The sequence below is a fragment of the Odocoileus virginianus genome, chromosome 17 (assembly GCF_023699985.2).
Source record: "Odocoileus virginianus isolate 20LAN1187 ecotype Illinois chromosome 17, Ovbor_1.2, whole genome shotgun sequence".
NCBI classification, from domain to species: domain Eukaryota; kingdom Metazoa; phylum Chordata; class Mammalia; order Artiodactyla; family Cervidae; genus Odocoileus; species Odocoileus virginianus.
The window spans coordinates 45960804-46031586 of NC_069690.1; the positions used below are offsets into that span (position 1 = coordinate 45960804).

The following is a 70783-nucleotide window of genomic DNA, read 5'->3' on the forward strand; positions in this document are numbered from 1 at the left end:
ATCAAATCTGTAATACAGACTCACGCCCACAAGACCCCCATTGGACTAATGGGACTGGCCACACTTTGTGTCTTACAGAGCTAGAATAAACTGTCTCTGGTGGAAAACAACCATTTTGTGGAGACTTTACAGTGCTTAGATACATAATTTCTAACACACAATAAAAAATTACTACCTATGTGAAAAGACAGAAATATATGACTGATAATCAAATGAAAAAAATACACAATAGTAGATTCGCAGTAGCATCTACTGTGAATTCACAGTAGAAGACAAAGATTTTTAAATAATTATTTTAACAGGTTTGGAAAATAGAAAGTATACAAAATAAACGAAAAATGGAGAATTTTAACAGGGAATAGAAAATTTTAAATTAAGTGGTTATTTGATAACAAAAAAATCAAATGGACACTGAAAATAAGAAATTGATGGATGGGTTTACTAGCTATAACAGAGACAGGGTAAATGCACTGAAATACAAGTCGATATCTCTTTTGAGAGGAACAAAGGAATTGGAAAAGAATATTCCTAATACCTGCCTACTTCTCCCAACACCCACAAACTCATTCCATTTCCTGCCTTATATATATGTTAGTCACTCAGTCGTGTCCAACACTTTGCAACCACGTGGACTGCAGCCCGCCAGGCTCCTCTGTCCATGGAATTCTCTAGGCAAGAATCCTGGAGTGGGTTGCCATTTCCTTCTCCAGGGGATCTTCCCAACCCAGGGATCAAACCTGAGTCTCCCACATTGCAAGCAGATTCTTTACCATCTGAGTCACCAGGGAAGCTTCAGCTTTATGATTTAAGGTGATATTTTTTAGGAGTAACTGCAACAGATATTGTTGTTGCTGTTATTATTATTTTTATTTTGAAATAATTTTAGATTTACCAAAGAATTGTAAAGATAATAGAAAGAGCCCCTGCAAATCTTCACCCAGTTTCCTCTAGGATATATATATATATTTTAGCAAGTACTAAACCTTTGGGCAAGTAAAATGATCCTCGGTTTTTATTTCCTCTTATGTAAAATTAAAAGGTTGGATCATATTCTTTAAGATCTCTTCCAACTCTAATAACCTATGATCTAAAATGAAGATATATTTTAAATTCTGCCTAGTGGCCACTAAAAGATAATGAAGATGATGATTAATATTTTATATGCATGGGCTATTATTACTATGTGCCTACACTTTCCATACATTATCCATCATTTAATCCTCACAAAACTGAACCTATGGACTAGGTTCTATTATGATGTCCATTTAAGAGATGGAGAAACTATTCACACAGATGTTATGAATTGGTGGAAGTCCTACAGCTCTCTATGCTGTGAAAAAGGAACTAGATTAACTCAACCAACCCAATCGTAATGAGCATTTACCTGGAGAGGGTGAGGGGAGAAATGAAAGAGTGGAAATAGAAGAAGGAATTAGGATAGTCGAAGTATAAGAGAAATGGTCCTTGGGACTTTCCTGGTGGTCCAGCGCTTAAGAATTTGCCTGCCAATGCAGGGAACAGGGGTTCAGTCCCTGGTCTGGGAAGATACCACACGACACGGAGAAACTAAGAGCACGTGCCACACCTACCGAGCTCGTGCGCCCTGGAGACCATGCTCTGCAACAAGAGAAGCCACCACAACGAGAAGCCCACGCACCGCAACTAGAGAAACCAACAAAGACTCAGCACAGCCAAAAAACAAATGCAATTAATTAATTTAAATAAAAAATAAAATGAAGGGCTGCATAGTTATGCAAGATATGGACCCTGAGGGAAGCTAAGTGACCTCCCTGATATTTTTTAAAAAAGACAGAGAGAAATGGCCTTTGATTTAGAGTAAGCAGTCCCATTTTAAGCTCCAGCTCTACCATGTTTTGGCTTTGTGATTTGAAGCAATTCATGTCAAGTGCTCTAAACTTCAGTTTCTACATCCCCCAAATAAAGGAAATTCTATAATAGTAGCTGCTGTAGACTGGATGTTTCTATCTGCCCCCCACCAACACACACTCAAAATTTATGTTGAAACCCTAATCCCCAGTGTGATGGTATTTGGAGGTGGGGCCTTTGGGAGGTAATTAGGGCTATTTAGGTCATGAGGGTGGGGCCCCATGATGGGATTAATGCCCTTATTAAAAGGAAGAGACACAAAAATCTCTGTCTTGGCCTCCTGGGGATGCACAAGAAGGCATCTCTTTGCAACTCAGAAAGAACCATATCAGCCAGCACCTTGATCTTGGACTTGCCAGCCTTCAGATCTGTGAAGAATAATGTTGTGTGTCTAAGCCATCCAGTCTACAGCATCTTTGTTATAGTACCTTAAGGTGGCTCAGTGGTGGAGAATCCGCCTGTCAGTGCAGGAGACCCAGGTTCGATCGCTGGGTCGGGAATATCTCCCGGAGGAGGGCATGGCAACCCACTCCAGTATTCTTGCCTGAAGAATCCCATGAACAGAGGAGCCTGGCGAGCTACAGTCCATGGAATCGAAAAAGAGTCGGTTAAGCAACTGAGCATACACACAGCCCAAACTGACTATGGGAGCTAACACCTACAGGACATACTGTGCGCCTGGCTTGCTCCAGGTTTCTTCATTCATTGCACAAGTATTTTTTGCGAACTTCTCTGTATCAGGCACTGTTCTAAATGCTCCAGACACTCAGCAAACAAAACAAGAACCCTCCTTTCTATAGTTTATGGTTTAGTTTGGAGAGATGAGCAATAAACAAGTAAACCATTAGTCCTTACAAAAACTATACGGAGTAGGTACTATTATTAGCCTCCTTATTCAAAGGAGGAATCTGGGGCATAGTGAGGTGAGGGGATTTGCTCACTCCCACAGCTGGGAAGTAATAAAAACAATGCAGACTGTTTGGCTCCAGAGGCCACACACTCCACGTCTACACTGTTCTGCCTGTCTGGTAGTGGCTTCACAAGGTTCTTGTGAGAATCTAGTGAGAGAAATGTACTAAAACTCTTTGCGGGACTTCCCTGGTGGTCCAGTGGCTAAGACTCCACATCCCCAATGCATGGGGCCCTAGCTTGATCCCTAGTCACGGAACTAGATCCTGCATGCTGCAACTAAGACCCAAGCACAGCCAAATAAATAAAAATAATTTTTTTAAAGTCTCCTTGTAAACTGTAAAGCACTGTACACACACTGGAGCCGAGGGTGCGGCTGGCCAGGACCTGCAGGGGCAATGACTGTGGTGGGAAAGCACCTCCAGTGTACTGCTCACTATGAGGCCCCTTCAATTCCAGAATTCTCTGGGATGCTCCTGATGTGAGTGGTGAGGGGCTGGCAGGCATGCAAAATAATGAATTTGGCTGCCTTCCTGGTGGCTCAGATGCCCCACAGAGACACAGCCTGAAACACCACCTTGATCTTCACTCATCTTATTTTGGGTCACCATGCTGTCAGAAGAGAAGTCCCGTAGGCAGAGTGACTAAGGCTGGTGAGTCATGCACCCTGCCAACCCCCTCCGTGTACCAGCATCCCTCAGGCGAGGGAAAGAGAGGAGAGCTTGTGCCCACCTGCCCCCAGTGTCGAGGGCTGGGGGCTAGGGAAGCGAGGACTTCCCTTCAGATGAGACAGAAGGCTCTCTATAGTCACTCACAGACCCTCACCCATACACAACACACATACACACACACACGCATGAAACAGTCTCCTGCCACAAAGAGGTACTTGTCCATCCTTCCTTAGAAGAGGGCCCTTGGACTTCCTTGGTGGTCCCGTGGTTAAGACTCTGTACTTCCACTGTAGAGGGCACAGGTTCGATCCCTTGCTGGGAACGTTCCACAGGCCACATGATGCGGCCAAAAAAATAAGAGGTCCCAGTAGTTACTGGCTGGCTGAGTGAGTGCATAAGTGGAAGGACAAATAACAGATCACATTTGCAAAGCGATTAACAGCTTACAAACAGTTTTCCCATATACTAGTTCATGTAATCTTAAAAAAAGAATGAGGTGGGTATCACCCGAATCCCAAATATATAAGTAAAAATACTGATGCTCAGAGAATTACTGTCAGCTCTTCAAAGTCTCACAGCTGATTAAGGGCATTTACGGAATGAATGAATGAATTGGTGAATCAGGATCTGAAACCATGTTGTCTTCTCTGAATTCAGTTACTCTCTTTACCATATACGATGCCACGCTCCTCATGAAGAAATAAACAGTCTCTGGTGGCTCAGATGGTATAGAATATGCCTGAAATCTGGGAGACACGGGTTCAATCCCTGGATCGGGAAGATCCCCTAGAGAAAGGAATGGCAACCCATTCCAGTATTCTCACCTGGAATTCCATGGACAGAAGAACCTGGCGGGATACAGTCCACCAGGGGTCTGTAAGAGTCAGGGTCGCAAAGAGTCGGACATGACTGAGAGGCAAACACTTTTCCTTTTTCCTCTGAGGAAGGGAAGCTGGAGGCAGTTATGATAATCAGGCAGTGCAGGAAGGTGTCCTGCAAACCAGTGTCACCTTAGCTGATGCCTTTCCACAGAGAGAATGACCCACCTTCTGAGTCCACCAAGTTCATGCTCTAGCAGCCACCCCAGACCATGCTGTTATAACATTTTCACTTACAGACTCACCCCATTTAGACTGTGAGCCCTGAGCCTTGTTCATCTCTGGGTCCCCAGCATCTCTGGCATCAGCCAGGTAATGAATAAATGAATGAAGTATGTGGCAGAACTCCTTATATTCTCCAAAACAAGGGCTCAGCAGTAATCTGACCCCCAAGATTCCATACAACGGTTTGGTAGCAAGAAGATGCACAGGGCCAGTTCTGAAAATCCAAAATCTCTCTACTCCCTGCCCCCGCCCACCGCCCTCTGTCTCCCTTAGAAAGCCCACTAATGTTTAGGAGGCTAATGTCAACAGGGCAATCTCCACTTTCAGAGAACAAAAGAGGACAAGGACATCCCAGCTGCTCCACCCCAGACATCCCAGAGAGCTAAATTCCCTTTCTCCCTCAAAAGGGCCCACATAGCATGCTTCCACCCCCAACTTGGCTCTCCCACACACACACATACCCTTTTCTACCTCCCTGCAGACAGCCTGCTGCTGCCACCTTCCCACCCAGTTCTCAGCTATCAGAACTCTGAACACCCAAAAAGGGAAAAGCAATTTGTGCTGAGAGAAGATAGAGCCAGGGAGGAAGGGAAGGGCTGTTTGCTGCCAGCTGACGTCCTGCAGACTGAGCTGCCTGCGTCTGTGCCAAGGGTGTGGCCACCAGCAAAATCTGATCAAGACGGAGACGGAGAGAGAGCAATGTATACTGACTCCTACAGCACTTTCTGAGTTCTAGCTTAAACCGTCCTGAATTGGCCTCACCGAGAGAGAGGATGATATCAAAGGCTGGGGACTTTCCTGGTGGTCCAGCAGTTGAGAGTGTGTTTCCATTGCAGGGGACGTGGGTTCGATCCCTAGTCGGGGAACTAAGATACTGCATGCCACCTGGTGAGGTCAAAAACAAACCAACAAGCCAAAGCCTCACTCATGATGAAGGATGGGAGGTCATACATTCATTCAAGAAACATTTACTGGGCATACTACATGCCAAGCAGCACAATCAGCACAGGGATGCTGTTGTGAAAGACAGCACACCTGTCCTGGGAAAACTCTCACTGGAGCGGGAGAGATAGACAAGTAAACAGGCAACTGTTCTGCAGAGAGATCAGAGGAAAGGAAGAGACACTGGGCACAGTAAGAGGTCAGAGGAGGGGCACCTCACCCAGACTCAGGAGTGAAGGGGTAGTCAGGGAGTCTGCCTGGAGGAGGCCACACCCAACACACTGAGTCAAGAGGAATGAGGAGGAATTAGATCAGTGATCACGGGAGGAGAGGCATTTCTGGGCTGCAGGAAAAGCCTGTGCAAAGGCCTGGGGCTGACACAGGGAACCCTGCTGGCATGGGCCATGATCTGGAGCAGCCCCGTGAGGGGCTAAGCAGAGGAAAGGTCAAAAGAGGAGTGCCTTTGTCGCAGATGTTAAGGAGTTTGGATGTTGTTTTCCAAGACAGCTGGGCTTTCATCAAAAGGCTTAACAGGAAGAGGTGACTGACCCAATTTGCATTTTGGAAAAATGAGTCTGGCAACCAAGTGGGGAAGAGAGTCCCAGGGTTCAAGAGGGGGAAGTAAGGGATTTTTCTGGGGGTTCAGTGGTTAAGACTTCACCTTCCAATGCAGGGGGTGTAGGTTTGATCCCTGGTCGGGGAGCTAAGATCCCACATGTTTCAGGGCCAAAAAACAAAAAATAAAACAGAAGCAGTATTGTAACAAATTCAATTTTAAATGCTCCACATTAAAAAAAAAAAAAACCTTTAAAAAAATAAAGAAAAAAAAAAAGATGGGCAAATAAGAGAACGCCAAGGAAGCTAGGGTTGTAGCCCAGTGAGAAATGATGAGGACCTGAATTTAGGATGACTCTGAGGGCAGGAAGAGGAAGACACAGATCTGAACAGGATCTAAGAATTAGACTTACTGGACATGGTGACCAGTAAGGGAATTTGGGGGTCAGGGGAGGGAGAAGAAGATGATGCCCAGGTCCTGTTTTTGGTGTTGAGTGAATCAGATGAGTGTGACTTAAATAGAGTTGGGGAATCTGAGCAGAGGAGAAATTTTGGGCTGGAAACAGACAAGTTCAACATGGAGACTCTTGAGTTTAGCAAGATCTCTCTTGCAGACATCCAGATGCAGCATGGGGTGTAGGTAAGGTGTGGGGCTAGAGATGAACACAAGAGCTGATGCATACCTGCTGTGGTTAAAATTCTGGGTGTGGATGAGATCATTGGAGAAGAATTTGCACATCTGAGAGTGTATAGACTCCGTCTTCCTGCCCCCAGGCAAGATGGGCTGAGATAATGTAAGTGAAAGTGCTTGGCCTGACACATGGGTCAGAATGGATGCTCAGTAAATTGCAGTTGAATGAACAGCAGGTCCAGAATCATGAAGAATCGTTTAGTCTAATGTTTTGCTTCCCAGGTGGCGCTAGTGGTAAGGAACCTGCCTGCCAATGCAGGAGACATAAGAGATGAGGGTTCGATCCCTGGCTCAGGAAGATCCCCTGGAGGAGGGCATAGCAATTCACTCCAGAGAATCCCATGGATATAGGGACCTGGTGGGCTACAATCCATAGGATCACAAAGAGTCGGACACAATTGAAGCAACTTAACACACAGTGTTTTGCTTCAGAATACAATCAACATCTTTCCCCTCTTTGTTTCAAAACTTTCAGTCCTGTTATCTCTCCTGTTTTTTTTTTCTCCTGTTTTTTTTTAAATCCTATCATCTCTTGATCCTAATTGAGAAGTTCCACACCTCATACACATTCTTCCTATCAGATTCCAGTCTTTGAGTCCTGATCATTTTGCTCTATATTCACCAACTGCTCACCCTCTCTCCCTGCCTCCTACACTCTCCCTTTGCTGATATTTTTAAACTGTTTATTTTCAGATACTCTTCGTCACTGCCATCAGCTGCCTATTTGAGATATTTTCATCAAATATTGTATTTGTGTAGTTAAATCGTAACTTTTCGTACAGGAAAGCAATGACACAAGTAATCCAAAAAAAATGATCAGTTTAAATGACTCTTAATTGGGTTGGGCTTCAGTCGTTGCATCTGAATATGGGTTTATTAGATAATCCAAAAGTCAAATTCAAACAAAATGGCCATATTAGGGAAATTGATCCAAGAGGAACTTGCTTAGAACTTGCCCAATTGTTCCATTCCAAAGCCTTCAACATGGCAGCCAGACTTCTACCTATCCATCTTTCTATCCACCTATCCATTCCATCTATCAATCTTCCCATCCATCTATCCTCCAAATCCCTCTGTCTGTCCGTCCATCCATCCATCTATCTAAAAACACCTTCTGAATGCCTGCTCTAGTCCAGACACTTCACTAGGTGCTGTTGTTCAGTCGCTGTCATTTCTGACTGCAGCATGCTGGGCTTTCCTGTCCTTCACCATCTCCCAGAATTTGTTCAAATTCATGTCCATTGAGTCTGTGATGTCATCCAACCATTTCATCCTCTGTCGTCCTCTGCCTTCAATCTTTCCCAGCATCAGGGTCTTTTCCAAAGAGTTAGCTCTTCGCATCAGGTGGAAAGTATTGCAGTAGGTGCTGAGGGCTATGAAAATAAATGTGACATGGAACCGAGAGTCTCCCAATCCAAGTGGGAGACTCAAGATTAAATGCTCTAAAAGAAGAATCAGAAGAGAAGACATAATAACTCTTTCCAGAGGAATCAGGGAAGGCTTCACAAGAAAGGCTCTGATGGAGGAGAAAATTTTGGAAGGGGATAATTGTACCTCTCACAGGGATACAGGACAGAGGGGCAAGATTTGCACCCTAGTATACAGGCCACACCTGGGCATGGGGAATATAACCACAGTACTTCAAACCATGTCCCCTCTCTTCGCGTCTGTATATTCATCGTTATGTCAAAGGGTTTGTAATGCGCTTTTCTAACTATGCTCCACTGAAGGTAGAGTAACCAGTTGTCTCTGTTTGCCCTGGTTTGGGAGATTTCTTGGGATTTGGGAGTTTTGATGCTAGAACAGAACAGATCCAGGATGCTGGTCACTGTAACTGAAGGGTGATCTTCACAGATACCATCGGGGGGTCATAGAGGCAGGAAGCAGGGGAGGCAGGACTCAGGGTGAAGGATGGTCCAGGGGACTCAGAGCCCCCACTTCTCTCACCGGATCAGTCATGACACTTTTTACACATGGAGTTTCTTTGTTAGATTTTGTTGGAAGAAACATTGCTGTTAGTTTTTTAAACAGTTTGAAAACTATTAGACTGAATGGTCGCTAGTGTCCCTACCAGTCTTTTGAAATTAAAATTATGTATCTATGGGAAGTTGATTTTTCTCTCTCCTTTTCATCATCCTACCTTGTATTTTTTCCCCCTTTGTCTAATGAGAGGCACAGGGGCCTATAAGACAGATATAAGTATTTTGGCTCAAAAGTCTTCCTTCCTATAGGACTTTTAGAAGCTCTAAAACAAATGAGAAAATACTAAGCTAAATTAAAATTAAGGGGGTTTTGCATCAAAGTTTCTTTTTTGATATGGACTATTTTTTGAAGTCCTTATCGAATCTGTTACAATAATGCTTCTGTTTTATGTTTTGGTTTTTTTTTTTTTTTTTTTGGCTGTGAGACATGCAGGATCTTAGCTCCCTGACCAGGAATCAAACCCGTACCTCCTACATCAGAAGGAGAAGTCTTAATCACTGGACCACCATGCAAATCCCAAAATTGAGTTTTAAAATCCATACCATTCCAGCCTAAAGGAAGGTATCTTTCGTTTTATATATTTCTCTCTCTCCACCTAGCACCACTTGTTCTGAAATTATATCTCTGGGGATAAGTTTGGTGATTGGGGGACAATTGTTCAATTGTGTCCAACTCTGCGACCCCATGGACTATAGCATACCAGTTTCCTATGTCCTCCATTATCTCCCAGAGGAGAGTTTCCATGTCACATTTATTTGCAAATCCCTCAGCACTTGGTGCAATACTTTCCACCTGGTGTGAAGAGCCAACTCTTTGGAAAAGACCCTGATGCTGGGAAAGGTTGAAGGCAGAGGACGACAGAGGATGAGATGGTTGGATGGCATCACAGACTCAATGGACATGAGTTTGCTCAAATTCACGTCCATTGAGTCGGTGAGGCTATCTAACCATCTCATCTCTGCCACTCTGTTCTCCTTTTGCCTTCAATCTTCCCCAGCATCAGGGTCTTTTTCAATGAGTGTGCTCTCCACAATTAGGTGGCCAAAGTACTGGAACTTCAGCTTCAGCATCAGTCCTACCAATGAATATGCAGGGTTGATTTCCTTTAGGATTAACTGGCTTCATCTTCTTGCAGTCCAAGGGACTCCCAAGAGTCTTCCCCAACACCACAAGTCAAAAGCATCAGAATTCAGTGTTCACCCTTCTTTATGGTCCAACTCTCACATCCATACAAGACTACTGGAAAAACCATAGCTTTGACTATACAGACCTTTTTCAGCAAAGTGATGTCTCTGCTTTTTAATACGTAGAAACAAGGGGACAATGAATCACCCTAAAGAATCTCTTCTTTTTCAAACAAACAAACAAAAAAAAAACCCTCTTGTTTCAGGGTGGGACCAGGAGCTGAGAGAGGACCATGAGAAGCAGTTGGAAACAACGTGCCAGCTCTCCCTCCCATTCCACCTCCCTCTGGCAGCTCTAATTGAGGCCTGTCACAGGGAGAGAAGCCAGCTGCAAATTGCACTCATCAACGAATTACCCCAATTACAGCCCCAGCCCCAGCCTAATGGGGGTGACACGTCCGGTCAGGCAGTCCCTTCCTCTGATTCAGAGATGCCAAATGCTTTGGACTGCCAGGGTCACTTTCCCCAATCCAGACCTGATGCTTTATCCTGGCCCCACACCCTGCCTTCTGTCAATACAGTAGGAAGGATGAATGCTCCCCCAAACTCCTCCCGGGTGCTTCCATCTATCAACGTTCACTGAAATTCACCCAGCAATCTAGGGCCTAATCCCCTGCTGTTGTTTTTTTTTTTTTTTTTTCTTTTTGGCCATGCCTCACAACATGCAGGATCTTAGCTCCCATGCCCCCTGCAGTGAAAGCTCAGAGTCTTAAACACTGGACATCCAGGGAAGTCCCTCCGCTGCTGTTTTTTAAGCTGAGTTTCCTCCAGATTTGGTCCTTGGAAGAACTGATTTGCTGACAGTTCAAGGGCCTGTTAAGAATGTTTTCCTTGTTGGTGGAGGGCCAGCCCACCTCCTCCATCCCTCCTGCCCACCCTGACACACAGGGCCAGGTCTAGGGTGAGGTTCAGATGAAACCTGTGGAGGTGTAGTGGAAGTGTCACCTCCCAGAGGGAGAAGTATGTGGCCACCCACATCTGTCCGCAGCTGCTTCCTCACTCCCTTCCCTGGAACCAGCAGTCCTGGTTTCAACAAGAGGGGTGTGTTTGTGTGTGTGTGACAAACCACAGGAAATCCACATGCTAGAGACAGGAGGGTTATGGAGCGCATGACATTGCATCCCTCTGTGTGATTTGGGGTATGAAAACACAACCAAATGCCCTCAGAGGATTTTTTCTTTTTCTCTCCTTTGCTTTTTTGATGAGAATTCTGGCATCTCTACAAACAGGGCTGTGCCAGAGAAAAGCGAGGTTCAGAGGTCAGTCCATCCATCCCCCAGCCTCTGACCAGAAACAATCATCTCTTCCTTTCTCCCAGTCTCTGTTTGAATTTGAGAGGGGACAAGGAAAGGAGGTGTCTTTCCAGTGCTGAAGTTTTTAAGGAAGCCAGCCCAGATTCCACCCTTTCCTTCCAGAGAATGTATCCTGTGATGTTTAAGTAGGAGTCAAGCCTTGAGAATGAATTTCTCCTGAAGTGTCCTTGTTCCAAGAGAGGAGGTGGGGATGGGTACACCTAGTAAAGGAAGCATGCAACAGAAGGGATTTGAGTCAAATGTCCCCTGGGACCCCAAAGTTTTCTCTCTAGGGGAACAGTGGGGTTCAACTGACCCATTGACAAGGAAAGAGGTCAACATGGGCAACCCAGTACCCCAACTTCCTGGAGGCTTTCAAAGAAACTCAGCATTTCATTCTGAGTTTCAGAAGAGAAAGGGCAGCTCAGAGGCAGGAACCAAGGATGCTGGGAGTAGGGAGGGACCAAGAAACAGAGAGAGAAACAAGGCGGGGACGAGGGCAGATAAGGGCTGAGGTTGAGACCCAGAGGGAGAGTAGAAAGAGGATGGGATTGCCAAACACAGGCAGCAATCAGGGCTCTGGCGTGCCCAGGTCAGCGACTTCTCCTCTCGGTCTACACCCTGAGTGGATGCCTTGATGCCCCGCCCAGGCCCCTCTACTGGCTGTGAGTGCTGGTTCCAGTGACTCCAGCCATTTGTGGTGGCCTCTTCTACAGAGACCTGAGCAACCAGCAGCCTATTAACTGACTGATGGGATGGGGGAAGGGTACCAAAGACCAGCTTCCCTGCCTCAGGGGGCTCCTTTCTGTGGTTTCAGGCTCCATCCAGAGCTTCCCTACTGGGTGAAGTCCAAATCAGACTCCAGCTGTGAGAGGGGGCTTTTGCTGAGCCCCTCTCCTGCCCCATCCTGCTTCCCTCTCTCCTCTTCTTCTGAGACTTTGCCCTCAATAAACCTTGTGCCTCTGAATCCCTGTCTCAGGCTCTGCAGCGAGGATCTAGAACATCTCTGAATACAGATTATATCTTTAGCTCCAGTGCCAAGGAAGGTGTATCTGTGCACAATAAAACTAAACCTTAAGATATTATAGGCGATTTTTTGAAAGAATGAGTGATTGATTGGATTGATGCTCTGGGTGGGAGACAAGAGGATGGAGGCTTTTATTGTAGAACTGACCTCTCCCACTACACATACACACACATTCGGGCCCCCTGCTAATGTTTGTGCAAACTCAGGAGCAGATAATCCAGATCCCCCCGCTGGCATCTTCCCCTTCAGTAGCTCCTGCCTGAGCTCTTTCTGCTCCAGCACCTTCCAGGGGTTGGGAGAGGGCTGGGCTGAGGAAGGCAGCAAGTGATGGGAAGATGATGAAACTTCAGTCTATCGACACTGTTGCTACTATCTCAGCAGTATGATGAAAGGTCAAAAGCTATTGAGTAAAATCAGGTTAGGAATTTTCTGTGGATTCTAGTTAAGTGGGCTCCATCAGCAAACAGACAGTTAAAGAGATGGTTTATAGCATGAACACACCCTGATTGAAGCTATAAAATCACCTGCAAAGTAATCAGGTTTGAATCAGTGAGAATCATAGTTTGATAAGGTGTATTCAATTAAATTGAGGGAATTCCCTGATGGTCCAGTGGTTAGGACTCAGAACATCCACTGCAGGGGGCACAGGTTCAATTCTTGGTCATGGAACTAGATCCCACATGCCACAACTAAGAAGTTTGAATGTTGCAACTAAGACTCAACACTGAATAAATACATAACTTTTAAATAGTAACAATATTTTTAAAAGAAATTGAATATGAACAATATATGTAATTTAAGAATTTCTGGGAGCCACATTTTTTAAAGGTAAAATGAAGCAGATGAAACTAATTTTAATGAAGCATTTTAACTCACTATATTCAAAAACTTAACATATCTATATAAAAAAGTATTTATGAGATGTATACATTCTTTTTTCATACTAAGACTTCAAAATCTGTTGTATATTTCACATTTACAGGTCTCAGAGCAGTTACATTTCCCCTGCTCAGTGGCCATGTATGGCTGGTGGCTACCATATTGGATATCACAAGTCTAGAACTTGGGAGTCCCTTTCCTATCCCCTGCCCTACACTGGGCTCCTCTGGAGTGCCGAGGCAGATAATGGGATCTAGATACAGTTTGACTATCCTGGGGTGACCTTGGGAGGAGCTGGGGGAGGAGAGTGGTGAACAGACTGTAGGCAGCATCCCAGGCCAGGTAACTAATTACTGGAAAGGGAGGAACGAAACTGTCTGTTAAACCTCAAACTCAGGTCTTGCCTCCTGAGCAGTAGGTAGGGCCAAGAAAGTACTTCAAATCCCATGGTCCTCCAAGCCCCTACTTAATCAGAATACTTAATTCCAGTTCTAAAGCTGCTTCTTTTCCTCACCTCCTCCAGGAAACCCTCCCAGATAAACTCCCTAACCTTATTTGATAGTGTCTTTCCTGAATGCTATTAGCATTTATAGACTAAAACAAATTCTTCACTGGAGGTGACACCCCAACCCTCCAACACTTGGGTGGACACCCCACATTTCACAGATACAAGATGATCACCCACCACACTTATGAGTGTGCCTGCCACTGTCCTGGGGATACAGCGGTGTGCAAAATGGAGGAAGGCTGTCCTGTACAGCCTGGAGATGAAGGCAGACAGTAAACAAACTTAAAAACAAAACAAGGTCATTTCAACAAGAGATAAGAGGAAGACAGAAAGATCATTAAAGAGTTCCCCATGCCCACCTCCTACTCAGGGCCAGAGAAAGAAAACCAGAAAAGATAATTATGTATTCAATCCCCTCCCTTTACAGATGGGTAAACTGAGGTCAGGGGACAAGAAATGACTTTGTGAAGGTCACAGAAGTCTTGCTTCATGGGTTACTTTCTGAGGTGCTGCCTGGTCCAACCGGTGGCTCTGTTCCTCCCCCATTACACTGGGAGAGTTCCAGGGAATGAGCAAGCACTTCTGCCTTCTCTTTCCTGAGGGATAAGAGTCAGCATCTGGAATGGAAAGCAGGGCATGATCTTATAAAAACAAACACAATCAAAAGCACAAAACCTCACTTTCAGCAATCTTTAAAACCAGCTGTCAGCCCCACCCTACTCCACCGATCTTTTCACCAGATTTATTACAAGGGGGATGGGAGGTGCTAAAGAGATAAACCCTCCTTCCTCTCCCTCTTCACCATCACACCACTCTATCCAGGAGGGGCAGAGACCCGGATTAGCACAGAGACCTGAATGAACTAAATAGAGATGCAGTCCCAAACAGCCCAGGGTAGCTGAGAGATCTGATACCTCACACTTTGGCTTCCGGGTTCCAGTTCCGGGAGCCCCTGGGTTATAGCTGCTGGTGGGGGGCCCTATAGAGTAGTGGGGGGAGGTCCCGGGCCCCAGCTGCCCTCCTTCAAGCTCAAATCTGTTCACATTCCCTTCAGAGCATGCGCTCCTATCTCAGCCTCACTCCCTCCCTGGGCCAAGTCCCAGGGATTTATTTCAGGAACAGTTTCGCCCACTCTGCCTGTGAGGAGCTGGGTGCTTAGGGTGTCCTCACCATCTGCCCACCTCCATCATCAGCCAAGCACCCTTGGGTGGAGCTCAATCCTCAGGCCTGCAAATCCACTACCTTCGCTGGTGATTGTATTTCTTACCTCCCATAAAGCAAGAGCACTGTGAAGTCTATCCGCTTCTACCCCTCCCACTCCCCAACCCCCCAACCCTCCACCCCCAATCACCCACCCCCATCCCTCCACCCCTCCCACCTGCTCAGGCACATACACACCCTTCAGCTTAAAGAGGCCTTAAAATCTGAGGTTGGAGGACCAGGAGGCTGGTTTAAATTCTCCGCCAACACACACACTCAAACACTCTCTAAAGGCACACACACATACTTGGTCACTATCTAGAAAAATTTGAAATAAGTATACCCTTTGACACAGCAGTTCTACTTCTAGGAATCATCTTACAGGAAATCTCCAAGTGTAGAAAGAAATATATACAAGGAAGTTCATTGCTGGAGACACACTGTGAATTTAATTTATAAATGAAGGTCCATTCATACGATGGAATCTCATGTAGTCATCAAAAAGAATGAGAAAAATCCATATGTCCTGACATTGAATTATGCCCAAGATATAACCTGAACAACAATATGCCTGAGATAATCCCATATGTGTCATATATATATGTGAAAGATTATATATAAAAATCTGTTCAAAATGTTTAGCTAGCTCTGAAGTTTAGATGATGGCGTGTTCCATTTTCTAAGTTTCTTTCATAACAAAAACCTATAACTTTGGTAATCAAGCGAGGCAGGGAAGAGCAGTCAAAAAAACAACAAACACATTTTTTAAAGGAAGGAGGGATGAACAAACACCTTCCTCTGTCTTAGCCTGGGGAAGAGGTTCCATGATACCCATCCGCAAATTCCGCAACCAGGTCCTGCAGATGGCCTTGGAAACGATGGGTGGCTACATACAGACTGCCCGTCCCTTATAGCCCATTGCTGGCCTGGGCCTTCCTTATTGCCTTCACTCCCTCCCCTTCCCTGGCCTCCATTCAGAAAAGGTCCGCATTAGAGAACAGGCTGTCCTGTGTACTCCTAGTTCTTCAGTGGAACTCAGTGCTTCCCAGGCCATGGTGGAGGTGTCCATCTCCAGAAAGACTTGGCATGCTGCATGGTCAATGTGAAAGGAGGGTGGGGACTTCTGACCAGATTTGAGGCCAGAGCTCTGCTGGGCTTTGAAGATAAAGTCCCCGCTCTTCAGGAAGGGGAGTGGGGGAGCGGAAAGCTGGCCCCTAATCTAATCAAGGCAGGGAGGGAGGGAAAGAGCTCTGAGGCCCTGGACTTGCTCCCTGTCTCCTATCTCATGTTGTCTGCCGAGGGAATCCAAAAAGCCAGCCTGAGAGGAAGGATCTGGACACACCACTAAGTAGATTTATCCTCTGGCAAGTCACTGCCCGCTTAAGGAATTCTTTCCTCCCTTTTTGCTACTTTTTTCCTTTCCTATTTTGGTCTCGCCAAGCAGCATTCAGGGTCTTTCTTAGTTCCCTGACCAGGGATTGAACCCATGCCCTCTGCAATGGAAGCACAGAGTCCTAACCCCTGGGCCACCAGGGAAGCCCCTCTTTTTGCTACTTTTTCTTTGCCTTGAGCGCACGCAGCATGGCGGGGCAGGCAGGGGAATGGAAAGGTGAGAGAGCACTGCCATCTTTGCCCTCATGAGGGCTTTGGAGAAGCACAGGGCACCCAGGGAAAACGCCCTCCACCTGGATTTTACCATCCAAACTGTGCAAGACGAGGTGGCTGGGGGAGGGGGTTGCAGCTCCGAAGGGAGCCCCAATGCTGGGTCCGCTGATTTCCTTCAATTTCACCTCACATGCAGTCAGTCCCTGACCTCCACTCCTGGCCCCCGGACATGCTCGGCCCTGAGGGAGCCTCTCCCTCAGTACCTATTCAGGGACTCAAAGAAATTCTCCTGGACTTCCCTTGTGCTCCAGTGGTTGGGAATCCGCCTGCCAAGGCAGGGGACTGGGGTTCCATCCCTAGTTGGGGAAGATTCCACATGCCTCGGGGCAACTGAGTCCATGCGCCACAATTACTGAAGCCCGCACACCCTAGAGACAAGAGACTCCACCGCAGTGAGAAGCCTGCATACTGCAACTAGAGAGCAGCCCCTGCTTGCTGTGACGAGAGAAAGTCCGAGCACAGCAAGAAAGGCCCAGCACAGCCAAAAATAATAAATAAGTATTTTTTTTAAAGGAAGCTTAATAAAGAAGCTGAGACAAATACCCTCAGTCCTGATCCCACTCCCATCCCAAGCCAGCTGGCCCAGAGTTCAACACACAGAATCCCTGAGGAGATCACCTCCCTCCACCTCTCTGTCCCTTTGATGAACTAAGGCAGGAGGATTATTTCAAAGCTCTGGATCCCCACCCAGCCAGAATGTAGCTTTCTAATCAGAATACCCCAGTGCTGCCTTCTCCCTACAACCCCTTCAGAGCCACTGGCTTCTCCATTTCACTGTCACTTGCCCCCAGTATCCTCTTCCTCCACCCCCCAGGTGCAGGGCACAGGGCTGTGGGGAAGAGCTGGGACATTCACAGGTCTCCTGTGGACCATGACCCCTCCCCAGGGCTGGAGCATGGTGGGGCGGAGCGGGGAGGAGGGGAGCAGAAGACAATCTAATGAGATGGGGAGGGAGGATAGTTGGCAGAGCGTAGAGCTGGCACTGCAGAGGCCTCTCTGCTAGAGATGGAGGAGCACCTCCGTGTTATGTTGCCTGCATGCTAAGTCGCTCAGTCGCGTCTGGTTCTTTGCAACCCTGTAGGCTGTAGTCTGCCAGATTCCTCTGCCCCTGGGATTCTCCAGGCAAGAATACTGGAGTGGGTTGCCATGCCTTCCTCCAGGACATCTTCCCGACCCAGGGACAGAACCCTTGTCTCTATGTCCCCTGCATTGGCAGGCGGGTTCATTAACATAGTCCCCCAAATCCAGAGACCTCAGTCCCTCAGGCGACCAAAAATGGAGAGAACAGGTCCTTGGAGATTTTAAGACAGAAGAGAGAATTGGGGTGGAATGGGGTAGTAAGATCTCCCAGCAAGAGCTTAGGGTCCTTCCAGCCAGGGCCTCCCCAGCCTGCTCTTGGGCTACAGGAGAGGATTCTGCCCTGAGGACTGGGACAGATGAATCACAGGTGTGTGTGGACGGGGGCCAGGTAGCACGTGTCCCCAGCAGAACCAGTCCAGCAGCTCTGCCCAGCAGGCCCCAGTGCTGACGCAGACTTGGGCACCCTTCTGGATGGATGCACACCCACCCCCATCCTACCAGGCACCTTGAGGGCTTGGGGAGGGACGGTGCACAAGTTTAGCAAATCTGAACTGGCCCCAGCTCAGCGAAATTCCGCTTCTGCCAACTGGCTAGGAAGAAAGGAGTTCCTTAGGAAGGCTCCCCCAGGATGGGGTTGCCAGCACCTCCCCTCCGTCCCCGGGTCCTTTCATCTGATTCTGGAGCCAGGACTCTGAACTGGCTCTTGGGAGCCCTTGTTGGCACAAAGGGTGGCAGCAAGACTGAGGGATTGGAAAGAATTGATGGTGTTTGGCTTTTACTTACAACTCCCACTCAGATTAGGAGGATCTAATTGTCCTCAGACACAGCTGGCCCTCCTGCTGGTGAGGAGGGGGTGGCCCTAAGAGCCTGGGCAGGCCCTCACGACATCAGCATTTTATTCTTTCCATCATTGCTAGCAGTGGTGGCCTACGCCAATATCCAGCAGTCCTCACTTCCACCTGGCTCAGACAGCTACTAGATTTCGCCTCTCGTGGGAATAGCTACCATTCCCAGAGCTGGACAACTCAGGGCTTAGTCACGGGTGCCAGGCTGGCTCAATCCAGCACAGGCCTCCCCAGCACCAGTCACTGCCATTGCTGCCAGTGAGCTGCAGTCAGCAGGATTGAGCACACAGAGGTGGCTTCAGGCCAGGAGGAAATTACTTTCCATTCTCAGCACATCCCCCAAGGTGTGTGCTGGGTTGGGGGAGGAAATCAGACAAACCACTTGAGTGCTGGGGGTGGGACAGAAGGCCCTTTGAGGACTTACCTATACAGACCTAAGAGGTGGCCCCGAGGGCAAGAACATAGGAACACCTGCAAAACTTGAAGTTAAATCTGCAAGGGGACGTTCCTGACAGTCCAGTGGTAAAGAACCTATCTATCTGCCAATGCAGGAGACACAGGTTGGATAGCTGGCCTGGGAAGATTCCACATGCCTTGGGGCAACTAAGCCCATGTGCCACAACTACTGTGCCCACACACCCTAAAGCCAGTGCTCCACAAGAGAAGCCACAGCAATGAGAAGCCTGTGCACTTCAATGACGAGTAGCCCCCACTCACTATAACTAGAGAAAGCCCGCACACAGCAACAAAGACCCGGCACAGCCAAAAATGATCATTTTTTTTTAATGCCTGCAAGGGGCCAGTTAGTATCAAGTAAGAGTAAGTAAGAGCCAGAGGGTGAGGGAAGAAAGGGAGAAAGAAGGGACCCCAAAAAGCCCGGCAGAGATCAAGCAATGTGATGTGATGTGTGTGTGTGTGTGTGTGTGTGTGTGTGTGCGCGCAACCCCACGAACTGTAGCACACCAGGCTCTTCTATCCATAAATCAGGCAATAACATGGAGTTACTTCAACTCTCTCTAATCCCCACCAGCTGCCCCATGAACACACAATCTAATTTTTTAGAAAAGGGCTTGCTTTGCAAATCCAGCTTCAAGATAATTCCCTCCTCCCCACCCCTGCCTGCCCATCTGGAAATCTTGGACTATCCCTGAGGCAAGGTAAGGAAAGAAAATGCCAAACCAAAGTTAGAGCTACAGCATCATCAGTCTTTAATAATTTATAGGCAAACGCTAAAAAATAGTTAATAATTATACAGAGGACATACATGGCTTATAAAAATGGTCGTAAGTCTACAAAGTAGGGATTCTTGGCACTTGCATACAAACACAAAAATATAGACAATTATGACTGGCACCCCTAGAAGAGCAAACTAGGGACACCCCTCAGTTGGGGGTGGGGGGGAGCCAAGAGCTAGTTCTCATTTATTCCAAATGCATCCTCCAAGCAACTTTCCTTTGCCCCTAAACACATCTAATCAAAAAGCCAGAGAAGAAAAACAGGAAACAGGGTCGAGGTAGAGTCAGTTTACATTTAAGCCTCCACAGTCCTGCAGCCTCCACTTCCCCAGAAGTGAGGATGAGGGAGAGATGTGAGAATACATCCCATCTCCTGCCGCCCGTCCCGTGCTGCCCCCAAACAGGACCCCTGTTGTACTTCTTGGTCCTCCATTGAGGTGGACAGGTCCTACACCCTGGGGCTGAGTGAGGGGCCACAGGCTCCGCCTGGCTGTCCAAGTGTGCAGACCCCTACTGGTGAGGAGGGGCAGCCTCAGGTCACCGTCGCTTCTTGCCTGCCCGGGCAGCCTTCTTTCTCTTGAGGATCATCTCATACAGGCGCTCCAGGCCTGGCTGCAGGCCCAGCCCGTCCACAGCACTGCAGCCCTGCACGTAGGTGAGTGTGGCAGTAGCCAGCTCCCGGACCGCCAGCCTCTTCTCCACCTCGGCGGCGCTCAGTGCCCCGGGCTGATCCTGCTTGTTGGCCAGGACCAGCACAGGCACACCCTGGTTGTCCGAGGCCCGGCTGATTCGGTGGAGCTCCACCTTGGCCTCCTCCAGCCGCTCAGCCTCAGCAGCATCCACCACAAACACCAGGCCGTCTGTCCGGCGTGTGTAGGAGCGCCACAGCGGTCGAAGCTTCTCCTGCCCCCCGACATCCCACACTTGGAAGGTGATGCCACGGGATCCCCCCAAGGGCACCCGGATCTTCTCTGTGTTGAAGCCTTTTGTGGGGACGCTCTGGACAAACTCTTTGAACTTGAGGCGGTAAAGAAGGGAGGTCTTTCCAGCTGAGTCCAGCCCAATGACCACAACATGCAGGGCCTGGAAGTGGGGCAAGAAGGAGGTGGTGGGCGCCATCTCAGTCAAATGGTTCCCCATGTTGAACTCTAGCTAAGATGCAGGTCTTGGGGCTCACAGAAGAGGCAGGGAGGAGACCTTGAAATTGCAGGCTTTGGGATCACAGCTGGGTTATCTGAACAGGGAAAGGTCATGGAAGAAAACAGCAGGATCAACGTTTAATAACAAACATGAAATTTACAACTTCTTGATCACGTCCTAAATCAACAACCCACTTTTTTTTTTTAATTCCTTTTTAAAAAGCTGTTTTCGTTGTGTGTGTGTGTGTGTGTGTGTGTGTGTGTGTGTGTATGTTTAAGCAGCTGCAGGTATAACAGAGGCTCTCCCCCGTGCCCTGGGGGCCATGACCGGGGTGATGAGACTGAGAGAAACCCCTAGGACACTGGGACACTGAGGTTGGAGAGAGAGGCCTGGATGCGGGACAGTCAGCTTCCGCGCTTGTGGCATGGCAGCAGGCACCGCGACCCCAGCTCCCCAGGAGAGAATCCTCGGGGGAACCTGCATCTGGGGGGCAGTGGCCCGAAATTAAGAATCAGGGTCCGGGTGCTGAAATCGGAGAGAAAGGCCCACTCCCACTCGCCTTCCACAACCCCACGGTCGACACGCCCCTCCTTACACTGAGACCCCCTCCCCACTGCCCCGCGACACTCCGCTGCCCGCCTTCCAGCGATCGCAGACTTCCAGCTCCCCCGGCCCCGTACCCAGACCGCCTCGGCTCGGCCTGAGGAGCGTCTTTACCTCCCGTCAGCCGCGCTCTCCCCGCTCCCCTCCGGGCCAGCCCCGCTAGTCTCCACGCCGGTCTCCAGCGCGCGGGCACTGCGGAGCTGACAGGGGCACTCGGCCTTAAAACCCGCGTATGACGTCACGTGGCATGGGCCAATCAGCGGCCCTGCGGTAGCGAGGCGGGGCGGAGCGTGGAGATCCGCGGATTGCACCCGGGTCCCCACTGTAATGCGACTCTGATCAATTGGTGACCGTTTTATTTGATCTTTTCTACCATTGCCGGTATTTGGAATTAAACTCGGGATTAACCCGGGATGGAAGGTGGAAAGGGCGTGGTAGCGTTTGGCTAGAGAGGAGAGATGAAGAGCATAATACTCTCAATACTCCCACACGCCCCTCACACAGGCAGAGATATTCACCCTACGTGTGCGCTTCCTCTGCCAGGGTCTACTCGAGAGATGTTGACAAGTCTTCCTCCTTTATCGTTCCTAATTCAATGTCCTAACCTGTGTGAACCTGGAACCCCATAAAATAGTCTAAACCTATTACCCCTATTGATCCTCATAACAGCCCAGGAGGTAGGGACTGGTGTGGTCTCGCTACACAGGTGAAGAAAGCCCTGAAGGGCTCAACGACTTGTCTAATGTCGAGCGTGCGTGCTCAGTCAAGTCCGACTCTTTGCCATCCCGTGGACTGTGGCCTGCCAGGCTTCTCTGTCTATGGAATTTTCCAGACGAGAATACTGGAGTGGGTTGCCATTTCCTTCTCCAGGGGATCTTCTCAACCCAGGGATGGAACCCTCCTCTCTTGAGTCTTCTGCATTGGCAAGCAGATTCTTTACCACCGGGCCACCTAGAAAGCCCTCAACATCACACATAGCTAGTAAATTGCTGAGCAAGGATATGTCTGAATCCAGTGCCTCAGCCCCTCACCACTTACCTATTCAGTCTCTCTAGTCAGGGAGGTTATTAGCAGAATTCCCCCAGTTTCTGGTCAGAGTGCCTGCCATAGCAGACCCCACCTTGTTCAAATCGATAAAGGCAGAATTCTTCACTTCACAGAGTGTTTACTGACTTCATTCATACACTTTGGGCTGCATGAGCCAAAGAAACTATGAAGACATAGCAAATGTGCAGACCACAAATGCATGGCTTCAGAGGGCTTCTACTCTAGCGAGGCAGACAAGACTGGTCACTGACAGGGAACACTGGGACTTTGTAAATCGTTAGATAAGCATGTGTAGGACTTCAGACGGAGAAGGCAATGGCACCCCACTCCAGTACTCTTGCCTGGAAAATCCCATGAACAGAGGAGCCTGGTAGGCTGCAGTCCATGAGGTCGCTAAGAGTTGGACATGACTGAGCGACTTCACTTTCACTTTTCACTTTCATGCATTGGAGAAGGAAATGGCAACCCACTCCAGTGTTCTTGCCTGGAAAATCCCAGGAACGGGGGAGCCTGGTGGGCTGCCGTCTATGGGGTCTCACAGAGTCGGACACGACTGAAGTGACTTAGCAGCAGCAGGACTTCAGAGGTGAGAGAGAAAGTGTCAACTAGAAGCTCCTGAAAGGTTTCCAGAAATTAATGAGTCCTGTGTAGGACTGGCTGGGAGGTGGACAGCGCTGTGTGACATCTCCCCAGTCATTATAGCCTGATTTAATCTGGGCAGCACTGAAGAGGAGATGTCACAAAGGAGCAGTGTGACCAAGGGCTAACAGTGATTACCTGCAGGGAGAAAGGTAAAACTGACTGTGGAGAAGGGGCTCAAAGGAGAAGCAAATTTTAACTATATCCATTTTTACAAGGAAGCTGGATTCCTGCATTTATTATGCATCACAGTATTAACTTTTTAGAAAACTGTCTGTAAGGGTGATTAGAAAAGAGGAAGGTGGGGACTTCCCTAGTGGTCCAGTGGCTAAGACTCTGCCCTCCCAATACAGGGTGCCTGGGTTTGATCCCTGGTCATGGCTAGATCCCACATCTTGTGACTTAGAGTTTGCTTGCCACAGCTAAAAGCTGATGAAGCAAATATCAAAAAAAAAAAAAAAAAGGAGAGGGAAGCCATTGCCAGACCGGAGGGCTTAGCCCTTCCTACCCACCAGCTCCCATCTGTTTAGCACCAGCCTGCCTTGCCACCTCGTCTTCCCCTTCCTGCTACAAACCAGCCACCTGGTTTCCCTTAACATGCAGGGAGCTTCCCCAAATCCCTTAAGAGATCAAGACCTTAAGTAATTAGCTTGTCACACCCCCCATGTTGGGGGCTGGCAGGATGCAACAGGAGCTAAGGAACAGGGAAGGAACTGAGTTAGCAGAGGGGAAGACAGCACAGACCAGAAGGTTGGGAACAATTGGCCCATTTAAGTAGCCACTGTATGCTAAGCTGTGGTCAAGGAACTTTGCATACTTTTCCTTTTATTCTTTTCTTTCTTAAAAAAAAAAAATTGGCCTTGAAGCTTGCAAGAACTTAATTCTATGACCAGGGAGGGATAGAACCCTCACCCTCAGCAGTGAAAGTGCAGAGTCCTAACCACTGGACAACCAGGGAATCCCCAATACTTCTCCTTTTTAATTATACAACTCATACCATATAGTAAGTATAGTTACTCTAAAAAGAGGACAGCAAGCCACAGAAAGGTGAAGCAACTTGTCCAAGATCCCTCAGCTAAAAATTGGCCAAACTTGGCTTGGATAAAATGGTTGTGAAACCAAAAACACAAAGAAACAGAGAACACAGGAAAAGAGAACACATGGAAACTGAAAACAGACACATTGTTTTGTGTTTCTTCCACAATCTTTGAAACTTCTTTGACATTTCTCCTACATCTCCTGGGCCTCACACAGGAGGGAAATTATAACTTAATTATCTGATAAGGGAGTTGAAACTGACAGTCTCACCCCACCCCTTCATCCTTTGCCTTTGCCCAGAAAGCTGCTGATGAACAAATGGGAAGGAGGAGGTGGGGCAAGGTGGGGGTGAGGGAAGGGGCCCAGTTTGTCAGGGCAACACCAGTCTGAGGGCCTATACCAGTCCAGTCTCCTTTAAAATGGGAACTCCAGTTCCCATTTCCACAACCAGCCTGGGGCCCAGGGAGCCTTCCTCCATTAGCCACCATTTTTGATACTGGCAGCCTCAGTTCTTCAGCCCTTTCTCTCCACAAGACCACAGCCCAGGTCCTAGTACACTGGAGGATTCACAATGCTCAAGAACATTTTTACTTTGAGCATTCATGGATGGAGTGCCTGCCAGTCTGAAGGCCGCAGTGAAATGGATAAGGACCTGCTCTCACAGAGTGGACATTATAATGAGGAGTAGGGAGAGACAGACAATGACTCTAGAGGGTCATTTCAGATAGTGACATGAGCCATCGAGGAAATTAAACAGGGAAATGTGCTGGAGAGTGACTGGGGGGAGAGCTGCTTTACACGGAGGAGGGGGCTGCTCATGAAGGCCTCTTCAGTGGTGACATCAGAGGCAAGTTTAAGTGGCCAGGAGACAAGGAAGCATTCCAGACAGAAAGACAGACTAGCTGGGACAGACTACCTGCTTCCTCCCATTGGCTCCTGACCCGGGTCAGATTCAGCTGCTGGGTGGAGGTTCTTCCTCAGAGCTGTCTCCCCACCAGACTAAGCGCTGAGCCCAGAAGCTGGTTCTTCACAGTCACAGCTCCGCAGTGTCCAGCGCTGTGCCTGCCACACAGTAGGCAATCAGGAAGTCCTCCATGATTCCTGACTACATGGTGGATTGACTAAACATACTCAAGGGGAGCCCTGATGTGGGAACCAAGCACCCGGCCTCAGCTGCGAGTTTCCTGGTCTGGGGTCCCTGACACCTTGGGGCTTGGGAGGGATACCTATAAAACCCTGCACTTCCAGGTAAGGTCTGGGTAATCCTGAACCCTCAAGCCTTTACTGGAGAAGAGGGATTTCTTAGAGGAGAAAAAGTGAGGCCATGGGACGGATGACACTGGGAGAGAAGCCCCCTTCAAGGCCTGGTGGGCTGAACCCTGGGCTTAGAGTCATCATGACTCCTGTCCTGACAAGTAGGCTGACTTAGAAAACCACTTTCCCCTAGGAGCCTTGGTTTCCTCAGCATGTAATGAGGGGCTTAGAGATTCCAGGTCCCTTTCCGCAGGAAAGCTCAGACTTTGGAGTAGGCGAGGGTACAGGATGGGTGAAGCTCACCTAGGAAGCAGCTGAGGACATCCTTGTGTCCACTGCATCCCAACCGAGTACCTGAGTGCACAACTGAAGGGAGGAGAGGAGTCTCAGGAGGAGGGATGGGAGGGGAGAGGAGGTCCCGGAGCAGCTTCCGCCAGGGAGTCAGAAACTATTTCAAATCCCAGCTTTGCTTCCTCAAGAATAAAACAAAGAGGGAATTCCCTGGGTGTCCACTGGTTACAACTGTGTTTTCCACTGCACAGAGCACAGTTACATCCCTGGCTGGAGAAAAAAGATTCCATGGCCAAAAAAACAAGAATAAAATGGGGAAAACACAACCTACTACTTAGAATGAGTGTGAAAAGAAAAAAGAAAAACTGAGAGAAAGGGGCCTTTAAAGACCCCTTGCTCCTACCAGGGGCCCATTCAGAGGCAGCTCGTCCAAAACCCAGTCCCAGAGCCCAGGCCAGGGCAGAAAAGGAGCAGATGCTGCCCCCTGGTGGATGAGTCTGTCACTGCCTAAACCTGAAGCAGAGGGGCAGAGTAAAGTTGGACAGGTTCCTTTCCTTCCTTCTGGGGTCTTTTTATTTGTTTCTTTTTCTGGCCATGCCACCCAGCTCGTGGGATCTTAGATCCGCTACCAGGTATTGAACCCTTGCCCTTGTCAGTGAAAGCTTGGAGTCCTAACCACTGAACTAACCACAAGGGAATTCCCCTGGAGTCTTCCTTTCAGACAGTACCTTCACTACAGCTTGAGTGTACAGAGGGAATGGAAAAGCCACCCTTTTCAAGTTGTTTTTGTGGAGATAACATCAGATGTAAATGAATGTTTTCTGAGCAGGAAATCTGATTTCCATGACATTTCTTATGCTTTTACTGAGGGCCTAATAGCTGGTGCTGGGAAGGCAGAGGCAGGAGGAGGCTGGAGGGTGGAGAAGGCTGTGAAGAGGCAGGTGCAGCAGGTTGTGGTGTCTTAGGAGACAGATCCACACGGGGACAGATTCCAGCATCCATCTGCACAGGAGACTGGCACTTGGGGAGACCTTGGCCTCAGGAGGGCCTTGGGTGATCAGCAAGAAACAGCAGCCAGAGCCCCAAGAGGGTGATGGTGCCCGGGGAGCAACAGCCTGCAGCTGCGAGGGGGGAGGAACATGCCCACCAGGGAGAGACAGAGAGGTGAGCTGAGGGGACAGAGCCAGGCTCACGCTGTGCGGGGAACTAGTAGTTGGCCAGTTATCCGAGCTGAGGGACTCTTCAGAGCTTTAACAAAGGGGCTTATCTCCAGAGACCTTATATGTTTGATTCAGCTTTTTAAAACTGTATTTACTTATCTGGCTGTATCCGATCTTAGTTGTGACACACAGGCTCCAGAGCACTCAGACTTAGTTGCCTCGAAGTATGGGGGAATCTTAGCTCCACACCAGGGATTGAACTTGTGTCCCCTACATTGGGAGGCGGATACTTACCATTGGACCACCAGGAAGTGCCTGATTCAGCTTCTTGATGTCATATATTTCTGTCAAGTCACCCATATTTGTTTGGCCCACACGAATGGTGCATTCTTATATTGGGGAGTTGGTCAGAATCATCTGGAGGACTTGATAAACACAGAGCTGGGGCCTCCTTCCAGAATTTCTGATTCAGAAATTTGAAGACTTTGTCAGACCCAGGCTAAGCACAGTATACATTGTCTCATTGGACCCTCATCCCAGTCATTCAACACATATTCATCAAAAATCAAGTACATTCAGAGCACTCCCATAGGTGCTGAGAATAGACCAGCAAACGAAAGGTTTACCATCAAGGTGAAAGACAATACAGCACTAATGGCTGTGTGTTTGTGAATATACCTACATTCTATGTGTCTGTGTCCAAATCTACATGTATATCTATTCCATGAGAGCATCTGTGGTGTCAAAGCCACTTGGCAACCAGCAAAAATACAAGACCAGGGAGAGGGGGATACGAAACAGGAAGGCTCAGGTTGAGTAGATATAGTTTGCAAGACTGTCAAATGGAATCATTTCTATTTTACAGGCAAGAAATGACTTTCCCTAGGGTGTTCTCATTGAGACTTTCCCATGTGCTTGCATTTCCACGGATAGATTGCTCGTCGGAGAGGCACTGTTATCATCCACAGTTAAAGTATCAGGACCCCAAGTTTAAAAAAACCTGAGGCCCCAGTGGTTAGCAGGATGCTTGAATGCAAATCCTTACTTCTTTTCACATTAGTCAAGATGCTTAGCCTCTCAGCACTTCCATCTAAAACAGTGCTTTCAAGAAATACGTGAGTCACACACATAACTTTTTTTTTTACTTTGGCCACTTTGTGGCCTTTGGGATCTCAGTTCTCCAACCAAGGATGGAACCTGGACTCTTGCATGAAAGCACTGATGCCTAACCACTGGACCACCAGGTAGTTCCCTCCTGCAGGTAAATGTAAATATTCTTAGGCATATAAAAATAAATAAATAAATAAAAAGAAGTAAGTGAAATTAAGTTTTTTTTTCTATTTATTTTTATTAGATGGAGGCTAATTACTTTACAATATGGTAGTGGTTTTTGCCATACGTTGACATGAATCAGCCATGGATTTACATGTGTTCCCTAAAAAAATATGGAATGCTTCACGAATTTGTTTGTCATCCTTGTGCAGGGGCCATGCTAATCTTCTCTGTATCGTTCCAATTTTAATATATGTGCTGCCGAAGCGAGCACTGAAATTAAGTTTAATATGTTCTTTAACTCAAGATATCTCAGAAATTCTCTGGTGGTCAGTGGTTAGAGCTCCATGCTTTCAAAGACAAGGCAGGTATTCCATCTCAGAGTTCTTGTAAATCCTGAGGCACACCTCCCCCCCACCAAAAAACCCCAGATATCTAAAGCATCAATTTTTCGGTGCTCAGCTTTCTTCACAGTCCCAACTCTCACATCCATATGTGACCACTGGAAAAACCATAGCTTTGATCAGACGGACCTTTATTGGCAAAGTAATGTCTCTGCTTTTTAATATGCTATCTAAGTTGGTCATAACTTTCCTTCCAAGGAGTAAGTGTCTTTTAATTTCATGGCTGCAGTCACCATCTGCAGTGATTTTGGAGCCCCCCAAAATAAAGTCTGACACTGTTTCCACTGTCTCCCCATCTATTTCCCATGAGGTGATGGGACCAGATGCCATGATCTTAGTTTTCTGAATGTTAAGCTTTAAGCCAACTTTTTCATTCTTCTTTTTCACTTTCATCAAGAGGCTTTTTACTTCCTCTTCACTTTCTGCCATAAGGGTGGTGTCATCTGCATATCTGAGGTTATTGATATTTCTCCCGGCAATCTTGATTCCAACTTGTGCTTCTTCTAGCCCGGTGTTTCTCATGATGTACTCTGCATATAAGTTAAATAAGCAGGGTGACAATATACAGCCTTGATGTACTCCTTTTCCTATTTGGAACCAGTCTGTTGTTCCATGTCCGGTTCTAATTGTTGCTTCCTGACTTGCACACAGGTTTCTCAAGAGGCAGGTCAGGTGGTCTGGCATTCCCATCTCTTTCAGAATTTTCCACAGTTTATTGTTATCCACACAATCGAAGGCTTTGGCATAGTCAATAAAGCAGAAATAGATGTTTTTCTGGAACTCTCTTGCTTTTTCAATGATCCATCGGGTACTGGCAACTTGATCTCTGGTTCCTCTACCTTTTCTAAAACCAGCTTGAACATCTGGAAGTTCTCAGTTCATGTATTGCTGAAGCCTGGCTTGGAGAATTTTGAGCATTACCTTACTAGCATGTGAGATGAGTGCAATTGTGCAGTAGTTTGAGCATTCTTTGGGATTGCCTTTCTTAGGGATTGGAATGAAAACTGACCTTTTCCAGTCCTGTGGCCATTGCTGAGTTTTCCAAATTTGCTGGCATATTGAGTGCAGCACTTTCACAGCATCCTCTTTCAGGATTTGAAATAGCTCAACTGGAATTCCATCACATCCACTAGCTTTGTTCATAGTGATGCTTTCTAAGGCCCACTTGACTTCACAATCCAAGATGTCTGGCTCTAGGTGAGTGATCACACCATTGTGATTATCTGGCTTGTGAGGATCTTTTTTGTACAGTTCTTCTGCGTATTCTTGCCACCTCTTCTTAATATCTTCTGCTTCTTTTAGGTCCATACCATTTCTGTCCTTTATCGAACCCATCTATGCCTGCAATGTTCCCTTGCTATCTCTAATTTTCTTGAAGAGATCTCTAGTCTTTCCCATTCTGTTGTTTTCCTCTATTTCTTTTTTGCATTGATCACTGAGGAAGGCTTTCTTATCTTTCCTGGCTATTCTTTGGAACTCTGCTTTCAAATGGGAATATCTTTCCTTTCCTCCTTTGCTTTTTGCTTCTCTTCTTTTCACAGCTATTCACAAGGCCTCCTCAGACAACCATTTTGCCTTTTTGCATTTCTTTTCCATGGGGATGGTCTTGATCCCTGTCTCCTGTACAGTGTCATGAACCTCTGTCCATAGTTCATCAGGCTCTCTGTCTATCAGATTTAGTCCCTTAAATCTATTTCTCACTTCCACTGTATAGTCATAAGGGATTTGATTTAGGTCATACCTGAATGGTCTAGTGGTTTTCCCTACTTTCTTCAGTTTAAATCTGAATTTGGCAATAAGGAATTCATGATCTGAGCCACAGTCAGCTCCCGGTCTTGTTCTTGCTGACTGTATAGAGCTTCTCCATCTTTGGCCGGCAAAGAACATAATCAATCTGATTTTGGTGTTGACCATCTGGTGATGTCCATGTGTAGAGTCTTCTCTTGTGTTGTTGGAAGAGGGTGTTTGCTATCACCAACTTGATTCATGGGGTTGCGATTCATGGGGTCGCAAAGAGTCGGACACAACTGAGCGACTGAACTGAAAATATCATTTCAATATGTAACTAATATCAATATTACAGAGATATTTTACAATTTTTAATACTAAGTCTTTTAAATTCCATGTGTTTTTTCCACTTTCAGTACCTCTGAATTGGGCGGAACCACCTAAGAGCTCTCCCTGGCTGCATGTGACTAGTGGCAGTGACAGTTCAGATCAACAGAATGTTTCCTGTTGTTCAGTTGCTAAGTAGCGTCCGACTCCTTGGGACCCTGTGACCCGCCAGGTTCCTCTTTGTCCATGGGATTTCCTAGGCAAGAATTCTGTCATGGGTTTCCATTTCCTCTAGGGGATCTTTCCGACCCAGGAATGGAGCTTGACAATCTGAGCCACCAGCGAAGCCCACTGCTGAGGAGGAGGGGCACGGAAACGAGGTCCTAGGCGGAGGGAGCTTTCTGTAGGAAGCCCGGGATCGGTTTGGTGCCTAGAAGCACCGAAGGACGCGGGCGCTGGAGTTGAAGTGAACCCCTCCCGCAGCCCTGCCCCGCCCTCCGCATCCACGCGCCCCCTCCCTTCCCCGCTGTGGGCCATCCGCCTTCCGCCTGGCAGGGAAGCCCCCTCCAGACATCTGACCCTACGAAGCCCCTCTCTCCGCAGGCGGAGGCCTGTGCAACACACTGCAGTCCGGCCGTTTCTAGCGAGTCAGTCTTGCGACCTTGTCTTCAGGAAAACTCTCGGCCAACAGCTCCTCTCACAGGTCCCTCTCGCCGCCCACCCCGCACCCCCTCCGGTCGGGTCTCTCCTCTCCCCCAGCACCAAGGAGGAGCTCCCCTGCCGCACCCCGAGGCCGTCCCCGGGGCGCTGCGGTCCCGCCGGAGCCACGCCTTCTTGGCGACGGAGGGCGGGGCATGCAGATTGGAGACGGCGCTTCTGCCCGAGAACGACAAAGCTACAGCAGATGCGGAATTTCTCTTTCACAATGTGGAGGATAAAGCCTGCTCGAGAGTCTGGTGTGGTGGCGCCATAGCACTGTCAACGAGGCCAAGGCAGGGCGCCCTGGAGTGAGCGGGGACCCGGGTCACACTGTGTGTAACATGCACGACAGCAGGACGGTGACAGCGACGGGCGGAGGTGCGGTATCGCTTCTCGGCCTTTTGGCTAAGATCAAGTGTAGTATCTGTTCTTATCAGTTTAATATCTGATACGTCCTCTATCCGAGGACAATATATTAAATGGATTTTTGGAGCAGGGAGTTGGAATAGGAGCTTGCTCCGTCCACTCCACGCATCGACCTGGTATTGCAGTATCTCCAGGAACGGTGCACCCCCTCGGGGACAACTCTGGTAGCCAAAGGAAGAAACTGGTGTATTTCTCTTGTGGATTGAGTTATTTTAGAAGGTTTACTTTCACCCACAGCTGGTTCGTGTCAACGTATAGCAAAAAATCACAACAATATTGTAAAGCAATTAGCCTCAAGTTAAGATAAACTTTTAAGAAAACTTTACTTTTCTTAGGTTTTCTTATAGTTTGCAAGCGATCTTGGCATTTATGTGAAAAATAAGTAAGTTGGATGAGGGGAAACTATGAAGTTAAAAAACTCTTTTTTTCTAAACATTCCTGTGTGTGTGTGTGTGTGTGTTTTAAAAACCTGTGCAATCCCTTAAGAGTTTCTCCATTTCTCTGCCCTGTAAAGTGCAGCTTTATGTGGTTCACTTGAGCCTTGAGGTCTCTTAAAGACAGTCCCTTCAGCTCTGCAGTCTTGGAAGGGGTGCTTTCTCCCCGCCCATAGTCGTGTCTGACTCAGATTACTGGAGTGGATCAAACCCAGCTCTGCTGCACTGCAGGTGGGTTCTTTACCACCTGAGCCACATTCTCCAAAAGATAGCGCTTTCTGCCCTGCAGTCTTGGAAGGGGAGCTTCCAAGCTCCCACTTGATATTCCTTCCCAATTCCTCCTCACGGCATCCTCAAAACAAAACCAGAACACTAGCTTGACTTTCCTGTCTTCCATCTCTGGTTGTCTCCAACATTACTTAAGTGTTCATGTTTCCTGATTTCAAGCAGTGCCTGCTGAGTCACTGAGATCCACCTGGAGTCTAGGTTAAAATGATGGGTTTTCAACTCAGTGTGTGTCAGTTGTGCTGACTGGGATTTTATTTATACAGGTAACTGACTGACAAGGAGAGGTCAGTGCCACTGAAGGAGATTGTATTATTCCTTAGCATTCCAAAGAGAAGAGTGCCTACAGTAAGACCACTGTGTCTTCTGTCTTTTGGGTACACAAGGCAAGCTGTTCAGGGCAGCACAAAGTTCAAATCATGTATAAGCCAGAACGAATTCCCCATATTGTCTCCTTTCATCCTTTTCTATTGATTGGGGCATTTGACCAAGATCTAGGTGCAGGGCGCTGGTCTAAGTACACCAGACAGTGTGGTGGGAAAAGCAGCCGCTGTGGGAATCTCCCCAGGTACCACCGGACAATTGCACTCATCTCATGCTAGTAAGGTTGTACTCAAAATCCTCCAACCTAGGCTTCCAGAGTCCATGAACCGAGAACTTCCTCATGTGTCAAGCTGGCTTTCGACAAGGCAGAGAAACCAGAGATCAAATTGCGAACTTTCGCTGGATCCTAGAGAAAGCAAGGGAAATCCAGAAAAACCTCTACCTCTGTTTCATTGAGTTGGCTAAAGCCTTTGACTGTGGATAACAAATTGTGGAAAACTCTCAAAGAGGTGGGAATACCAGACCATCTTACCTGTATCCTAGGAAACCTGCTTGCGGGTCAAGAAGCAACAGTTAGAACCTTCTATGGTAAAACTGACTGGTTCAAAATTGAGAGAGTTTGACAGGCTGTTTCTTGTCACCCTGTCTATTTAGCTTTTACACAGAGCACATCATGTGAAATGCCAGGCTGGATGAGTTACAAGCTGGAACCAAGATTGCCGGGAGAAATATCAATAACCTCCGGTCTGCAGATGATACCACTGTATCTTTCTTGGCAGAAAGAGAAGAGAAAGAGCCTCTTGCTGAGAGTGAAGGAGGAGAGTGAAAAGCCAGCTTAAAACTCAATATCGGACTTCCCTGGTGGTCCAGGTGTTAAGAATCTGCTTGCCAGTGCAGGGGACACTGGTTCAAACCCTGGGCCAGGAAGCCCCTGTGACACAACTACTGAGCCTGCACTCTAGAGCCCATAAGCCACAGTTAGAAAGTAGCCCCCGCTCGCAATTGGAGAAGGCCTCACGCATCAACGGAGACCCAGTGCAGCCAAAACTAAATAATTAAACTTTAAAATAAACCTCAATATTAAAAACACTAAGATCATGACATCTGGTCCCATCACTGCATGGCTAATAGAAGGGGAAAATATAGAAGCAGTGACAGATTTCCTCTTCTTGGGCTCTAAAAATCACTGCAGGTGGTGACTGCAGCCAGGAAATCAGAAGATGATTGCTTCTTGGCAAGAAAGCTATGACAAACCTAGACAGTGTATTAAAAAGCAAAGACAACAGTTTGTCACAACGGTTCCTATAGTCAAGGCTATGGTCTTTCCAGTACTCAGGTACAGACTTGAGAGCTGGACTACAAGAAGTCAGAGGCCAAAGAACTGATGCTTTGGAATGGTGGTGCTGGGGAAGACTCCTGAGAGTTCCTTGGACTGCAAGGAGATCAAATGAGTCCATCTTAAAGGAAATCAACCCTGAATTCTCCTTGAAAGGACTGATGCTGAAGCTGAAGCTCCAATGCCGAGACCACCTGATGGGAAGAACCCACTCACTGAAAAAGACCCTGATGCTGGGAAAGACTGGAGGCAGGAGGAGAAGGAAGACAGAGGATGAGAAGGTTGGATGGCATCACTGAATCAATGGACATGACTTTGAGCAACTCCAGGAGACAGTGAAGGACAGGGAAGTCTGGCATGCTGAGGTCCACAGGGTTGCAAAGAATCAGACAGGACTTAACAACTGAACAATACCACATCCTCTATGCCAGGACATTTTAGTAAATTGATTTTTGGAGTAGGGAGTTGGAATAGAACCTTGCTCCGTCCACTCCACCCATTGACCTGGTATTGTAGTACCTTCAGGAATAGTGCACCCCTCTCAGGGAAAAGAGAAAGTATGAACTACAGGCTTGTTACATCTTTTTCAGTGTCTTCCTCATTTTGTTTCTGGGTACTGGTCTTATGTGAAGGTTTCTGTTTTGTTTTACCAATGTGTGGTTTTCTGTTTCCTTGTTGGGGAGGTTTACTTATGAGTACTATTTCTTGTGAGGGTCATATCCATGCACTAATTTTATGATAAATTTTCCTGTATCTTTCAAAACACTGTAATAAGGCTGTGTCCACCATCTTTAGTAGTTTTGTTTTTTCTTAATACTGGATTATTTCTTCGATCCTGTGGACAAGGCGCTGCTCTCAACACCTAACAGATCTTTAAAACAGTTTGGGTTTCCTGGAGTTCCCAGGGGAAGACTCTTAATTCTAGGAATTTTTAAAATTCACGACTCCACCCAAGTGTAAATTCCCTCAAAAAAGAAACTGAAGAACAGAAAGTTTAAGTAACTTGTCAAAGTCACCCAGCTAGAATTTAGCGGACATGGGCTTTGAACAGTATCTGTGAAACAGATATTGTTTCCTCCACAATCTTTCCATCTTCTTTAGCACTTCTCTTACATCTCCTTTGCCTCTCACCCAAGAAGGAAATAATTCACTTGATTAAAGATAGAGCTGAAACTGGCAGTCTCACCCACACCCTTCATCCTTTTTGCCTTTGCCAGGAAAGGCATTGATAAACAAATGAGGAGGAGGAGGTGGGGCATGGTAGGGGTGAAGGAAGGAGCCCAGTTTGTCAGGACAACACTGGGGCCTAACCCAGGCCAGTCTCCTTTAAATGGGAACTCCAGTCCCCACTTCCACATCCAGCCCAGGGAGTCTTCCTCCGTTAATGACCATTTTATTTCTTGGCAGCCTCATTTCTACAGCCATTTCTCTCCACAAGATCACAGCCCAGGACAGACTGCATTGGAGAATTCCCTCCAGAGAACACTGGAACATTCTTATTCGGACAGTTCATGCCTGAGTGCCTGCCAGTCTGAAGGCCTCAGTGAAATGAACAAGGACTTGTCCTGATGGAGTGAACGTTATAAAGAGGAGTAGGAAAACCAGACAGTGAGTCAAAGGGTCATTTCAGATAGTGCCATAAGCCATCGAGGAAAATAAACAGGGAAATGTGCTGTAGACTAACTGGGGGGAGAGCTACTTTACACGGAGGAGGGGGCTGCTCATGAAGGCCTCTCCAATGGTGACATCAGAGGCAAGTTTAAGTGTCTAGGAGGCAAGGAAGCATTCCAGACAGTAGGACAAACTAGCGGGGACCTACTTGCTTCCTCCCATTGGCTCCCTGACCCGGGTCAGATTCAGCTAATGAGTGAAGGTTCTTCCTCAGAGCTGTCTCCCCACCAGACTAAGTGCTGAGCCCAGAAGCTGGTTCTTCACAGTCACAGCTCCGCAGTGCCCAGCACTGTGCCTGCCACACAGTAGGCAATCAGGAAATCTTCATAATTCACGACTACATGATGGATTGACTAAATTTACTCAAGGGTTTCCTTGAGTGTGGGAACCAAGCACCCGGCCTTAGCTGGGAGTTTCCTGGTCTGGGGTCCCTGACACCTTGGGGCTTGGGAGGGATACCTATAAAACCCTGCACTTCCAGGCAAGGTCTGGGTAATCCTGAACCCTCAGGCCTTTTCTGGGGAAGAGGGATTTCTTAGAGGAGACAAAGAGAGGCCATGGGAGGCATGGCACTGGGGAGAGAGGCCCCCCTCAAGGCCTGGTGGGCTGAACCCTGGGCTGAGACTCATCATGAGTCCTGTCCTGACAAGTGAACTGGCTTGGAAAAGCCACCTCCCCCTTTGGAGCCTTGGTTTCCTCAGCATGTAATGAGGGGCTTAGATGATTCCAGGTCCCTTTCCCCAGGACAACGCAGGCTCTGGAGTAGGGGAGGGTGCAGGATATTTGGCAGTCACCTAGGAAGCAGCTGAGGGCATCCTTGTGTCCACTGCATCCCAGCGGAGTACCTGAGTGCACAACTGAAGGGAGGAGAGGAATCTCAGGAGGAGGGATGGGAGGGGAGAGGAGGTCCCGGAGCAGCTTCCACCAGGGAATCGCAAAGACACCTATTTCAACTCCCAGCTTGTTTCCTCAAGAATAAATTGGAGAGGGAATTCCCTGGTGGTCCAGTGGTTACAACTCCCCGTTGACACACTGTATAAGACACAGGTTACATCCCTGGTTTGCAAAATAAGATTCCAAGTCCAAGAAGAGAAAGAATAAAATGGGATAAACACATTATACTACTTAGAATGAATGTGAAAAGAAAACTCTGGGAAAGGACCCCTTAGAGACCCTTTTCTCCCACCAGGGGCCCATTCAGAGGCAACTCATCCAAAACCACGACCCAGAGCCCAGGCTAGGGTGGGAAAGAAGCAGATGCTGTCCCCTGGTGGATGAGTCTGTCACTGCCTAAGTCTGAAGCAAAGTGGAGTGAGTTGGACAGGTTCCTTTCCTTCCTTCTGGGGTCTTTTTGTTTGTTTCTTTTTCTGGCCATGCCACCTGGCTTGTGGGATCTTAGATCCCCTACCAGGTATTGAACCCTTGCCCTTGGCAGTGAAATCTTTGAGTCCTAAGTAGTGAACTGCAAGGGAATCCCCCTGGAGCCTTCCTTTCAGACAGGACCTTCACTACAGTTTGAGGTTGAGAATGGAAAAGCCACCTTTTTCAAGTTGTTTTTGTGGAGGTAAGCTCAGATGTAAACGAACATTTTCCAAGCAGGAAATCTGATTTCAGTGATATTTCTTATGCTTTTACTGAGGGCCTAATAGCTGGTGCTGGGAAGGCAGAGGCGGGAGGAGGCTGGAGGGTGGAGAAGGCTGTGAAGAGGCAGGTGCAGCAGGTTGTGGTGTCTTAGGAGACAGATCCACACGGGGACAGATTCCAGCATCCATCTGCACAGGAGACTGGCACTTGGGGAGACCTTGGCCTCAGGAGGGCCTTGGGTGATCAGGAAGCAACAGCAGCCAGAGCCCCAAGAGAGTGACAGTGCCCAGGGAGCAACAGCTAACAGCTGCGAGGGGGAGGAACAAGCCCACCACAGAGAGACAGGGAGGTGAGCTGAGGGGACAGAGCCAGGTTCAGTCTGTGCAGGGAACTCGATGTCGGCCAGTTATCCAAGCTGAGGGACTCTTTAGAGATTACACAACAGGGGCTGATCCCCAGAGACCTTACATGTTTGATTCAACTTTTAAAAAATCTGTTTACTTTCTGGCTGTATGGGGTCTTAAGTCTGATATACAGGCTCCAGAGCACTCAGACTTAGTTGCCTCATTGCATGGGGGAATCTTAGTTCTGGACCAGAACTGGTGTGGACCGGGTGTGTCCCCTGCACCTGGAGGTGGATACTTAACCACTGGACCACCAGGAAGTCCCAGACTCAGCTCCTTGATGTCATAGATTTCTGTCAAGTCACCCATGTTGTTTGACCCACACAAATGGGTGCATGCTCAAATTTGGGAGTTTGTCAGAATCATCTGGAGGACTTGATAAACACAGAGCTGGGGCCTCCTTTCAAAATTTCTGATTCAGAAATTTGAAGACTTTGTCAGACCCAGGCTAAGCACAGTATACATTGTCTCATTGGACCCTCATCCAGTCATTCAACACATATTCATCAAAAATCAAGTACGTTCAGAGCACTCCCATAGGTGCTGAGAATAGATCAGCAAACAAAAGGTTTCCCATCAAGGTGAAAGACAGCACTGATGGCTGTGTGTTTGTGAATATACCTACATTTTATGTGTCTGTGTCCATATCTACATGTGTATCTATGCCATGTGAGCATCATAGGTATCAAAGCCACTTGGCAGCCAGCAAAAATACAAGACCAGGGAGAGGGGGATATGAAATAGGAAGGCTCAGGGTGAGTAGGTGTAGATAGTTTGCAAGACTGTCAAATAGAATTATTTCTATTTTACAGGCAAGAAGTGACTTTCCCTAGGATATACTCATTAAGACATTTCAATGTGCTGCATTTTCCTCGTGTAGCTTCACAAGTACCCTCATCAGAGAGGCATTCTTATCATCTCCAATTAAAATATCAGGACACCCATTTTCAAACTCCTGAGGCCCCAGGGGTTCACAGGATGCTTGAATTCAAATCCTTACTTCTTTTCTCACTAGGCAAGATGCTTAGCCTCTCAGCACTTCCATCTGTAACAGTGCTTTCAATATATATGTGAAGCACACAAAACTTTGTGGTTTTTTTTTTTTTTTTTTTTTTTAGTTTGGCCACACTGTATGACTTTTGGGATCCCAGTTCTCCAAGGAAGGATGGAACCTGGACTCCAACACTGAAAGCGCTGAGGCCTAACCACTGAACCACCAGGGAATTCCCTCCTGCAGGTAAATGCAAATATTCTTAGGCATATTAAAAAAAAAATAAGAAGAAGTGGGTGAAATTAAGTTTAATATGTTCTTTAACTCAAGATACCTCAGAAATTCTCAGGTCATCAGTGGTTAGAGGTCCACGTTTTCAATGACAAGGCAGGAAGTGTTCCATCCCTCCTCAGGGTTCTTGCGATCCTTGGGGCACACTCCCCCCGCCCACACACACACACACACACAAAACAGATATCTAAAATATCATTTCAATATGTAATTAATATCAAAATTACAGAGACATGTTACAATTTTTAATAGTAAGTCTTTGAAATCCCATGTGTGTTTTCTACTTTCAGTACCTCTGAATTGGGAGGAACCACTTGTCCAGGCTCCCTGGCTTCATGTGCCTAGTGGCTGTGATAGCTCAGATCAACTGAATGTTTCCTGTTGTTTAGTCACTAAGTAGTGACTGTTTGGGACCCTGTGACCCACCAGGCTCCTGCGTCCATGGGATTTCCCAGGCAAGAATAGCACAGTGTGTTGCCATTTCCTTCTCCAGAGGATTTCCCGACCCAGGAATCGAACCTAGGTTTCCTGCATTACAGGAGGATTCTTGACAATCCGAACCACCAGCGAAGCCCACTGCTGAGGAGGAGGGGCAGGGAAACGAGGTCCTAGGAGGAGGGACCTTTCTGTAGGAAGCCCGGGATCGGTTTGGTGCCTAGAAGCACCGAAGGACGCGGGCGCTGGAGTTGAAGTGAACCCCTCTCGCGGCCCGGCCCTGCCCTCCGCATCCACACGCCCCCTCCCTTCCCCGCTGTGGGCCTTCCGCCTTCCGCCTGGCAGGGAAGCCCCCTCCACACACCCGACCCTACGAAGCCCCTCTCTCCGCAGGCGGAGGCCTGTGTAACACACTGCAGTCCGGCCGTTTCTAGCGAGTCAGCCTTGCGACCTTGTCTTCAGGAAAACTCTCGGCCAACAGCTCCTCTCACAGGTCCCTCTCGCCGCCCACCCCGCACCCTCTCCGGTCGGGTCTCTCCTCTCCCCCAGCACCAAAGAGGAGCTCCCCTGCCGCAGCCCGGAGGCCGTCCTCAGGGCGCAGCGGTCCCGCCAGAGCCACGCCTTCTTGGCGACAGAGGGCGGGGCATGCAGATTCGAGACTGCGCTGCTGCCCGAGAACGACAAAGCCGCAGCAGATGCGGAATTTCTCTTTTCCAATGTGGAGAATGAAGCCTGCTCGAGAGTCTGGTGTGGTGGCGCCATAGCACTGTCAACGAGGCCAAGGCAGGGCGCCCTGGAATGAGCGGGGACCCGGGTCACACTGTGTGTAACATGCTCGACAGCAGGACGGTGACAGCGACGGGCGGTGGCGCGGTATCGCTTCTCGGCCTTTTGGCTAAGATCAAGTGTAGTATCTGTTCTTATCAGTTTAATATCTGATACGTCCTCTATCCGAGGACAATATATTAAATGGATTTTTGGAGCAGGGAGTTGGAATAGGAGCTTGCTCCGTCCACTCCACGCATCGACCTGGTATTGCAGTACCTCCAGGAATGGTGCACCCCCTTGGGGACACACATGTAAGTACCCAAAGGCAGGAACTAAGTCTTTTTTGACTCTGCTAGGTCTGGAAGTTAGCTTCTTAAGTTTTTCTACAATTCTTGCAGGTGTGTTTTTTGTGGGATCTGCTTAAACCTCTATTTCTTTGAAAGACACTCTCTTCTTCCTTAAAGTCTTGGAAGAGTCTTGTCTTCCTGCTCTTGTTTATCTCTTGGTGTAAACTATAAGCTGGTGTCCAAGCTCCCACTTGATATTCCCAGTCCTTTCTGATGCCATCTTCAAGATAGAACCAGCACACAAGCCTGAATGTTCTGTTTCTGTGCCTTCTCTTGAGGTCTCTAATGTTACTCCTGTGTTTTGTTTTCTGTTTTCAAGCAGTTCTGGCTGAGAAACACCAGATTCCACCTGGAATCTAGGTTAAATTGATGGCCTTTCCACCCAGTGTGTCCGTTGTACTGGGATTTATTCATTTATCCAGGTGACTGGCTGACAAGGAGAGGTCAGTGTCACTGACCAAGTTGTATTATTACTTAGAGTTCCAAAGAGAAGAGGGCCTAAAGTAAGATCACCATGTCTTTTGGATACACAAAGCAGGCTTTTGAGGTTAACACAAAGTTCAAATCATGAATAAGCCAGAACAAGTGAAAAAGCCGGCTTAAAACTCAATATTGTACTTCCCAGGTGGCCCAGTGGTTAAGAATTCGCTTGCCAATGCAGTGGAGAAGGAAATGGCAACCCACTCCAGTATTCTCCCCTAGAGAATCCCATGGATGGAGGAATCTGGTAGGCTACAGTCCATGGGGTTGCAGAGTCAGACACGACTGAGCAACTTCACTTTTTTTTTGCCAATGCAGGGGATTGGTTCAATTCCTGGTCCAGGAAGATTCCACATGCCCTGGGGCAACTAAGCCCCTTTGACACAACTATTGAGCCTGTACTCTAGAGCCCATAAACCACAATTAGAGAGTAGCCCCCGTTCGAAAGTAGAGAAGCCTCATGCATCAACAAAGACTCAGTGCAGTCAAAAATAATTTTTTTTAAAAAACCTCAATATTAACAGCACTAAGATCATGACATCTGGTCCCATCACTGCATGGCTAATTGAAGGGGGGAAATGTGGAAGCAGTAACAGATTTCCTCTTCTTGGGCTCTAAAATCACTGCAGATGGTGACTGTAGCCAGGAAATCAGATGATTGTGTCTTGGCAGGAAAGCTATGACAAACCTAGACAGTGTGTTAAAAAGCAAAGACATCACTCTGGTGTTGGGACAATGGTCCCGATATTCAAGGCTGTGGTCTTTCCAATAGTCATGTATGGATGTGAGAGCTCGACTATAAAGATGTCAGAGGCCAAAGAACTGATGCTTTGGAACTGTGGTGCAGCAGAAGATGCCTGAGAGTCCCTTGGAAAAAGGTCAAACCAGTCCATCTTAAAGGAAATCACTCTTAATTCTCCTTGGAAGAACTGATGCTGAGCCTGAAACTTCAATACTAGGCCACCTGATGCGAAGAACCCATTCAATGGAAAAGACCATGATGCTGGGAAAGACTGAAGGCAGAAGGAGTAGGAAGACAGAGGATGAGATGGTTGGATGGCATCACCAAATCAACGGACATGAGTTTGAGCAAATCTAAGAGATGGTGAAGGACAGGGAAATGTGACGTGGTGCCATTCACAGGGTTGCAAAGAGTCAGACAGGACTTAACAACTGAACAACACCAAACAACACCGTATCCTCTATGCCAGGACATTTTAGTAAATGAGTTTTTGGAGCAGGGAGTTGGAATAGAACCTTACTCCATCCAGTTTGTCAGGGCAACACCGGGGCCTGGCCCAGTCCAGTCTCCTTTAAATGGGAATTCCAGTCCCCATCTCCACATCCAGCCTGGAGCCCTGGAGCCTTCCTCCATTAATGACCATTTTGTTTCCTGGCAGCCTCATTTCTGCAGCTCTTTCTGTTTACAAGATTGCGGGGAGCCGACCTGACTGCTCAGGCCCCTTCTTGGCCCTGAGAGAGATCAAAAGGTCCCTCTCTGTCCCACCACCCCTGATTTATTAAAGTGCAAATTGGCCTTTCACACCTCCATCAAGGGAAATTGCTGCAGCAACCTTTTGCCGGATTTTCCTGACTCTGACAAGATTGTCAGGCTCCTGTGGATGGTTTATGGCTAGGTAATCTTTAACTGCTTGTAATTCACACTAAGACGCCAGTGCCATGCTTTGCTAGTCTTAAAGAGTTGAGATAAAATTCCTGAGTGAATGTCTGCAATTCTGCACGTATGCATGTCTTTGAACTAAATTTAGTGAGTCCTGTTAGCATATATATGTATGTTACCCCTCAATAAAGTTGTCGGTTGTCTGCTTCAGCCAAGAGCTGGCTCTGTCCCTCTCAAACCCATTCTTTCTGAGTCTTTATTTCTTAGGTATTTCGTCGATTGCGTTCGTGACCAGTTCGTTTGCCGGCAGGCTCCGGCACAAGATCACAGCGCAGGACAGAGTGCATTGGAGGATTCCCTAGAGAGAACATTCAAATATTCTTACTTTGAGCCTTCATGGGTGGAGTGCCTGCCAGGTTGAAGGCCGCAGTGAAATGGATAAGGACCTGCCCTCATGGAGTGGACATTATAGTGAGGAGTAGGGAGGGGCAGACAGTGACTCAGGAGGGTCATTTCAGATAGTGCCGTGAGCCATTGAGGAAAACAAACAGGGAAATGTGCTGGAGAGTGACTGGGGGGAGAGCTGCTTTACATGGAGGAGGGGGCTGCTCATGAAGGCCGCTCCAGTGGTGACATCAGAGGCAAGTTTAAGTGGCCAGGAGGCAAGGAAGCATTCCAGACAGAAGGACAGACTAGCTGGGACAGACTACCTGCTTCCTCCCATTGGCTCCCTGACCCGGGTCAGATTCAGCTGCTGAGTGGAGGTTCTTCCTCAGAGCTGTCTCCCCACCAGACTAAGCGCTGAGCCCAGAAGCTGGTTCTTCAGTCACAGCTCCGCAGTGCCCAGTGCTGTGCCTGCCACACAGAAGGCAATCATGAAACCCTCCATGATTCCTGACTACATGGTGGATTGACTAAATGTACTCAAGGGTTTCCTTGAGTGTGGGAACCAAGCACCCGGCCTCAGCTGGGAGTTTCCTGGTCTGTGGTCCCTGACACCTTGGGGCTTGGGAGGGATACCTATAAAACCCTGCACTTCCAGGTAAGGTCTGGGTAATCCTGAACCCTCAGGCCTTTTCTGGGGAAAAGGGATTTCTTAGAGGAGAAAAAGAGAGGCCATGGGAGGGATGACACTGGGGAGAGAAGCCCCCTTCAAGGCCTGGTGGGCTGAACCCTGGGCTGAGAGTCATCATGAGTCCTGTCCTGACAAGTGAACTGGCTTGGAAAAGCCACCTCCCCCTTTGGAGCCTTGGTTTCCTCAGCATGTAATGAGGGGCTTAGATGATTCCAAGTCCCTTTCCCCAGGACAACCCAGGCTCTGGAGTAGGGGAGGGTACAGGATACTTGGCAGTCACCTAGGAAGCAGCTGAGGGCATCCTTGTGTCCACTGCATCCCAGCGGCGTACCTGAGTGCACAACTGAAGGGAGGAGAGGAGTCTCAGGAGGAGGGATGGGAGGGGGGAGGAGGTCCCGGAGCAGCTTCCGCCAGGGAGTCACAAAGACACGTATTTCAGATCCCCGCTTAGCTTCCTCAAGAATAAATTGGAGAGGGAATTCCCTGGTAGTCCACGGTAACAATTCCTTTCTTCCACTGTACAGGACCTAGGTTACATCCCTGGTTTGCGAAATAAGATTCCAAGGTCAAGAAAAGAAAGAATTAAATGGGGAAAACACAACCTACTACTTAGAAAGGATGTGAAAAGAAAAATTGAGGGGAAGGGGCCCTTAGAGACCCCTTTCTCCCGGCAGGGGCCCATTCAGAGGCAACTCATCCAAAACCAAGTCCCAGAGCCCAGGCCAGGGCAGAGAAGGAGCAGATGCTATCCCCTGGTGGATGAGCTGTCACTGCCTAAGTCTGAAGCAAAGTGGAGTGAAGTTGACCAGGTTTTTTTTCCCTCCTTCTGAGGTTTTTTTTGTTTGTTTGTTTCTTTTTCTGGCCATGCCACCCAGCTTGTGGGATCTTAGATCCCCTACGAAGTATTGAACCCTTCCCTTGGGCAGTGAAAGCGTGGAGTCCTAACCACTGAACTGCCAGGGAATTCCCCTGGAGTCTTCCTTTCAGACAGGACCTTCACTACCATTTGAGGTTGGGAATGGAAGAGTCACCCTCTTCGAGTTGTCTTTGTGGAGGTAAGATCAGATGTAAATGAACATTTTCTGAGCAGGAAATCTGTTTTCAGTGACATTTCTTATGCTTTTACTGAGGGCCTAATAGCTGGTGCTGGGAAGGCAGAGGCGGGAGGAGGCTGGAGGGTGGAGAAGGCGGTGAAGAGGCAGGTGCAGCAGGTTGTGGTGTCTTAGGAGACAGATCCACACGGAGACAGATTCCAGCATCCATCTGCACAGGAGACTGGCACTTGGGGAGACCTTGGCCTCAGGAGGGCCTTGGGTGATCAGGAAGCAACAGCAGCCAGAGCCCCAAGAGGGTGACAGTGCCCGGGGAGCAACAGCCTGCAGCTGCGAGCGGGAGGAACAAGCCCACCAGAGAGAGACAGAGAGGTGAGCTGAGGGGAGAGAGCCAGGCTCCGCTGTGCAGGGACCTCGCTGTCGGCCAGTTATCTGAGCTGAGGGAATCTTTAGAGCTTACACTGCTGCTGCTGCTGCTAATTTGCTTCAGCATGTCCGACTCTGTGTGACCCCATAGTCAGCAGCCCACCTGGCTCCTCAGTCCCTGGGAGTCTCCAGGCAAGAATACTAGAGTGGGCTGCCATTTCCTTCTCCAATGCATGCATGCATGCTAAGTTGCTTCAGTCATGTCCAACTCTGTGCAACCCTATGGACAGCAGCCCACCAGGATTCTCTGTCCATGGGATTCTCTAGGCAAGAATACTGGAGTGGAGAGCTTACACTACAGGGGCCAATCCCCAGAGAACTTGCATGTTTGATTCAACTTTTTAAAAATGTATCTACTTTCTGGCTGTATCGAGTCTTAGTTGTGACACACAGGCTCCAGAGCACTCAGACTTAGTTGCCTCATTGCATGGGGGAATCTTAGTTCTGGACCAGGAATCAAACTGTGTCCCCTGCACCCGGAGGCGGATACTTAACACTGGACCACTGGGAAGTCCCAGATTCAGCTTCTTGATGTCATACATTTCTGTCAAGTCACCCATGTTGTTTGACCCACACAAATGGGTGCATGCTCAAATTTGGAAGTTTGTCAGAATCATCTGGAGGACTTGATAAACACAGAGCTGGGGCCTCCTTTCAAAATTTCTGATTCAGAAATTTGAAGACTTTGTCAGACCTAGCCTAAGCACAGTATACATTGTCTCATTGGACCCTCATCCAGTCATTCAACACATATTCATCAAAAATCAAGTACGTTCAGAGCACTCCCATAGGTGCTGAGAATAGATCAGCAAACAAAAGGTTTACCATCAAGGTGAAAGACAGCACTAATGGCTGTGTGTTTGTGAATATACCTACATTCTATGTGTCTGTGTCCATCTACATGTGTATCTATTCCATGTGAGCATCATTGGTGCCAAAGCCACTTGGCAGCCAACAGAAATACAAGAACAGGGAGAGGGGGATGTGAAATAGGAAGGCTCAGGGTGAGTAGATGTAGATCGTTTGCAAGACTTCAAATGGAATCATTTCTATTTTACAGGCAAGAAGTGACTTTCTCTAGGATATACTCATTTAGATGTTCCGAAGTGCTGCATTTCCTCATGTAGCTTCACAAGTACCCTCATCAGAGAGGCATTCTTATCATCTCCAGTTAAAATATCAGGACCCCTGATTTTAAAAACCTGAGGCCCCAGTAGTTAGTAGGATGCTTGAATACAAATCCTGACTTCTTTTCACATTAGGCAAGATACTTAGCCTCTCAGCACTTCCATATGTAACAGTGCTTTCAAGAAATGTGAGTCACACACATAACCAAACTGTTTTTTTTTTTTTTTTTTTTTTAGCTTGGCCATTCCTGTGGCTTCTGGGATCCCAGTTCTCCAACCAAGGATGGAACCTGGACTCCCATACTGAAAGTGCTGAGGCCTAACCACTGAACCACCAGGGAATTCTCTCCTGCAGGTAAATGCAAACATTCTTAGGCATATAAAAAAAAAAAAAAAAGATAAAGAGAAGTGAGTGAAATTAAGTTTAATATATTCTTTAACTCAAGATATCTCAGACATTCTCTGGTGGACAGTGGTTAGAGCTCTATGTTCCCAATGACAAGGCAGGGAAGGTTCCATCCCATCCCTTCTCAGGGTTCTTGCAAACCCTGGGGAACACTGCCCCTCCACACACACACACACACACGCACACATGCCTACCAAAAAAAAGATATCTAAAATATTTCAATATGCAATTAATATCAACATTACAGAGATATGTTACAATTTCTAATAGTAAATCTTTGAAATCCCAATGTTTTCCACTTGAAAGTGGAAACCTTTGAATCCTCTGGTGTCTCTGGATTTAGTGGTACCTCTGAATTTGGAGGAATCACCTGCCCAGCGTTCCCTGGGTGCATGTGACTAGTGGCTGTGACAGCTCAGATCAACTGAATGTTTCTTCTTTTTTTGGTGTGTAAGTAGTGTCTTGACACTTTGGGACCCTGTGACCCGCCAGGATCCTCTGTCCACTGGATTTCCTAGGCAAAAATACCGGAGTGGGTTGCAATTTCCTTCTCCAGGGGATCTTTCCGATCCAGGAATCGAACACATGTTTCCTATATTGCAGGCGGATTCTTGACAATCTGAGCCACCAGCGAAGCCCACTGCTGAGGAGGAGGGGCAGGGAAGCGAGGTCCTAGGCGGAGGGAGCTTTCTGTAGGAAGCCCGGGATCGGTTTGGTTCCTAGAAGCACAGGAGGACACCGGCGCTGGAGTTGGAGTGAACCCCTCCCGCAGCCCGGCCAGCCCTCCGCACCCACGCGCCCCCTCCCTTCCCCGCTGTGGGCCATCCGCCTTCCGCCTGGCAGGGAAGCCCCCTCCAGACACCCGACCCTACGAAGCCCCTCTCTCCGCAGGCGGAGGCCTGTGTAACACACTGCAGTCCGGCCGTTTCTAGCGAGTCAGCCTTGCGACCTTGTCTTCAGGAAAACTCTCGGCCAACAGCTCCTCTCACAGGTCCCTCTCGCCGCCCACCCCGCACCCCCTCCGGTCGGGTCTCTCCTCTCCCCCAGCACCAAGGAGGAGCTCCCCTGCCGCACCCCGAGGCCGTCCCCAGGGCGCTGCGGTCCCGCCGGAGCCACGCCTTCTTGGCGACGGGGGCGGGGCATGCAGATTCGAGACGGCGCTGCTGCCCGAGAACGACAAAGCCACAGCAGATGCGGAATTTCTCTTTCACAATGTGGAGAATACAGCCTGTTCGAGAGTCTGGTGTAATGCCGCCATAGCACTCTCAACGAGGCAAAAGCAGGGAGCCCTGGAGTGAGCGGGGACCCTGGTCACACTGTGTGAAACATGCACGACAGCAGGACGGTGACAGCGACGGGCGGTGCGCGGTATCGCTTCTCGGCCTTTTGGCTAAGATCAAGTGTAGTATCTGTTCTTATCAGTTTAATATCTGATACGTCCTCTATCCGAGGACAATATATTAAATGGATTTTTGGAGCAGGGAGTTGGAATAGGAGCTTGCTCCGTCCACTCCACGCATCGACCTGGTATTGCAGTACCTCCAGGAACGGTGCACCCCTCCGGGGGAACTTATGGAAGTGCCCAAAGTCAGAAACTAGCTCTTTCTAGTCCTTCTGGATGTGTCACCTTGTTGTTGTTGTTTTTTTCCCCAGTTTGTTTACATGATTAGCAAGTGATTCTGATAATTGCTGGGGGAACAGTAAGTAACTAAGTTCAATGGGGGTAAAATACCAAAGCTAAGACTTAAAAATCACTTACTTTTTGTTCTTTTCCTTTCCACATTCTTTCATTTTTCTGAAACTAAAACCACATCCAATTGTTTAAGAAGTTCTCTATTTTATAACCTCATTAAGTGCAGCGCTGTGGGATCCTCTCAAACCTTAAAGCTCTTTGAACGTCAGTTCTTTCTACCCTGCATTCTCAGTCAGGAATGAGATGTTATGTCTCTCCCAACTACCTTCCTTTGCTGCCTCCAACATTTCTCCTGTGTAACATGTTTTCTGAACTTCAGGCAGTTTCCCGGGAAAGCCACTGAGATCCACCTGGAGTCTAGGTTAAAATGATGGGCTTTAAATCCGGTCTGTGTGTTGTTTGTATTGGGATTTCATTACAGGTGGCTGACTGATGAGGTCAGCGCCACTGAAGTTGTATTATTACTTGGAGTTTTTATTACTTAGAAGAGAAGAGGGCCTAAAGTAAGATCACTGTGTCTTTTGGATACACAAGGCAGGCTGTTCAGGTCAGCACAAAGTTCAAATCATGTTTAAGCCAGAGTGACTTCCCCATATTATCTCCTTTTGTCCTTTTCCACTGACTTGGGCATTCAATCAAGGCCTAGGTGCTGGGTGCCTGTCTAAGCGCACCAGATGGTGTGGTGGGAAAAGCAGCCATGATGGTGCGAAAGACTGAAGGCAGGAGGAGAAGGAAGACAGTGGATAAGATGGTTGGATGGCATCACCCAATCAATGGACATGAGTTTGAACAACTCCAGGAGACAGTGAAGGACAAGGAAGTCTGCTGCAGTCCATGGGGTCTCAAAGAGTCAGACAGGACTTAGCAACTGAACAACACCACATCCTCTATCCCAGGACATTTTAGTAAATGGATTTTTGGAGTAGGGAAGTTGGAGTAGAACCTTACTCTGTCCACTCCACGCATCAACCTGGTATTGTAGTACCTTCAGGAATAGTGCACCCCTTTCAGGGAAAAGAGAAAGTATGAACTACAGGCTTGTTGCATCTTTTTTAGTGTCTTCCTCATTTTGTTCTGGGTACCTGTCTCATATGAAGATTTCTGTTTTGTTTTACCAACATGTGATTTTCTGTTTTCTTGTTGGGGTGGTATACTTAGGAGTACTATTTCTTGTGAGGGTCATATCCGTGGGCCAATATTAGGCAAATTTTCTTTTATCTTTCAAAACACTGTAATAAGTAGGTGTCCAAATCCTTTAGTAGTTTTCTTTATTTTTAATACTGGATTATTCCTTCTATCCTGTGGACAAGGCACTGCTCCCAACATCCAACAGATCTCTGAAACAGTTTAGGTTACTGGAGTCCCCAGGGAGACTCTCAGCTCTAGGAATGTTTAAATTTCTCGACCCCACCCAAGTGTATTTTCCCTAAAAGAAAAAAACTGAAGAACAGAAAAGTTAAGTAACTTGTGAAAGTCACACAGCTAGAAATTAGCTGAAGTGGGCTTTGAACAAGATATTGTTTCCTCCACAATCTCTGAAGCTTCTTAGCACTTCTCTAACATCTCCTGGGCCTCTCACCAGAGAGGGAAGTTGTCACTGGATTAAAGATAAGAGAGCTGAAACTGGCAATCTCACCCAACCCTTCATCCTTTGTCTTTGCCAGGAAAGGCGTTGATAAACAAATGGCGAGGAGGAGGTGGGGCAAGGTAGGGGTGAAGGAAGGGGCCCAGTTTGTCAGGACAACACTGGGGCCTATTCCAGTCCAGTCTCCTTTAAATGGAAACTCCAGTCCCCGTCTCCACATCCAGCCTGGGACCCATGGAGCCTTCCTCCATTAATGACCACTTTGTTTCCTGGCAGCCTCATTTCTGCAGCCCTTGTCCAGAAGAACACAGCCCAGGACGGAGTGCGTTGGAGGACTCCCTAGAGGGAACATTCAAACATTCTTACTTTGAGCCTTCATGGGTGGAGTGCCTGCCAGTCTGAAGGCTGCAGTGAAATGGATAAGGACCTGCCCTCATGGAGTGGACATTATAGTGAGGAGTAGGGAGAGGCAGACAGTGACTCAGGCGGGTCATTTCAGATAGTGCCGTGAGCCATCGAGGAAAACAAACAGGGAAATGTGCTGGAGAGTGACTGGGGGGAGAGCTGCTTTACATGGAGGAGGGGGCTGCTCATGAAGGCCTCTCCAGTGGTGACATCAGAGGCAAGTTTAAGTGGCCAGGAGGCAAGGAAGCATTCCAGACAGAAGGACAGACTAGCTGGGACAGACTACCTGCTTCCTCCCATTGGCTCCCTGACCTGGGTCAGATTCAGCTGCTGAGTGGAGGTTCTTCCTCAGAGCTGTCTCCCCACCAGACTAAGCGCTGAGCCCAGAAGCTGGTTCTTCACAGTCACAGCTCCGCAGTGCCCAGCACTGTGCCTGCCACACAGTAGGCAATCATGAAACCCCCCATGATTCCTGACTACATGGTGGATTGACTAAATGTACTCAAGGGTCTCCTTGAGTGTGGGAACCAAGCACCCGGCCTCAGCTGGGAGTTTCCTGGTCTGGGGTCTGTGACACCTTGGGGCTTGGGAGAGATATCTATAAAACCCTGCACTTCCAGGCAAGGTCTGGGTAATCCTGAACCCTCAGGCCTTTACCAGGGAGGAGGGATTTCTTGAAGGAGACCAAGAGAGATCATGGGAGGGATGACACTGGAGAGAGAGGCCCCCTCAAGGCCTGGTGGGCTGAACCCTGGGCTGAGAGTCAGCATGAATCCTGTCATGACAAGTAAACCTGCTTGGAAAAGCCACCTCCTCCTTTGGAGCCTTGGTTTCCTCAGCATGTAATGAGGGGCTTAGATGATTCTAGGTCGCTTTCCCCAGAACAACCCAGGCTCTGGGGTAGGGGAGGGTGCAGGATGGGTGAAGCTCACCTAGGAAGCAGCTGAGGGCATCCTTGTCTCCACTGCATCCCAGCGGAGTACCTGAGTGCACAACTGAAGGGAGGAGAGGAGTCTCAGGAGGAGGGATGGGAGGGGAGAGGAGGTCCCGGAGCAGCTTCCGCCAGGGAGTCAGAAACTATTTCAAATCCCAGCTTTGCTTCCTAAAGAATAAAACAAAGTGGGAATTCCCTGGCTGTCCACTTGGTACAGCTCTGTTCTCCCACTGCACATGGCACAGATTACATCCCTGGTTGGGGATTTAAGATCCCAAGACCAAAAAAAAAAAAAAGAATAAAATGGGGAAAACCAAACCTACTACTTAGAATGAGTGTGAATTTAAAAAAAGAAAAACTGAGGGGAAGGGACCCTTAGAGACCGTTTTCTCCTGCCAGGGGCCCATTCAAAGGCAACTTACCCAAAACCATGTCCCAGAGCCCAGGACTGGGCAGAGAAGGAGCAGATGCTGCTGCCTGGTGGATGAGTCTGTCACTGCCTAAAGGGGCAGAGTGAAGTTGGACAGGCTCCTTTCCTTCCTTCTGGGGTCTTTTGTTTGTTTTTTTCTCTGGCCATGCCACCCAGCTTGTGGGATCTTAGTTCCCCTACCGGGTATTGAACCCTTGCTCTTGGCAGTGAAAGCGTGGAGACCTAACCAGTGAACTGCCAGGGAATTCCCCTGGAGTCTTCCTTTCAGACAGGGCCTTCACTGCAGTTTGAGGTGGGGAATGGAAAAGCCACCCTTTTCAAGTTGTTTTTGTGGAGGTAAGATCCGATGTAAATGAACATTTTCTGAGCAGGAAATCTGATTTCAGTGACATTTCTTATGCTTTTACTGAGGGCCTAATAGCTGGTGCTGGGAAGGCAGAGGCAGGAGGAGGCTGGAGGGTGGAGAAGGTGGTAAAGAGGCAGGTGCAGCAGGTTGTGGTGTCTTAGGAGACAGATCCACACGGAGACAGATTCCAGCATCCATCTGCACAGGAGACTGGCACTTGGGGAGACCTTGGCCTCAGGAGGGGCCTTGGGTGACAAGCGAAACAGCAGCCAGAGCCTCAAGAGGGTGATGGTGCCCGGGGAGCAACGGCCTGCAGCTGCGAGGGAGGAGTAACAAGCCCACCAGAGAGAGACAGAGAGGTGAGCTGAGGGGAGAGAGCCAGGCTCACGCTGTGCAGGGACCTCGCTGTCGGCCAGTTATCTGAGCTGGTGGAATCTTTAGAGCTTTCACAACAGGGACCAGTCCCCAGAGACCTTCCATGTTTGATTCATCTTTTTAGAAAAGTATTTCTTTATTTTTCTCTCTGCATGGGGGAATCTTAATTCTGGACCAGGGATCACACTCATGTCCCCTACACTGGGAGGCAGATTCTTAACCACTGGACCACCAGAAAGTCCCTGATTCATCTTCTTGATTTCACAGATTTCTGTCAAGTCACCCATGCTGTCTGACCCACACTGGAAGGGGGCATAACTTTGAATGGGCGCATACTCTGATGAGAGTGGGTCAGAATCATCCAGAAGACTTGGTAAAAAGAGATTGCTGGGGTCTCCTTCCAGAATTTCTGATTCAGTGTGTCTCAGGCTCTCAGGTCCAAGGATGTGCATTTCTAACAAGTTCTAAGGGGATAGGGATGCTTCTGAACTGGGGACCACTCTAGAGAGACTACTGACATGGAAGATGAGTTCCACTCCTGGCCTGAACATATCCAGAGAAGCCTCTGGGCAGATTACTTATCTCTCTCAGCCTCAACATCTTCTGTAAAATGGGATGAAAACATTTATCTCATAGTGTCATTATGAGAATTAAAGAAGGTAGACTGTGTGAAGGACTCAGCAAAGGAGTTGGCACAAAGTCCTCTTAGCTATTTAGCTTATCTCCATGAATATAAAAAAAACTGGCCCAGGAAGCCAGTTCAATCTTCCTCAGAAAACATACAAAATGACATATGCAAATTGACCACCAACTGCCATTTCTTTTTCAACGTGTGTGACTTGAAGCATTGCTTTTAACCTTTAAGGTTCCCACAAGGGACTTCCCTGGTGATCCAGTGGCTAAGACTACATGCTCCTGTGCAGTGGGGCCAGGTTCCATCCCTGGTCAGGGAGCTAGCTCCCACGTGCTGCAACTGAGTGTTCACATGCTACAGCTAAAAGATCTCATGTGTTGCCCACATGCGACAATGAAGATCAAAGATCCCTCAAGCCTCATCTAAGACATGGGGCAGCCAAATAAAATTAAATTTAAAAGTGCACATGGGCAGTAGAGACACAGACATAGAGAAAGGTCTTGTGGACACAGCAGGGGGAAAGAGAGGGTGGGATAAATTGAAAGAGTAGCACTGAAATATATATACAGTGTGTGCATGGGTGTGTGCTAAGTCACTTCCATCAAGTCTGACTCGCAGCGACCCTAGGGACTCTAGTCCCCCAGGCTCCTCTGGCCATGGGATTCTCCAGGCAAGAATACTGGAGTGGGTTACCATGCCCTCCTCCAGGGGCTCTTCCTGACCCAGGGATCAAACCTCTAGTGCCACCTGGAGGCCCCATATATACATTACCAAATGTAAAATAGATAGGCAGTGGATATTTGCTCCATAACCCAGGGAGCTCAACTTAGTGGGGTGGGATGGAAGGGGAGGTAGGAGGGACGTTCAACAGTGAGGGGACATATGTATACCTATGGTCAATTCATGTTGATATCTGGCAGAAACCAACATCGACATGGTAAAGCAATTATCCTCCAATTAAAAATAAATAAAGTATACATGGGCCCCCTGTGGACCCTACTAAAATGCAGATTCTGGATTGGCAGGGATTCTGGATTGGATTGTGCCCCCGAATTTCATACTTGAAGCACTATCTGGAGGTGGGACATCTGGGGGGCAGGGTGTGCATTTAGTTTAAGAAGAGGTCATGGGGGGGGCCTCTTATTGTGATTAGTTCCCTTTTGAGATAAGACACCAGAGAGCTTATTCTTTCTCTGTCTAACACATGAAGACATGGAGAGAAATCTGCCATCTGCAAGCCAAGGAGAGGGCTCTCCTTGCCAGGCTGGACCCTGATCTGAGGACATCCAGCCTCCAGAACTGTGAGGAAATACATTTCTATTCTTTAAGCCATCTGTCTATGGCATTTTGCTTCAGCAGCCCTGGCAGCCCTTTCAAAAAAAGCCAGAGGTCTGACTTGTGCCTGCATCTTGCATTTCTAACCAGCTCCAAGGTGATGGGGCTGTAGCTGTTCACAGACCACACTTTGAGCAGGAAGGGTCTAGAACAGATTTCTAGAGAGTCGCCCACAAGGCTGTATATTTTCCCTGACAAATAGTACTTTCAATGTTCTCCTGGAAATGGACAACAGAGATGTTATTATCACCCCAAACCCCTAAATGGTGAAGAGCATGGCAACCCACTCCAGTATTCTTCCCTGGAGAATCCCATGAACAGAGGAAACTGGCAGGCTACAGTCCATGGGGTCGCAAAGAGTCGAACACAACTGAAGTGACTTAGCACAATCCCCTAACAGCTCTGTCCCATTAGAGGCACCCAGCAAATCAGCGTCAGATGAAAGAATGGATGAGTCAAGGTTTCTGTCTGACAGCTGGCTGCCTGGCCTCGTGGGAAGACCTCTGGACTTGGGAGACCTTTAAAAGTATCATGGGTGAGTCTGGTGCCTCTCTCCCCTGAGACTTGGTGGGTGGGAACATTTCCCCAGGGAAACAAATGATGTACAATGAGATTATGACCAGGAATGTACCAAAAGCAGTGTCTGGTTCCCCCACAGGGACACTAACAAACCATCAGCAGATAGATCTGAGGCCTGGGAACAGTTTCTTCAGGGACTTTCCTGGCAGTCCAGTGGTTGGGATCCTGTGCTTCCAAAGCAGAGGCTGCGGGTTTGAACCTGATTGGTGAAGTAACATCCCATGCCACACGGTGTGGCCACAAATTGTTTTAATAAAAAAAATATATAGCTAGTTCCTTGACTTCTGGATTGGAACTCCTTGATGCAAGGCTCAGTAAGTCTCCTTACCTGGAAGTTGGCCAGACAGAGTCAAGGTCGGTTGGACCCAGGTAGGAGGATAAGAATGTGTGTAGGGGAGTGGAGTGGGATAAGGGCAGGAAAATTTACATCTCACTGTAGTTTTTATTTAATTTTATATGTCTGCTTAAGAACCACTTTTTTATTTTCTATGATGCAGAAAATATTTCTGTGCCTGACCTCACCCATTCTCTTCCTATTGAATGGTTCATCTTTTATACTAAACTCCAGGGGTTGTTTATACATTAGAAAGATAAATCTTCTGTGATTGAGATGGCAAATATTTATTCTTTTTGTCTAGTTAATTTTCTCTCAGCACTTCGACTGATGGATTGTTTTTTGGCTGTGCGGCCACTTCTTTGCTGATCTCGGGCTCTCTCTAGTTGGAGCCAGCGGGGGCTGCTCTCTAGTTGCAGTGCATCAGCTCCTCATTTCGGTGGCTTTTCTTGTTGTGGCGCACAGCATACAGGCACGCAGGCTTCATGGGCTCTGGAGTACGGGCTCAGTAGTTGTGCCGTGGGGATTTGTTGCCTTGAAGCACGTGGGATCTTTCCAGACCAGGGACTGAACCTGTGTCCCCTGCAATGGCAGGCAGATTTTTAACCACTTGACCACTAGGGAAGCCCACAAATATTTTTTTTTTTCATTACTTTTCCTATTTTGTTGTTAATCACCTGTAAGGGAAGTGACACACCTGGGCAGGTGCTAGGAGTAGAGAGACCCGGGTCACAGGACAAGGAGGAAGTCTATGAGACGTGAACAGATGATGGAAGTGTTGGGACCACAGCAACCCCTTCTCAGGGAAACCAAATGAGTGAGCAGATGATGGTCTGAGCACCCAGATCTGAACAGACCTCATGGGATGGGAGGCCTGAAGAGTTATCAGGCTCAGGCTAAGCACATCTTACATTATCTCATTTGTCCCTCATCCATTTAGTCAACACATATTCACAAGAACTAAGAACATTTGGAGCACTGTCATAGGTGCTGACAAAGGCTCAGCAAACAAAAGGTTTCGCATCAAGGTGAAAGAGAATACAGCACTATTGGCTGTATATTTGTGAATAGACCTACATTCTATGTGTCTGTGTCCATATCTACATGTATAGCTATGCCATTTGACCATCATGGGTGTAAGTCTGACCTGGCGGCCAGCAGAAATACAAGACCAGGGAAAGTGGGATGTGAAACAGGAAGGCTCAGGGTGAGTAGATGGAGATAGCTCACAACACTGTAAAATGGTATCATTCCTATTTTACAGGCAAAATGTGACTTTCCCTGGAGTGTACTCATGAAGGCATTCCCATGTGCTTGCGTTTTCACGTGTGACTTCACAAGTACTCTAATCAGAGAGGTATTCTTAATCATCCCAATTGAAATATCAAGAGGCAGCCTGTTCAGTCACTCAGTCATGTCCAACTCTTTGTGATCCCATGGACTGCAGCACACTGGGCTTTCCTGTCCATCACCAACTCCTGGAGCTTACTCAAACTCATGTCCATTGAGTCACTGAGGCCATCCAACCGTTTCATCCTCTGTCATCCCCTTCTCCTGCCTTCAATCTTTCCCAGCATCAGGGTCTTTTCCAATGAATCGGTTCTTAGCATCAGGTGGCCAAAGTATTGGGCCAAAGTATTGGACCTTCAGCTTCAGCATCAGTCCTTCCAATGAATATTCAGGACTGATTTCCTTTAGGATGGACTGGTTTGATCTCCTTGCAGTCCAAAGAACTCTCAAGAGTCTTCTCTAACACCACAGTTCAAAAGCATCAATTCTGGACCCCTGGTTAAAAAAACCTGAGGCCCCAGGTAGCAGGATGAGGTTAGCAGGATGCTTGAACGGGAATCCTGATTTTGTTTCACATTAGGCAATTGCTTAGCCTCTCAGCACTTCTATCTGCACACTGCACACTTTCTATTAGAATTATGTGACTCACACAACATAACTTATTTCCCCCTTTGGACACGCTGTGTGGCTTTGGGGATCCCAGGTCCCCAACCAAGGATGGAACCTGGGCCCCTGCACTGAAAATGCTGAGGCCTAACCACTGGGCGGCCAGGGAATTCCATCCCGCAGGCAAATTTAAATATTCTTAGGCATATAAAAAAAATAAAGAGAAGCAAGTGAAATTAAGTTTAATCTGTTCTTTAACTCAGGATATTTCAGAAATGCTCTGGTGGTCCAGTGGATAGAGCTCCTTGCCTTCGATGACAAGGGCCTGGGTTCCATCGCTCCTCAGGGTTCTTCCAAACCCTGTGGAGGCTCATCCCCAGGAAAAAAAATATATCTAAAATAGCATTTCAATATGTAATGAATGTCAACATCACAGAGATGTCGTACAGTTTTTAATACTAAGCCTTTGAAAGCCCATGTGTGTTTTACACTTTCAGTCCCTCTACATTGGGAGGAACCACCTGCCGGGGCGCTACCTGGCTGCATGTGGCCAGTGGCTGTGACAGTTCAATCAACACAATGGTGGTGGTTGTTGTTTAGTCACTAAGTCCTGTCTGAGTCTTTTGTGACCCCTGGACAGCAGGCCGCCAGGCTACTCTGTCCGTGGGATTTCCCAGGTAAGAATAGCAGAGTGTGTTGCCATTTCCTTCTCCAGAGGATTTCCCAACCCAGGAATCGAACCCAGGTTTCCTGTCTTGCAGGCGGGTTTTTGACAATCTGAGCCACCAGCGAAGCCCACTGCTGAGGAGGAAGGGCAGGGAAGCGAGGTCCTAGGCGGAGGGAGCTTTCTGTAGGAAGCCCGGGATCGGTTTGGTGCCTAGAAGCACCGAAGGACGCGGGCGCTGGAGTTGGAGTGAACCCCTCCCGCAGCCCGGCCCCGCCCTCCGCACCCACACGTCCCCTCCCTTCCCCGCTGTGGGCCATCCGCCTTCCGCCTGGCAGGGAAGCCCCCTCCAGACACCCGACCCTACGAAGCCCCTCTCTCCGCAGGCGGAGGCCTGTGTAACACACTGCAGTCCGGCCGTTTCTAGCGAGTCAGTCTTGCGACCTTGTCTTCAGGAAAACTCTCGGCCAACAGCTCCTCTCACAGGTCCCTCTCGCCGCCCACCCCGCACCCCCTCCGGTCGGGTCTCTCCTCTCCCCCAGCACCAAGGAGGAGCTCCCCTGCCGCACCCCGAGGCCGTCCCCAGGGCGCTGCGGTCCCGCCGGAGCCACGCCTTCTTGGCGACGGAGGGCGGGGCATGCAGATTCGAGACGGCGCTGCTGCCCGAGAACGACAAAGCCACAGCAGATGCGGAATTTCTCTTTCACAATGTGGAGAATGAAGCCTGCTCGAGAGTCTGGTGTGGTGCCGCCATAGCACTGTCAACGAGGCCAAGGCAGGGCGCCCTGGGTTGAGCGGGGACCCGGGTCACACTGTGTGTAACATGCTCGACAGCAGGACGGTGACAGCGACGGGCGGTGGTGCGGTATCGCTTCTCGGCCTTTTGGCTAAGATCAAGTGTAGTATCTGTTCTTATCAGTTTAATATCTGATACGTCCTCTATCCGAGGACAATATATTAAATGGATTTTTGGAGCAGGGAGTTGGAATAGGAGCTTGCTCCGTCCACTCCACGCATCGACCTGGTATTGCAGTACCTCCAGGAACGGTGCACCCCCTCGGGGACACTTATGGAAGTACCCAAAGACAGAAACTGGTCCTTTCCTGTTAAGGATTGGCTTATCTCAGGGAGTTTTTCAGGTTGGTTTACCCTGTTTCGCCAGTGATTCTGACAACTGCCGAAGGATGAGTAAGTAACTAAGTTCAATGAGGGTAAAATGCCAAGGCTGCAACTCATTAAAGCTCACTTGCTTCTTTTCTAAAGCTCAAACCGTGTCTAGCTTTTTAAGAGGCTCTCTATTTCACAGTCTCTTGAGTGCAACTTTGTGGAATTCACTCAAACCTCACTCTCTCAGACAGTTCCTTCTGCCTGACATGAGACCTTCTGTCTCTCCCTACCTCTGCCTTCTGTGGATGTCTCTAAGGTTACTTTTGTATTCACCTTTTCTGACTTTAGGCAGTTGCTGCTGAAAGCCAGCCACCAAGATCCACCTGGAGTCTAGGTAAAAATGATGGGCTTTCCGCTCAGTGTGTGTCGTTTGTCCTGGGATTTCATTTATACGGGTGACTGACTGACAGAGAGAGATCAGTACCACTGGAGAAGTTGTGTTATTACTTGGAGTTAATTCTTACTAGAAAAGAAAGGTCCTAAAGTAAGAGCCACTGTGTCTCTTGGATACACAAGGCAGGCTGTTCAGGTCAGCACAAAGTTCTAATCATGTATAAACCAGAATGACTTCCCCATATTATCTTCTTTCCTCCTTTTCCATTGACTCTGGCATCGACCAAGATCTAGGCCTAGGTGCTGGGTGCACCAGGAACGGTGCACTCCGTCCGTCGGGGACACTTACTGAAGTACCCAAAGGCAGAAACTGGCTCTTCCCTGGATTCAGCTAGATCAGGAACTTATTTTCTTAAGTTTTTCTACTGTCTTTGCAAGTGTACTTTCGTGGGATCTGCTTAAACCTCTATTTTTCTGAAAGAACCCGCTTCTGCTTTATGGTCTTCGAAGAGGGTCTTCCCGCCCTCATTTCTCACTTGATACAAGCTACAAAAGGAGCTGGTGTCCAAGCTCCCACTTGATATCCCCAGTCCCTCCTGATGCCATCTTCAACATAGAACCAGGACACTAGCTTCAATCTTCTGTTTCTATGCCCCCGCCTTCTCTTGAGGTCTATAACATTTCTCCTGTGTTCTGTTTTCTATCTTCAGGCAATTCCTGCTGAAAAACACCAAATTCCACCTGGAGTCTAGGTTAAAATGATGGGCTTTCCACTCAGCGTGTCGGTTGTACTGGGATTTCATTTATCCAGGTGACTGATTGATAGGAGAGGACAGTGCCACTGACAGAGCTGTATTATTACTTAGAGTTCTGAAGAGAAGAGGGCCTAAAGTAGGACCAGCATGTCTTTTGGAAACGCAAGGCAGGCTTTTGAGGTTAGCACAAAGTTCAAATCATGAATAAGCCAGAACAAACGACTCTTGCTGAGAGTGAAGGAGGAGAGTGAAAAGCTGGCTTAAAACTCTATTAATATCGGACTTCCCTGCTGGCCCAGTGATTAAGAATCCCCTTGTCAATCACAGAGATTGGTTCAATTCCTGATCCAGGAAGATTCCACATGCCCTGGGGCAGCTAAGCTCCTTTGACACAACCACTGAGCCTGTACTCTAGAGCCCATAAACCACAATTAGAGAGTAGCCCCCGCTGGCACCTAGAGAAGCCTCAGGCATCAACGAAGACCCAGTGCAGTCAAAAATAAATAATTTTTTGAAAAAACGCAGTATTAAAAACACTAAGGTCATGACATCTGGTCCCATCACTGCATTGCTAATTGAATGGGGAAAATGTGCAAGCAGTGACAGATTTCCTCTTCTTGGGTTCTAAAATCACTGAGGATGGTGACTGCAGCCAGGAAATCAGAAGACGATTGCTACTTGGCAGGAAAGCTATGACAAACCTAGACAGTGTGTTAAAAAGGAAAGATATCACTTTATCGACAATGGTCCCTGTAGTCAAGGCTATGGTCTTTCCAGTAGTCACGTATGGATGTGAGAGCTGGACTGTAAAGATGTCAGAGGCCAAAGAATTTTGGAACTGTGGGGCTGGAGAAGAATCCTGAGAGTCCCTTGGAAAGCAAGATCAAACCAGTCCATCTTAAAGGAAATCAACCCTGAATTCTCCTTGTAAGGACTGACGCTGAAGCTGAAGCTCCAATACTTTGGCCACCCGATGGGAAGAACCCACTCACTGGAAAAGATGGTGATGCTGGGAAAGACTGAAGGCAGGAGAAGGAAGACAGAGGATGAGATGGTTGGATGGCATCACCACATCAATGGACATGAGTTTGAGCATCTCCAGGAGATACCGAAGGACAGGGAAGTCTGGGCATGATGCAGTCCACGGGGTTGCAAAGAGTCAGACCGGATTTAGCAACTGAACAACACCAAACAACACCACTTCCTCTATGCCAGGACATTTTAGTACATAGATGTTTGGAACAGGGAGTTAGAATAGAACCTTGCCCTGTCCACTCCACCCATTGACCTGGTATTGTAGTAACTTGAGGAGTAGTGCACCTGTCTCAGGGGAAAGAGAAAATATGAACAGACTTGTTACATCTTTTCTCAGCGTGCTCCTCGTTTTGCTCTGGGTACCTGTCTCATGGGAAGGTTTCTGTTTTGTTTTACCAACGTGTGATTTTCCATTTTCTTGCAGCGGCGGTATACTTAGGAGTACTGTTTCTTGTGAGGGTCATATCCATGGACCAATATTATGCAGATTTTATTTTAACTTTCAAACCACTGTAAAGGAGGTGTCCGTATCATTTGCTAGTTTTTTTATTTTTAATACTGGATTATTTCTTCTATCCTGTGGACAAGGCACTGCTCCCAACACCTAACAGATCTCTGAAACAGTGTGGGTTTACTGGAGTCCCCAGGGAAAGACGCTCAGCTCTAGGAATTTTTTAAATTCTCGACTCCAGCCAAGTGTGTTTTCCCTAAAAGAAGATACTGAAGAACAGAAAGGTTAATTAACTTCTGAAAGTCACACAGCTGGAAATTAGCAGAAGTGGGCTGTGAATAATATCTGTGAAGCAGATATTGTTTCCTCCACAACCTTTGAAACTTCCTAGCTCCTCTCTTACATCTCCTGGGCCTCTCACCCGAGAGGGAACCAGTCACTTGATTAAAGATAAGAGAGCTGAAACTGGCAATCTCTCCCCTATCCTTCATCCTTTGCCTTTGCCAGGAAAGGCGTTGATAAACAAATGGCAAGGAGGTGGTTGGGCAAAGTGGGGGTGAAGGAGAGGACCCAGTTTGTCAGGGCAACATTGGGGCCTGGCCCAGTCCAGTCTCCTTTAAATGGGAATTCCAGTCCCTGTCTCCACATCCAGCCTGGAGCCCTGGAGCCTTCCTCCATTAATGACCACTTTGTTTCCTAGGAGCCTCATTTCTGCAGCTCTTTCTGTTTACAAGATCACAGCCCAGGACGGAGTGCATTGGAGGACTCCCTAGAGGGAACATTCAAACATTCTTACTTTGAGCCTTCATGGGTGGAGTGCCTGCCAGGTTGAAGGCCTCAGTGAAATGGATAAGGACCTGCCCTCATGGAGTGGACATTATAGTGAGGAGTAGGGAGAGGCAGACAGTGACTCAGGCGGGTCATTTCAGATAGTGCCATGAGCCATCGAGGAAAACAAACAGGGAAATGTGCTGGAGAGTGACTGGGGGGAGAGCTGCTTTACACGGAGGAGGGGGCTGCTCATGAAGGCCGCTCCAGTGGTGACATCAGAGGCAAGTTTAAGTGGCCAGGAGGCAAGGGAGCATTCCAGACAGAAGGACAGACTAGCTGGGACAGACTACTTGCTTCCTCTCATTGGCGCCTGACCTGGGTCAGATTCAGCTGCTGAGTGGAGGTTCTTCCTCAGAGCTGTCTCCCCACCAGACTAAGTGCTGAGCCCAGAAGCTGGTTCTTCACAGTCACAGCTCCGCAGTGTCCAGCGCTGAGCCTGCCACACAGAAGGCAATCATGAAACCCTCCATGATTCGTGACTACATGATGGATTGACTAAATGTACTCAAGAGTTTCCTTGAGTGTGGGAACCAAGCACCCGGCCTCAGCTGGGAGTTTCCTGGTCTGGGGTCCCTGACACCTTGGGGCTTGGGAGGGATACCTATAAAACCCTGCACTTCCAGGCAAGGTCTGGGTAATCCTGAATCCTCAGGCCTTTACTGGGGAAGAGGGATTTCTTAGAGGAGAAAAAGAGAGGCCATGGGAGGGATGACACTGGGGAGAGAGGCCCGCCTCAAGGCCTGGTGGGCTGAACCCTGGGCTGAGAGTCATCATGAGTCCTGTCCTGACAAGTGAACTGGCTTGGAAAAGCCACCTCCTCCTTTGGAGCCTTGGTTTCCTCAGCATGTAATGAGGGGCTTAGATGATTCCAGGTCCCTTTCCCCAGGACAACGCAGGCTCTGGAGTAAAGGAGGGTACAGGATGGGTGAAGCTCACCTAGGAAGCAGCTGAGGGCATCCTTGTCTCCACTGCATCCCAGCGGAGTACCTGAGTGCACAACTGAAGGGAGGAGAGGAGTCTCAGGAGGAGGGATTGGAGGGGGGAGGAGGGATGGGAGGGAGGAGGAGGTCCCTGGGCAGCTTCCGCCAGGGAATCACAAAGACACGTATTTCAAATTCCAGTTTTGCTTCCCCAAGAATGAATTGGAGAGGGAATTCCCCAGTGGTCCAGGGTTACAATTCTGTTCTTCCACTGTACAGGACACAGGTTACATCCCTGGTTTGGGAAATAAGATGCCAAGGCCAAGAAAAGAAAGAATAAAATGGGGAAAATACAACCTACTACTTAGAATGGATGTGAAAAGAAAAACTGTGGGAAAGGGCCCCTTAGAGACCCTTTTCTCCCGTCAGGGGCCCATTCAGAGGCAACTCATGCAAAACCACGTTCCAGAGCCCAAGCCAGGGCGGAAAAGGAGCAGATGCTGCCTCCTGGTGGATCAGTCTGTCACTGCCCAAGTCTGAAGCAAAGTGGTGTGTCGTTGGACAGGTTTCTTTCCCTCCTTCTGGGATTTTTTGTTCGTTTCTTTTTCTGGCCATGCCACCGGGCCTGTGGGATCTTAGATCCCTTACCGGGTATTGAACCCTTGCCTTTGGCAGTGAAAGAGTGGAGTCCTAACCTCTGAACTGCCAGGGAAAACCCCTGGAGTCTCCTTTTCAGGCAGGACCTTCAGAACAGTTTGAGGTTGGGAATGGAAAATTCACCCTTTTCTAGTTGTTTTTGTGGAGGTATGATCAGATGTATGATCTCCAAGCCAGGCTTCAGCAATACGTGAACTGTGAACTTCCAGATGTTCAAGCTGGTTTTAGAAAAGGCAGAGGAACCAGAGATCAAATTGCCAACATCCGATGGATCATCAAAAAAGCAAGAGAGTTCCAGAAAAACATCTATTCCTGCTTTATTGACTATGCCAAAGCCTTTGACTGTGTGGATCACAATAAACTGGAAAATTCTGAAAGAAATGGGAATACCAGACCACCTGACCTGCCTCTTAAGAAACCTGTATGCAGGTCAGGAAGCAACAGTTAGAACTGGACATAGAACAACAGACTGTTTCCAAATAGGAAAAGGAGTACGTCAAGGTTGTATATAGGCACCCTGCTTATTTAACTTGTATGCAGAGCACATCATGAGAAACGCTGGGCTGGAGGAAGCACAAGCTGGAATCAAGATTGCTGGGAGAAATATCAATAACTTCAGATATGCAGATGACACCACCCTAGAGGCAGAAAGTGAAGAAGATCTAAAGAGCCTCTTGATGAAAGTGACAGAGGAGAGTGAAAAAGTTGGCCTAAAACTCAACATTCAGAAAACTAAGATCATGGCATCCAGTTCCATCACTTCATGGCAAATAGATGGGGAAACAGTGGAAAGAGCGGCTAGCTTTATTTTTCTGCACTCCAAAATCACTGTAGATGGTGACTGCGGCCATGAGATTAAAAGACGCTTACTCCTTGGAAGGAAAATTATGACCAACCTAGACAGCATATTGAAAAGCAGAGACATTACTTTGCCAACAAAGGTCCATCTAGTCAAGGCTATGGTTTTTCCAGTGGTCATGTATGGATGTGAGAGTTGGACTATAAAGAAAGCTGAACGCCGAAGAGCTGATGCTTTTGAACTGTGGTGTTGGAGAAGAACTCTTGAGAGTCCCTTGGACTGCAAGGAGATCTAACCAGTCTGCCGGGAGCCGGCACACGAGATCCCACCCATGACAAGGTCATGAGGGAGAAAACCTGACAGGCAAGGCGGATCAGGTTTTCAGGGATTCCAAAAAGCTGCCCGCGGCGCTCACCTTAAACATGATATCTGTCTTTCTGATGCTTGCTGCAATAGACTACTTCCTAATTTCTGTGACACAGGCAGAAGGCCTTCCCCGATCTCTTCCAAAATAAGAATCAATTTACCACTTTAATCAATAAGTTTCCCAGGTGGTGGTATATTATGAGATTATCCAGGGTGAAAGGAGTGTTTTAATTTAAACTCCTTTGCTGGTATTTTAGTTTGGCAAATGCATTTATGCCCTTGGGACGAATATGCATGACTGCTCACAATACCCTAATCAGAAAACAGCATAAAGAACCTGATCATATAAAGGCCCTAATAGACATAGAGCCTTTTTGGGGGGTGAAGGAATCCTATTAGAAAACATAAGAAAAATTATTCTAAAGGTGGTTATTGGGTTAACATTTGCTTGCTGTGTTTTTGCTCTTAATGTGCTAAGGTTGTGTTATAGAAACCATGGTTAATATAGTTATAGATCTAGAAAAATAAGAGCTTAGCCCTAGTGTGGTAACAATGAGATGGTTGTTAATTGTCAGCCAGGAGTGCTAGGCAGAGGCTGCCTCACCAAAGTCGCAGAGTCAGTGTGGGGTAAACTTAGATAAACTCAACTGACAACTTCTGCAGAAGGATTAATTTTTATGTTAACAAGGTTATACTTCTATTCTGTACTGTTGCCCTATGAGACTGCTACCTTTCAGTTAAGGTCACCATAGAAACGGAAAATAGGTTTACATTCACCTGACCTGCCTAAAATGTTAATAGGCCCCAAGGCCCTTAGAAGATAATGCACAAGACCCTCATAAACAAAGAAGTATGCAGACAACACCCTGGTTTTGCGAAGCTCAAGCTGATGTAATGTTAAACTATCTTCCCCTTAGAAATGTACTAACTTAGGGTATAAAAGCTATGGTAAAAAGTAAAGCATTGCCAGACCCTGCAAACACCCCCGTCTGGTCACTCTCTCTCTCTCTCTTTCTCTCTCTCTCCCTCGCAGACTTGGCCCTATCAAGGCTGGTCTCACGTGTCTTCTCTCACCAATGCCGTTCATCCCGAGGGTACCCCCTGGATCCTGCCGAGGCTGGACCCCGGCACCAGTCCATCCTAAAGGAAATCAGTCCTGACTATTCATTGGAAGGACTGATGCTGAAGCTGAAATTAAAATACTTTGGCCACCTGATGCAAAGAGCAGATTCATTTGAAAAGACCCTGATGCTGGGAAAGATTGAGCGCAGGAGGAGAAGGGGACAATAGAGGATGAGATGGTTGGATGGCATTACCAACTCAATGGACATGGGTTTGGGTGGACTCCAGGAATTGGTGATGGACAGGGAAGCCTGGCATGCTGCGGTTCATGGGGTCGCAAAGTCAGACACGACTGAGCGACTGAACTGATACTGATACTGATCAGATGTAAATGAACATTTTCTGAGCAGGAAATCTGTTTTCAGTGACATTTCTTATGCTTTTACTGAGGGCCTAATAGCTGGTGCTGAGAAGGCAGAGGCGGGAGGAGGCTGGAGGGTGGAGAAGGCTGTGAAGAGGCAGGTGCAGCAGGTTGTGGTGTCTTAGGAGACAGATCCACACGGGGACAGATTCCAGCATCCATCTGCACAGGAGACTGGCACTTGGGGAGACCTTGGCCTCAGGAGGGCCTTGGGTGATCAGCAAGAACCAGCAGCCAGAGCCCCAAGAGGGTGACAGTGCCCGGGGAGCAACAGCCTGCAGCTGCGAGGGGAGAGGAACAAGCCCACCAGAGAGAGACAGGGAGGTGAGCTGAGGGGAGAGAGCCAGGCTCACGCTGTGCGGGGAACTAGTAGTTGGCCAGTTATCCCAGCTGAGGGACTCTTTAGAGCTTTCACAACAGGGGCCAATCCTCAGAGGCCTTACATGTTTGATTCAGCTTTTTAAAAAATGTATTTACTTTCTGGCCCTTGCGGGTTTTAGCTGTGTCACACAGGCTCCAGAGCCACTCAGACTGACTTACCCCATGCATGGGGGAATCTTAGTTCTGGACCAGGAACCAAACTGTGTCCCCTGATCTGGGAGGCGGATACTTAACCACTGGACCACGGGGAAGACCCTGATTCAGCCTCTTGATTTCATGGATTTCTGTCAAGTCACCCATGTTGTTTGGCCCACACAAATAGGTGCATGCTCAAATTTGGGAGTTTGTCAGAATCATCTGGAGGACCTGATATACACAGAGCTGCGGCCTTCTTTTGAAATGTCTGATTCAGAAATTTGAAGACTTTGTCAGACCCAGCCTAAGCACAGCATACATTGTCTCACTGGACCCTCATCCAGTCATTCAACACATATTCATCAAAAATCAAGTACATTCAGAGCACTCCCATAGGTGCTGAGAATAGATCAGCAAACAAAAGGTTTCCCATCAAGGTGAAAGACAATACAGCACTAACGGCTGTATGTTTGTGAATATACCTACATGCTATGTGTCTGTGTCCATCTACATGTGTATCTATGCCATGTGAGCATCATGGGTATCAAAGCCACTTGGCAGTCAACAGAAATACAAGACCAGGGAGAGGGGGATGTGAACTAGGAGGCTCAGGGTGAGTAGGTGTAGATCGTTTGCAAGACTTCAGACGGAATCATTTCTATTTTACAGGCAAGAAGTGACTTTCCCTAGGATATACTCATTAAGACATTCCGATGTGCTGCATTTCCTCGTGTAGCTTCACAAGTACCCTCATCAGAGAGGCTTTCTTATCATCCCCAATTAAAATATCAGGACCCCAGTTTAAAAAACCTGATGCTCCAGTGGTTAGCAGGATTCTTGAATGCAGATCCTTACTTCTTTTCTCACTAGGCAAGATGCTTAGCCTCTCAGCACTTCCATCTGTAACAAGTTCTTTCAAGAAATATATGAGGCACACACATAACTGTTTTTCTTTCATTTGGTCACACTGTGTGGCTTTTGGGATCCCAGTCCTCCAACCAAGGATGGAACCTGGACTCCCACACTGAAAACACTGAGGCCTAACCACTGAACCACCAGGGAATGCCTTCCTGCAGGTAAATGCAAACATTCTTAGGCAGATAAAAAAATAAACAGAAGTGGGTGAAATTAAGTTTAATATGTCTTTTAAATCAAGTTATTTCAAAATTCTCCAGTGGTCAGTGGTTAGAGCTCTATCCTTTCAATGACGAGGCCGGGAGGGTTCCATCCCATCCCTCTGCAGGGTTCTTTCAAACCCTGGGGCACATCGCCCCCCCTCCACACACACACAAAATCAGATATCTAAAATATCATTTCAATATGTAATTAATATCAACATTACAGAGATATGTTACAATTTTTAATAGGAAGTCTTTGAAATCCCACGTGTCTTTTCCACTTTCAGTACCTCTGAACTGGGAGGAACCAGAAGCCCAGAGTTCCCTGGCTGCATGTGCCTAGTGGCTGTGACAACACAGGTCAACAGAATATCTCCTGTTGTTTAGTTGCTAAGCAGTGTCCGACAGTTTGGGACCTTGTGACCCGCCAGGTTCCTGCGTCCATGGGATTTCCCAGGCAAGAACACAGTCATGGGTTTCCATTTCCTCCTCTAGGGGATCTTCCGACCCAGGAATCGAACCCAGGTTTCCTGTCTTGCAGGCGGATTCTTGACAATCCGAGCCACCAGCGAAAGCCACAGCTGAGGAGGAGGCGCAGGGAAACGAGGTCCTAGGCGGAGGGAGCTTTCGGTAGGAAGCCCGGGATCGGTTTGGTGCCTAGAAGCACCGAAGGACGCGGGCGCTGGAGTTGGAGTGAACCCCTCCCGCAGCCCGGCCCCGCCCTCCGCATCCACGCGCCCCCTCCCTTCCCCGCTGTGGGCCATCCGCCTTCCGCCTGGCAGGGAAGCCCCCTCCAGACACCCGACCCTACGAAGCCCCTCTCTCCGCAGGCGGAGGCCTGTGTAACACACTGCAGTCCGGCCGTTTCTAGCGAGTCAGTCTTGCGACCTTGTCTTCAGGAAAACTCTCGGCCAACAGCTCCTCTCACAGGTCCCTCTCGCCGCCCACCCCGCACCCCCTCCGGTCGGGTCTCTCCTCTCCCCTAGCACCAAGGAGGAGCTCCCCCTGCCGCAGCCCGAGGCCGTCCCCAGGGCGCTGCGGTCCCGCCGGCCACGCCTTCTTGGCGACGGAGGGCAGGGCATGCAGATTCGAGACGGCGCTGCTGCCGAGATCGACAAAGCCACAGCAGATGCGGAATTTCTCTTTCACAATGTGGAGAATGAAGCCTGCTCGAGAGTCTGGTGTGGTGCCGCCATAGCACTGTCAACGAGGCCAAGACAGGGCGCCCTGGAGTGAGCGGGGACCCGGGTCACACTGTGTGTAACATGCTCGACAGCAGGACGGTGACAGCGACGGGCGGTGGCACGGTATCGCTTCTCGGCCTTTTGGCTAAGATCAAGTGTAGTATCTGTTCTTATCAGTTTAATATCTGATACGTCCTCTATCCGAGGACAATATATTAAATGGATTTTTGGAGCAGGGAGTTGGAATAGGAGCTTGCTCCGTCCACTCCACGCATCGACCTGGTATTGCAGTACCTCCAGGAACGGTGCACCCCCTCGGGGACACTTACAGAAGTACCCAAAGGCAGAAGTTGGCTCTTTATCATCAAGGATTGGACTACCTCAGTGAGTTACTTTCTGTAAGGTTTCTCTGACATCCATTCCAGTACTCTTGCCTAAAAAACCGTAAAGGCAAGGAACCTGGTGGGCTCCTGTCCATTGGGTCGCAAAGAGTCAGACACGACAAGACTGAGTAATTTCACTTTCTTTATACCTTTGCTTTGCAAATGAGCCTGACAATTGCAGGGGTAAGAATTAAGGAATTCAATGGGCAATACCAAAGCTGAGACTTAAAACTCACTTCCTTCCTTCTTTTCTTTTCTACATTTTTTCTGATGCTAAAACCATGTCCAATTCTTTAAGAGGTTCTCTATTTCATAACCTCATTGAGTGCAGCTCTGTGGGATTCTCTCAAACCTCAAGCTTTCTGAAAGTCAGTTCTTTCTACCCTGCATTCTCAGTCAGGAATGAGATGTTATGTCTCTCCCCAACTGCCTTCTTCTGCTGTCTCTAACATTTCTCCTGTGTAACATGTTTTCTGAACTTCAGGCAGTTTCCAGTGAAAGCCACTGAGATCCACCTGGAGTCTAGGTTAAAATGATGGGCTTTTAGACTACAAGCAATAAATGCTGGAGAGGGTGTGGAGAAAAGGGAACCCTCTTACACTGTTGGTGGGAATGCAAATTAGTACAGCCACTATGGAAAACAGTGTGGAGATTTCTTAAAAAGCTGGAAATAGAACTGCCATATGACCCAGCAATCCCACTTCTGGGCATACACACCAAGGAAACCAGATCTGAAAGAGACACGTGCACCCCAATGTTCATCGCAGCACTGTTTATAATAGCCAGGACATGGAAGCAACCCAGATGCCCATCAGCAGACGAATGGATGAGGAA

At 48.0% G+C, this 70783-nt stretch overlaps 1 protein-coding gene, 6 non-coding genes and 1 pseudogene across 7 annotated transcripts; 6 read left to right on the forward strand and 2 right to left on the reverse strand.

Annotated features, from left to right (window-relative positions):
- Positions 1-19612: 19612 nt before the first annotated feature.
- On the reverse strand, positions 19613-21621 carry ARL4D (ARF like GTPase 4D). The gene is made up of 2 exons (XM_020888970.2): positions 21514-21621; positions 19613-20890 (listed from the first exon to the last, which is right to left on the reverse strand). Exon 2 carries the CDS (start codon positions 20794-20796, stop codon positions 20194-20196), a length of 603 nt encoding a protein of 200 aa, XP_020744629.1. The 5' UTR covers positions 20797-20890; positions 21514-21621; the 3' UTR covers positions 19613-20193.
- Positions 21622-28267: 6646 nt separating this feature from the next.
- Positions 28268-28374, reverse strand: LOC139039221 (U6 spliceosomal RNA). The gene has a single exon (XR_011492544.1). It is a non-coding gene; the product is annotated as a U6 spliceosomal RNA (small nuclear RNA).
- Positions 28375-31643: 3269 nt separating this feature from the next.
- LOC139039336 (U2 spliceosomal RNA) lies at positions 31644-31834 on the forward strand. Its single transcript, XR_011492651.1, has one exon. It is a non-coding gene; the product is annotated as a U2 spliceosomal RNA (small nuclear RNA).
- Positions 31835-34473: 2639 nt separating this feature from the next.
- LOC139039343 (U2 spliceosomal RNA) lies at positions 34474-34604 on the forward strand (annotated as a pseudogene).
- A 5710-nt stretch (positions 34605-40314) lies between these two features.
- LOC139039337 (U2 spliceosomal RNA) lies at positions 40315-40505 on the forward strand. The gene has a single exon (XR_011492652.1). It is a non-coding gene; the product is annotated as a U2 spliceosomal RNA (small nuclear RNA).
- Positions 40506-48111: 7606 nt separating this feature from the next.
- On the forward strand, positions 48112-48302 carry LOC139039334 (U2 spliceosomal RNA). The gene has a single exon (XR_011492649.1). It is a non-coding gene; the product is annotated as a U2 spliceosomal RNA (small nuclear RNA).
- A 10516-nt stretch (positions 48303-58818) lies between these two features.
- LOC139039331 (U2 spliceosomal RNA) lies at positions 58819-59009 on the forward strand. The gene has a single exon (XR_011492646.1). It is a non-coding gene; the product is annotated as a U2 spliceosomal RNA (small nuclear RNA).
- A 10682-nt stretch (positions 59010-69691) lies between these two features.
- Positions 69692-69882, forward strand: LOC139039332 (U2 spliceosomal RNA). Its single transcript, XR_011492647.1, has one exon. It is a non-coding gene; the product is annotated as a U2 spliceosomal RNA (small nuclear RNA).
- The last annotated feature ends 901 nt before the right edge of the window (positions 69883-70783 follow it).

Excerpts from the sequence above, each read along its gene's own strand:
- ARL4D (XM_020888970.2), bottom strand. The coding sequence starts at position 20,796 with ATGGGGAACCATTTGACTGAGATGGCGCCCACCACCTCCTTCTTGCCC.